General features: G+C 41.1%; 1 protein-coding gene and 1 long non-coding RNA gene across 9 annotated transcripts; one reads left to right on the top strand and one right to left on the bottom strand.

Annotated features, from left to right (window-relative positions):
- Positions 1–13186: 13186 nt before the first annotated feature.
- On the bottom strand, positions 13187–31412 carry INHBA (inhibin subunit beta A). Of its 3 annotated transcripts, none has more exons than XR_006171311.1 (3): positions 30715–31412; positions 19057–20247; positions 13187–13548 (listed from the first exon to the last, which is right to left on the bottom strand). XR_006171311.1 is itself a non-coding variant. In XM_042834204.1 (2 exons), the coding sequence occupies exons 1-2, from the start codon at positions 31100–31102 to the stop codon at positions 19361–19363; spliced, it is 1275 nt and encodes a 424-aa protein (XP_042690138.1). In that variant the 5' UTR covers positions 31103–31412; the 3' UTR covers positions 13187–19360. The 3 variants fall into 3 exon arrangements, 1 of the variants encoding a protein (XP_042690138.1); XR_006171312.1 differs by having other exon boundaries at positions 13187–13478; XM_042834204.1 differs by having other exon boundaries at positions 13187–20247.
- Positions 28378–46757, top strand: LOC122168679. 6 transcript variants are annotated; one of them, XR_006171316.1, is made up of 3 exons: positions 28378–29232; positions 30103–38020; positions 38312–42771. It is a non-coding gene; the product is annotated as an uncharacterized LOC122168679 (long non-coding RNA). The 6 variants fall into 6 exon arrangements; XR_006171318.1 differs by having other exon boundaries at positions 28381–29232; positions 30103–38632; positions 41723–42771; XR_006171317.1 differs by having other exon boundaries at positions 28381–29232; positions 30103–38632; positions 41139–42771.
- The last annotated feature ends 16022 nt before the right edge of the window (positions 46758–62779 follow it).

The following is a 62779-nucleotide window of genomic DNA, read 5'->3' as shown; positions in this document are numbered from 1 at the left end:
CTGTGTAAAGAATTTATTAATTTGTGTTTGCATGCAGGCCAAACCCAAAGATCAACAACAATAAAAACATTTCTTCTGGTCCACCCAGAATGAAAATTTATCAGTTTTCTTGCCAAACAGCAACAAACATGCAAATTTGAAAGACATGTCATTTCAAGTCAGAAGACATTTCATTTGGGCTTTTTAACCTTCATTGAAACTGAATGTAGGTAAATTTCGAAAGAAATCCTGATTGCAGAATGAGAAGTGGAAAGTTTGTTTTGGAAGTATCAATATGATCCTTTTGGACATTCCATAACGTTTGTTTTGACCCCAGGATTTCAGTCTGCTCTCACAAAGACTGTTCCACATAGGGGAATAAGGGTAGTCTTTTTGTCACCGATGATACTTCTTGCAGAGGACAGGAAAGGTTAAAAAGTGGTTAACAAGCAATCCTCTCAGATATAGCTGGAGAATGTACTTCTTGTTTTTGGCTCTACACAAAGCATCTAGGCATTAAACCAAATTAAAATACGTAGACTACAGTGTCAAGGGAAAATTTTATCCAAACAAAATTTAAATAAATACACGTATCTCACTAGGTTAAAAAATCAAATAAACAGATAATTTTGCACATATGTAATTGTCTCAACATTTTGTCATTTCTCTTCCGCTTTTAAAACAATAAAACCCAAATGTGGATAAAATCATCTTATTCTTCCCACTCAAAGTGAACAAGTTTTTCCAAGTTCTTATGCTGAAAAAATGTGTTTCTTAGGAATAAATGATTAAAACTATATAGAATAAGTGTTTTAGTGCTCTAGTTAAGGAAAAATAAACAACTGCATTAGCTAATCTGAGTTCAAATAAACAGATACATAAGCTGGGCTATTTCAAAGCAGTGCAGGACTGAACAGAGACCATTAACACTCAAAACACTTCATAAGGTTGAGGCATGATTAACCTCTTCAAAACAAAATGTGCCCAGGTCTTGTATGGCTGCACAAAAGGAGTGAGGAGTAACACTCCAACACATTACAACTGCAGGCTCTGTGAGCACGTACACTGGGAAGGAAGGCAGCTCATATGAACTAAATTTTAAGGAGATGAAAAGAAAGAACAATACGGTGCCATTTATTGCTCACTGACCATTTGTTGCAACGCTGACCAGACGTGGCATTGGCCAATGCTCTTTGAGTCTTAACAAAGAATCTAAACGTCCAGGAGCTTTAGCTCCTATGTGCCAGAGAAATCCCACAAGTTTCATGACAGTTGCTTATTTATATCTGTGGTTAAGTGGTATGAAAAGATTCGTGGTTTGCAGGAAAATGTTGACTACGTACACAGCTTGGCATCAGAAGTAAAACGCACAAAATCTGCGCTTTGATGCATCGTGGATTCTAAAGAAGATCTCTTTGGGTTGTCCCAGATGCGTGGACTGTTTCCACAAGAGAACCACAAAATCTGAGGCTGGTATCACAGTGGGTTTTGTTTGTTTTGATTTTGATTTTGATTTTGGCGGAATTAAATTCAGGACCATTTAAATTAGCATAGGACTAAAAGTGTTGCACATAGGTCTGAGAACATGCAACGAATAAAAGGGCCTCACTGGATGCACTGGAGTTGATAGCCAGATAAGAAAACAAAGAATTGCCAGAATCTTCATTCAAGCACTGTTTTGCAAATGTCTTAAATTCAAAACAGCATGGATTACTTTGAATGTATTTTTAATGGAGTCAGATTTCTTCATAGCTCTATAAAATAATTCAAATTGTCCAGCTTCTAAAATCTTAGTGTCCTAAAGGGTAGAGGGGAGACATTTAATACTTTCTGAAAAGCAACCAAATGAGAATTTTTTCCTCAAGAGTCCACCCTAGATCTTACTCAGACTTCAGGACAAGCCAAGGTAGGGTTTTGTTGCTTTAGTTAGAACTATGGGATTACATAGAGGAGTGTAGACAGGTCAGTAATAGTTACAGAGGTCACTATTTAAACCTTTACGATTGCCATTTACACGTAATTAACATTACCCTGTGGCTTACAGTGTTCCCCATGCTATGAATGCTGCTGTGAAGATAATTAGGCAGAAGTTATAACTGTAAAGATTTTAATGGGTGTATTCCTTAATATGTGATCTCAATGCTGTGATTTAAAGAATTCCCCATAGCTGCAGAAGCAGCTGGAGGTTTTGCATGGGAAAGGAAGAATATTTCTTTTAAGAACTCCACAAAGCTTTGTTAAGCTGCAGAAATCCTCTGTAGTCTTATCTATTATAGCCTAAATAATCTATACTTATACTAAGTTTAACTGATGCTTTCTCTGTATAAAAATGGTTGCTCTTTGTTTAGAAGGATTCCACTTGGAAATTTCAATTTCATCCACATAGCTGTAAGAAGCTGTAAGAAACCCTGGCGTTTCTGGAGTCAGAGGTGTTGAACAGAGTTTTGCATTTGCCGTTTTTTACTGCTAGTTTTAAAACTATGGCCTCGTGTCAGAGAAATCCAGCTGTGCTGAAATTATAAACGTGAATTAGGAAGTCTCTGGCTGTGAGCAACCTCTGCAGAAAACAGCAGCCAGGTTTGGCTTTTTCACTGCTCCCTGAGCCACTCCTGGTGGGGACACACTTGGACCCAAAGCACAGGACACGGATGCATCTCACAGCAAGGCTGTGATGCTGTGTTTCCCCGTCACCCCACGGTCTGTGGCTCAGACAAGTCCTTCGTGTATTTGAGCCGTATAAACATAACCACAAGCTAGATAGTCCCATTGTTCAGTACAGATTTCCACTGTGCTTGGAAACTGAATTATAAAAGCCTTTCCATAACAACTTCCTAAGGGTAATGGATGCCTAAAATACATCAGCTCCATTATCAAGGAGCAGATTATCCCAGCTGAATACACAGTATCGGAGTTCCCTGATTTGTATATAATCTACATTCTTGACATTCTCCTGCAGCGCTGTTAGTTTGGGCTAGTAGGGCTTATTGTACTCTCAGCGTTGAAAGACGAATAGGCCTATCAGCTGAACTGCATAATAAATTTCTTAGGCTGTGTATGTTATGCTCCACCTCTCCCTCATTCTTCATCGTGTATAATGCAGCCTAATGCAATATGACAGCTGCTAGCAGAAAAATGGTGCAGCAGCCATAAAAAAGTGATTTATGCCTTATTACTGAAGCAGCTAAAATTAAGAAGCTGGTGTTTGGGAGAACAGCAAATAAGTGAAATGTGAAACACAGCATATATAAATATATATATATTTGTGAAATATAGGAAGCTGTGAAATGCTTAGACTGACAGTGAAATTCTCCCTGGGCATCCACCACAATGTCGACCTAATAAAGGGGGTAATTGGTGGTGATGTTTGTGGATGTTCAGAATTGCCTGCATGTCACAGCTGCTTATGCTGGAGTATCAGAAACGTGTTAAATGCATCTCCTGACGTGAACCCAAAGATCCTTCCTACCAAAGGACGTATGAGAGCCTAATTTAAGGTGGCAGCTGGCAGAAAGAACAACATATCAAACAGGAAAGTTATTGTTAGCAGCCTCAGCGCAGAGAGGAAACAGCGAGGTCAGAGAAATAATGTGGGCCCGATTCCCTGCTTCGCTCTTCTGGCCATGCAAATTCACCTGTTTAAGGCTACAGTTACAGATTAGGGACTTCTCCCTGGATGCCAAAACTCTGAGCATCAGGAAAAATTCTGTATTTGGCTTACAGCATACCCAGTAAGTAAATGTGATGGTGTAACATCTGCCACTGAACGATGTAGCACATTACTCTGAGACACAAATGAGAGCCATGTCTGATCCCTCATTGGTTTCTGTTCACTATATAATGCATACATACACTATAAACACACATATGTTTCTGTATGTACATGCTCAGGCTGCTGTTAAGTGGGATGGGTTTGATTCAGTGGGTGGCAATCTTTTTCTGAGTCGGTGCTAAGCGAGTTCTTCCCCCATGGGGTTTGATGAATAGTGGAATATGGTCAGGTCAGAGAGGTTAATAGCCTGACTTTTGTGGAAAGTGCAGGGAATCTTAGCAAGAGTGAGAGTCTCCTGCTAAATACCATCTGAAAGGGAGCCTGTGCCCTGCTCAGAGTCAGGCTGGGGTGTTGCAGTAATGCAGAAATGGGGGGGGAACTGTTGACTGACTGAGTTATCCTACCCCCATATGTCTTTATGGGATGCAGTGAAACTGCTTATGCAGAATAACAAACTAATGACCAAAGATAGTGTGGCTGGAAGGATAACAGAGCCTGCTTTTGGCGTTTTGTTTTGAAGAAACATTAGAGAAGCTTTTACCTGGAAGTGTGTTCATGTTGTCAGATGATCCAGGTTGAGGATCTCTTAGGCCTTTTGTTGTCTTACTTTGGACTGAATAAGACAAAGCAAGTGGCCATGTTTTGTACTGCTTCCAGAGCCCTTGCCTTGGACAGCAATTGCACACTCCCTCTGGGGATGGGCGATGGAGTTTTGGCTCTTATGCATTAGATGTTCTGAGTGGCTTACCAGCCCCTAGGCAATCAGGACAGAGGCTGTTTTAACAAGGTTATGTATTTCTGCACCTTTCCATGGCAAAAGGAAACAAATAGGAGGCATTTTGTGAAGCTGTTGAGCTCTCTATTGCTACCACAAGTAACCAGAAGCTTAGAGGCTACATACTGGCAGATGTATGAGCTGCCTCCTATGAGATGACAACCACTAAAATGCAGCCATCCAAGAAGTTTGGATGACTACAGGATTAGGTTACAACTTTCGCAAATGCCAGCAATGCCTCCAGATTACATTAGGGAGGTATTTGTAACCACTGAATACTTCTGTACCTAAGACACCCAGTAGGTCACAGCTACCCACAGGGTTTTTATTTTGCAAGTCCTCCAGTAACCAGTTTCAAAGGGCATTTAGGACACACCATGCTCTCACGTGCTGCTGACCTGTTTTGTCAGGGCACAGTTTTGTGTGTGCTTCTTCTCCTCTCCCTGGCATTTCTCTCCCTGCAGAGGAGCCCAATCCCAGTTAGCCACTGCTGGTTGCTTCTGCCTCTGAAACCACTTGGGGATTAAAGTGCCATTCATCCCTTTTTACTGCAACTATTTTCATGAGCTACATGATTTGTGTAATTAGGATACTTTACTATCAAAATGATCTTTTTCATAGTTTCTCTGCTTTTTCTCTATTAGAAAATACAAAATACTCTATTTAGACTTTGGGCAAAAAAAAAAATAAAATCATAAATTCTCCTGTTAGACAACACTGAAATAATATTACTGCATTTGTCTTAAACAGTGTTCACTCATTAGTTATCTCCTGAAAATTGATTGTTTCAAATGTCCAAACAAAATGTTCAGATTATTTCCAGGCATACAGTAGTTTGTCAGATAATAAGATCTTTTGCAAACCATGTTAGGAATCACTTCAGCTGTCATTGCTTAGTGGTACTTAAGGTGAAATGAGGCAACTTTTAAATAGCACGAAGAAAGATTGCATAATAATTTAGGTCAAAAAGTGAATAATGTCACGTAACCAAGATGTTAGATGAACAAATCTAGAACAGCAAATGCAGTGCATTACTGTCATCATTCAAGATACTTTTAGTTTTGTTGCAGTTCAAGTAAAGTAAAATGTTAACACTACTACCAGCAAGGGTTTCTGCAAGGAGGGATTTTGATGGCAAAGGACACTTCATGTTCTGATGGGCACTGCTTAACACACGTTTAGATATAAAAAGTGCAATGACTGTAGATGCATTGGAAAATTAAAGAACTATTTCATGAAGTGCAACAGCTTTAATAACTTCAATAGAAAGAAGTGATTTCTTGCCCACTGAAGGAAAAATTTTAGCCCTCTTAGAATAGGACATGATATTAGAAATTGAAGCAGGGCAGGTAACTGGAAGCAGGCTGTACTTCTTTGTCTTTTCAGAATGGTTTTGAAGAATGCATGCATCAAAGCAAAGGCAGGAGCTGCAATCTCTGTCATTTCTTTTTATTATGCCAGATCACACAAAAGTGCTCCAAAACCAAACAAGTTCTGCCAAATACTCCTAATCGTAAGGAATTATGGTGAACTTCTTATTTTATGTAATAATTTGACTGAGTCTTTTTTTTTTTTTAAATTAAGTAGGTGCTACATACCAGCTTGGCCATGTGTGCTGCTGAAAGAGCACATGCCTACCTATCTCTTACTTTTAGTGAGAATCTGTGCTTGGATTCTGTGTCCTTTCAGCCTTTCAACAGCTGCCTTAGAGGATGCAAGGTGCCCTTTGAGGGAAGCGCTGAAGCTGCCTTGTTTACAAAGACAGCTCACAGGAGCTCATGTAATTTTGCATCTAGGCAGGTAATTTTATATGCAGCTTCAGTTCCAGTTCAGCATTGTTGCCATGGTCTTCAAAATTTTTTTTTTTTCTTGCTGTATCTTACTTTGCCTCAGCCTCTTTCATGATGACTTTACATAAAAGTATTACCAGGATCAGCCTGAGAAATAGCGTTAAGTGTTCCTTGACCCCCAAAGTTTTCTTCAACATCCCCTAACAGCCTCGCAGCATCCCAAAATTAGGGAATTTAATCTACAGACAGATCTGAGATGTAGTTCTCTGCTGACTGAAAGTACTCAGACTTTTGGTTTGGACTCCAGAAAGCTTTTTGAAGTATGCTCCAGTTAGTGACCGACTGCAGGTCTTCTACAGCAGAGCATATTTCTGCTTCTGGTTGTTCTGGGATTGGTAGGTGCTCATTTCGGTTGTACTTGCCTACATCAGAAGTGATCCTCATGCAGTAATTCCACATTTCCTCTGGTTTCCCTGAGATCAGGTCTGACTCAGTTCTATACCTAGTCTTTAAAATCGGATCTGTTCTTTTTCTCTTTAAATCTGTCACTGTGCTTCACCGTACTTTAAAGCGTTGCATTACTTTGAAAAGGGAGCGTAAAAAACGTCATTTCAGGGTTCTATATTTGTCTGACAGTTGTGTCTTGTTGCAGAAGTACTCATTTGCTAAATTAAAAAGCTGCCTTTCCTGACACCCAGCACAAGGTGCTCGGGCTGTTGGCACAGGCTGTTGGGTTCTGCAGCTGTGAGGCCTCTGCCTGCCTTTGCCAACCTGTCTTCTGTCACTCGCGCCCTCGGTGACACCTCCGGGCTCTCTGTTGGTGACAGGTCTGAATTCATCCTGCGCAGGAGAAACAGGCTGAACACTCCCAGCTCTCTCAGCCTTTTCTCATCAGGGAGATGTTCCAAGCCCCTCTGTAGCCCTTCTCTGCACCCTCTTAGCAGGCACAGAGACACGCTGCGGGTTACTCTTTAGAGGCTGAGCACTTGTAACACAGAGATCCGCTCACCATTCTGTGAAATGCGCCAGGAAAGCCTTAATTTGATCTCAGAGGAGCATCTAAGGAACTCAGAGCAGTTAGTACCTCTCAGCACTGGTGCTCGCTCAGCTGCTGTGACAGGAAACTGTGGCTAAGGGTGCACAAGCAGCAGCTGGCCCAGGAAAAGGGGTGGGCTGAAATGGCGGATGTAGCACATTATGGCACCGAGCAGACTTCCACATCTTGCCGTCAAAGGTCTGTCTTTCATTTTCCTTTTCAGAATGTATCAAACTGTTTGGCATAAAAAGTACAACTTTTGTCATATGGAGAATAACAACGTGTTACAAGACAAGGGAACAAAGGCTGGAAGTTGAGGGAAATTAAAAAAAGGGAAGAAACAAAGAAAAAATGAAGATGTGAAACAGTTGTGTTTAGTTTGGGGAAAAAAAAAAAAAAAGACTCCATCATTCCTCTGCCTCCTTGTCTTTTTTTTAATACTTCAAAACACAATATTTGGAAAAATCTGCATGAGTCTAAATTTAGGTTCTGTGTTACTTTACTCTGCATTTCTTTATCACACTTTAGTCAGCGATACATCATTTTGTAGAAAGTGTATGTGACAGGCTGATGTATGTCTTATTTTAGAAGTATTTATTACCCACTGGTGTGTTCCTATCTTTGAAGTTACGTCCTTTTCAGCCTCTGGTCTCTCCTTTCCCCTCCTAAGAAAACTCTCGTCAAACAGTTGTGGAAATAGTATGAAGACTATTTTAATGTTTTTAGCTTCATTTTTATTTTAGTTTCCTTTTCTTTCCCTCCACCTTACTTTTCTTTTTAGATACGAATGATAACGTGAACAACAAAATTTCTATTGCTTTTGCACTGCATGCACAGGAGGGAAAACCTGGCGGATCACAGCCCATCAGGCTGTCTCAGGGGATGCAGGAAGCTTGTGCAACTGAAGCAGACTGGAACTTGAAGGAAATAGTGACTGGCCCTTGAAGAAGGCTCAGAAATAATCATCACAGGCTGCAGCAGCTCATCCACGAGGATTATAACGCTTTTGTGTTTTAACTGGAAATGATCTTAAAAAAGATGGATTAAAGGAATCAAAACAACTGGCTGCACCAGAAGGATATCCGAGCTGTCTGATTTGCTGCAGCATAGTTGTATTTTTGTCTTGTGGTATTGGGTAACCTCCCTCTGCATACCCAGGATCAATGCCTGCTGTGACCCGATCCTCCAGAAGGAGCGTGGGATTATACTGAGGCAAAAGTGACAGCACTAATGGGGAGTCAACAACAAGCTTTTCCAATCAGCAACACAGTGACATTCAAATAATGTCTTTTTCTTCTCGCCTCGCTCTGTCCCTGTGAGGGACATGTATGAGGAGACTTTGAGAGGTCTTTCTCAGAGCTGGACTTTCTCAGCCTGAAGGAGAGAAGCCAGAAAGGAGACCCAAACTGCTGCCTTCAGCAATCTAATGGGAGTTTCTGTTTCACCCCAAAGCCTGACGTTCTCTTTCAATACCCAAAACTATGCCTGCATTTTCCAGGTATACCAAGGGTCTAATAAGCAACAAACCTTGTCTTGCCTAGTAATCCCTAGTGTTCACTTTACCTTCCTGACTGACTTTGAAACTGTGCTATAGCGCTCAAGTCCCCTTCCTGAGGGGCAGCTCATTTCTGTTCATGTGAAGTCAGGACTGTTTCCTCCTGCATGTGTCATGTCACCTGTGTTACTTTATATTCACCAATGCTGAATTCCAGCTGCTATTTCATTATTTTGTGAAGTTCTTCTGCAGTTCCTTTCAGTCAGCCATATTCTTTGCTATTTTGATTAATTGCATATTGTCAGAACACTGTCATTTGGCTTTTCATGCTGATTTTCAGATTTTTAAGCTCGTAGGACAGACCCAAATTCAGAGCCAGACACTGATGACATCTCTCCATTTCTTTCATCTCTTCTCATAAAAACTCTTTGTGGTGTCTGTGTGGCCTTTTTAATCTCATGATGGGTTGGTTTACTTGGGGAAATACTAGTGGGAGTCTTTGTAAATTCTTCTTGTAAACTCCAAGCTGACTATATCAGTGTCATTTCCTTTCCATGAACTTGTTGATTTCTTCAAGGAAATAGAAACAGGTTTTCCATCTATAAAGCACACGCTGCTTTTAACTCAGTTGATATGGATTTTGCAGAGTACTAGATACTTTTCTATCTTTCTGTATTGTGCTTTTAGAATTAACTTACCAGTCCTTTTGTTCTTTTCTATTTTTCTTCCTTAAATGACTTTATCCTGCTTACTCATCGTACTGGATCTTTTTCCACTGCCATGTCTCTAACACACAGTATCCTGAGACAGTCTGCATGCAGCTTTTTCAGCCACTCTTTTTAGATCCCTGCAGTCCTTGCAATCTTCCCCAGGTGCTTCAGACCTTCTTGGTAGTGGGCTGGGTGGTTGGCAGGGCAGGTCTTGTGTTGAGCTTCTCCTGTTTGGGCCTGGAGTTTCTTTCCATAGGGAATGTCTCTTACTGGTTGATGTAATTAACTTACTTATCTGATTCCTGTCCTTCCTGCCCAGACATGTGGGGGTGGTATAGAAGTCCTGTGCCTGAGAGTATTTTCTTAGGCTATGGAAATATGAATGGAGAAGGGAAGCTTGAAGGCTAAGCCAAGAGCAAATTTCACCACAACAGCTGTGTACAAATGACCAGGCTGTCCATTGCAAGCGTGAGAAAGGAGTAGGATTTGCATAAAAAGGTATGCATTTGAAAACATGACAAATTTAAACCTGATTCATACCGAGGTAACTTGCCAGTGCTGAAACAGGCCTGTTTTACTTCTGAGAGTTGTGTCATGTGGTAGAAAATGATGAAGAAAAAAAAAATTGAAATAGTTTGATTTATCACTTCTTAACCAATCTGTCTGCTAAGACTTTAGATAGACTTGTGACTGCTGTACAGTCCCAGACTGGAAAAAGGAGTGAGTGTCTGTCTGATGCCTGGCCCTGGTGCTGCACCTTCTTGCTTCATTGCCCCATTTCTGAAGCTGGCATGTCCCCAGAAAAGATGGTGTCAGTGAAGTGGAAGACACACCACTCATCTGAGAAGAGCTAAAGAGATTTAGACCTTAAAACAGGCTCCTTACATATCAGGATGCTGTAAAGCTAAATTCTGTAACTGGAAAATTTTCTACCAATGTAAGTTATCTTTACAGTTCTCAAAGGCACACAATTCCAATCGCTCTCAAACAAGATTTGTTAAAGTGCCGGCGTCATCTACCATCTTTGTACTTTTATACTCAATGGTTTTTTCTCAAACAATAGGACTTCATTTTACTTTCAGCTAAGCCATCCAGGTCCGTAACACCCTGCTGACTTCATTAAAATCATGCCAATGTCTACAAACTGCATCCTAATGCAGCTATAGGAGACATTCTTGTGAATACATAGCTTGTGGAGGAGCAGTCATCTCAAAAGCCCCTCTAGGGACCTCTGCTCTGCCAACTTTCCATTGAATGCTTTTCTTCTTTGAATAAACCTGCTATGTTGTTTTTGTCTTCTGTTATATGAAATTCTGGGGGTCATAACTCTGGTGATACATATTTCTATCTTCTGAGATAGAATGACTTTCTAATGCAGCAGAGGCTGGATGATTCAGACATATAAAATAATTGTTATGCTGCTTCCTGATGTGGTGCTGTAATGTGTTCATTAAATTTGCCACTGCAGCTATATGCTGCAGTCTCCCTGTTCAAAGATAAAATAAACCCATGCCCATACACAGAATCACAGAATGGTTGAAGTTGGAAGGGACCACTTGGGATCATCTAGTCCAACCACCCAGCATCAAGGAATGTCACTTAGCCCAGGATCACATCCAGGTGCATTTTGACTATCTCCAGAGATTCAGCAATGTCTGTGGGCAACCTGTTCCAGTGCTCAGTCACCCCACGCTGAGGAAGCTTCTTCTCATCTGCAGAAGCCGTAAGAAAATGGTCATAAGAAAGTGATACATGGACAGCATCTATTCACGTGGAGTTTTCTTCTAACCTTCCACTTCAGGTGTTTGGAGTTTCTGACTGTAAGAATGAAAAGGGAATCCTTGCCATTCACTTAGCTGTCTTACAGAAGTGATTTAAGATGTTCTAGCTGCTGGTGGTTTTCTGCACTGTTTTTCCAGCCAATGCAATTCCAACAAAGATGATGAGAAGCAATGGTAGTCAGGAGAACAGTGATCAAGTGGTGACAGTGTGCGAGATAACCAGATAACTCTCTTGAAACCATGTTACACCCAGAGACAGAAGCTGGGCAGCAAATGTCTATGAGCCAATGGGTTTGATGGCTGTGCAATGTTACTGTCAGCAGTATGAGAGAGCACAGAAACCCTGAGCAGTGGTTTAAGCCAGTCTGTGGTTGTATTTCAGAGAGGCAGACAAACTTTAGTAAAAAAGGGAACACAGAGGACAGCCTCTGCTACCACCTGAAACACAGGCTCTGTTGGTCCTGTGAGAAGTATGGAGGAAAATTCTGATATACAGTGAAACTGGCACAGGGAATAAACAGCCCAAGTTGCAGCACGAAAATCTTCCTCTGTGATAGGAAATCCACACTGAGGAGACGCTATCTATTATGAGATTTTTTTTGGTGTTATCTGCCTGTGTATTACTAGCATGGTCTACTTTCTTTGGGATAATTATTTCGGATTTAACAGATTGTTTGGTTTGTGCAAAAGGCAGCTCTTAGCTCTCCACTGTTGTTTTGAGCAGGGCCATTTCAACAAGCTCAAGCATTAGCAACAGTTTTCAGTAGTATTCTTAAAATAAAAAGAATATCAAACAGCTGGAGAAAATGGAAAAAATCTGGATTACACCAGCCAGTGTTATACTTTATGTTGTGCCACAGAAAGGCTAACTCCCTGTTTCACACCTGAAGTGTAAGCCTCATTTATACAAGGTTAATATGATAGCAGTTTGAATCAAGTAACCCACAAGATTTTATTTTGCTTGTGCAGCTTCCAAAGCTGCAAAGGATTTATCCTTAATGGCAGTAGTAATAATAGTGATCATAGCAAAGGAAAGAAAGCAAATATTCAATCATATCTTAATTTTCTCTGAAACAAAGGCGTCCTGTAACCGTGATTGCACTGATCTGTTGAAAACTCGTTCTCAGTAAGAGGAAGGAAACTCACTTCTCCAGCCTTTGCAAAACAACTTGCAGTGCGTGACTATTAAAAGGCCTGCTAATGGCTGTGGTGGCTCGTGTTTGAGCACCGTGCAAATAATCCATTTAAAGATCAACCTCAGAATTCTTGTTCCCTGATTCTCAGCCCACTGGAATGTAGCAGGAGTCCATTTATCACCCTAGGAATGCAATGACTGGTAAAAATCCCTCATAAGTGCGCTTTACTTTCAAATACGGGGGTATTCAGATGATTTCTCACTCAGGCCAGAGATCGCTGCCTGTGAGCAGGCTTCTTTGATGACTTCATCTGCTACTGATCAATTTATAAACTAGTGCACGTGAGCCGACATCCTTGCAGGTTTGTCAAATACAAATTCTCCTTTTCTGTGTGTAAGCGTCTAGTTCTGGGTTACTCAAGGGAACCGTGGTGACAGCTGAAGACCCAGCGGCCGGTGGGCAGAGGGAAGCTGTCACCGACTGTGGTTTTCATAGTGGCTGCATTTCACAAGAAATGGACAGCCTAAAATTGCATTACGCCTAGGACTAGAGTCTGAACAGTTAGCACAGTCAGACTGGAGACAAAGGCATTACAGGGCTGCGTCTGAAGAGGCACCCATATGTCTCCCCTCTATGGTTAAATTTTTCTGGTGTTTTTCGAACTCCCATGTATTTCCCAACCAGGGATGTGTATTAAGGGACGATTACGCAATGGTTGGTGAAACTCCCTTTATTTATTTCACTTGTGTTGTTGCTGTCATTGTATAAGAAAGAGCAAAATAACAAAAAGAACCAAGTAAAATAGTAGCTGACCCAAACATTTTTAATACGTTGAAATCCCATTCCAAATGCAAAGACTCTTTCTTTCCTTCTTTCTTTCTCACTTTCTCTCTGTCCTTTCTTTGCATTGATCTGCACAAGCGGTTTCTCGGTGAGCCAAAGACATCTCTGTTGTAACTTCACTGAAGTCACCGGACTTACACCAGAGGTGGTTTTGGTCCTCTGTCCTGGGTAAATACAGCAGGAATAAATTGGTCACGCAGGCAGGGTATCTGGCAGTAAGTGCACTGAGTGCTCCTGGCAAACCAATAAGAAAGATCTAAAATAAAAATTCCCAAACAGGTCTTTTATTTAACGTAGGGCCTAAAGATCTACCGGGAGCTGCTGAATACTGCCCACTAACTGTACAAAGTATAGGTAGCATGCCTTCCAAATATCAAAATACCAGACGGAATGCCGTGAAAATAAATAACTTCTAATATAAACAAATGAGAACATATCAAACTGTTACCTCTTTAAACATAATGTAAATAAAAAAAAATACCAGTCCTTCTACACAATAAATATTAAGAAACCATTGACATAGTTGAAATGTACTCATATAAATTAACAACTTTAATTACATTAGCCAAACAGACATTGGTTAAAGCACTGCATGTAGTATGCAAAATAATAATAATAACAATAATAATAATAATATCAACAACAAAACACAAAATGATAAAAACAAAATAGGCTTCATAATATCTTGGCTTTCATAATTTATATATATATATATGTATATACATATATATGGTTGTGTGTGTATATATATATTGTAGATATATATATATATTATATGTATACATACATACATACATATATATATCTTCAACCCATCGTCAATGTACTGCTTTTGAAAGTATTTAAATACAAAGAAACCCATTGATAATTAACACCGATTCACCGTATCTCAAAAAATAAATAGCTATATAACCCAGAAGTGTTGCTTGTTTCTGCCCACGAAAATGTCGTTTGTAATTGTTCACCAAAGGTCAAATTGTGATTTTCGTTACTCAAACTGAAAACTTTTTTGCTCCATGTGTAAGGCAGTGAGAGTAGGTTGGGAGTCAAGTTCATTCAGTGTCGGGAACGTGATCAGCATCTGATCCTTATACTGATGCATGGTATTGACACGAGGCTTAACTTAAGGAAATCACTAATTTCAGTCACATCTCTTCTACCTACATTCCAGAAATAGATTTCTCTCATGGTATTCATGCTGACGGTGACTTTCTAGGGCAGGAGACACTCTGAAATCAACAGCATTACTTACAGAGTAAGGCACTATTCCACATAAGTAACGATAGTCCATAAAAATTCTCCTTTTGCACACAGACATTACAGGTGCCTGAATTTCTCCAACTCAGAGATATTGCTGCTAGCCTCCGTGTGGCCTTGTGGTGTCACAGTTAAACGAACCTGATGGCTTGAACCTTAACTAAAGACAAAGAAGTAGGTATTTGTAACAGAGTCCTAGTTTGCAGTGGTGGGCTAGGGGACTATTTCCATTAAAATCAATGACAAAACTCCCATTTCAATCAGTTCTGCAGTTTTGGGCCCTAGATCTGTATTCTGCTGTGACATGTAAGTGCAGAATAATCACAAGCTTCTGTAAACATTTCCTTTTGCTAAACCCCGAGAATACAAATACATTCATCCCTCCCAAAGAAACACCTTAATGTGTAATTCTGCCAGTTTTGTTGGCCTGTGTGATACAGTGAGCATCTGACATGGAGAGGGGGAAAGACCACCAAATGTCAGCCCTGGAGCAGGAAGATTGCGGAGGTACTCAGCAAGTACATTCTGTGATCAAATATATGCTGCAAATACATTTTCAGTATAAACAGGAAACGGGTTATACAGAAAGGAATGTGTTAGTAGTTAAAAGCCTTTTTTTCTTTTTTTCCTATAGTAGTACCTGAAAGGAGAAGTAATTTTTGAGACCGCATCCCCCTGGAAAACTGTTTAAATATGGCAACAATTTCTAATCACGTTTCTAAGTACATGCAGATGTAATTAAACCAAGTTATCAGGAGTAGGGTGTTTTGCTGGAATCAGTCTGTCTTGACTAACACCACAATTTCTTATTTTACCATATAGTTTTTCACTCTCCTCTGCTTTAAATAACTTTGCTCACAAATCAAAACTCCATGACTGAGATTGGAGGGAGAAACCTTTTCAATTTGTGAATAAGATACACACATGAAAGCTAAAAAGCTGGGTTTAGGAATAGTTACTTTTTGCTTTGCAAAAGCTTCTTCTGATTTTGGTGCACCTATTACGAAATACACTCACCACATGTAAAATCCTCCTTTCTTTTCTCACATGGAAATTGTCTCAAGCTAGTTTTGTGCATTCCAGGGCCAGCCCTAGAGCACCATACAGAAGTTATCAAACTCAGACTTCATTTTAAAGGCTCTGCCAGCTTTGGACAAGGAGACAGTGAGCCTCAACTTACTTTATTTGCAGCCAATGGGAGTTTTGTCATAGTCCTTTGGGGAAGGTGCTGGGATTTCAGAACTCCAATGCTCTCTAACTAATCACACTTGAGAATAATTTTTGCCAACATGAGCCATCTCACCTGCTTCCCTCGCCACTACATACAGAGAACAACCCATGATGCAAGCAGCATAGTTTTAACAGTCAGTTGAATTAAATGGTGTTGGATATGGTACCACTCATTCAAAATCCATTCTCTCCCTTCACACTGTTTACAGTACAAGGAATCTGTGGTTCAGCCTGGCTAACCTTTACTCATATAAGCAGTGTCACTGCTCTTGCAAGGAGATGTCAGTGAGCCTGTTGACATTAGGGAGTGTGGAGAGATGATCTGCACCTAATTTTAAGTCCTGGTCCAAAGCTCAGGGAAATGAAAGGTGCTCTCCTCAGATGTCACAGGCTATGTCCCTGCTCCTGCTATTCCAGAGCCTAGCTCTCCTTCTACAAAACAAAACAGCCATTCTGCTACTTAAAATGAAACAGTCAGGAACTTGGTTTTAAGTTATGAAGATAAATTAGTTGTGCATTATTATTATTGTTTTTTTCCTACTCCCCTCAGGAAGAGAACTCCTCAAAACAAACAACTAGCCGAACCGAACCAAACCAGACAAAAATACACCTTCTGAAAATAATTTAAATCAGAAAGCCTTGATATTTTACAGAATAATTTAGTGACAAATTTAGTGTTTACCCAATCGTTACCATTTTTTGGAAGTTTTTTTTTTTTTGTTCTTTTTTTTTGTTCTTTTTTTTTGTTGTTTTTTTTTTTTGCAAACTGCGAATAGGTCTGTAAAAATGCACTGTATAAAAAGTACATACATGTATAATCGATTAGCTGAACTATGCAATCTAAATACTGTGGAATAAATTAGATAGAAAACTTAGCTATAAGCATGTATGTTGATATCTATTCAACTGAGGAAAGGGCTTCTTTTTTTTTTCTTTTTTTTTTCTTTCGATTTTTTCTTTTTTTTTTTCATTTTTTCCCCTCATTTTAAGGTTTCTATCACTAGGTACAAACAGGGACACGCACCCACACACTGACACACACACAGACATGGAGTGCACCCACACCACACGCACACAAGCAGTTTTGGCTGACGACAAATGAAGGCCCTGATTACACTGCTTAGACATGGGTCCCTCCGTGAAGGTGCTAACACACTATCCCTAGCCAATGTGACCGGGTTAAATTGTGCTATCTTTTCCTTTTTCCTTTTTTTTTTTTTTTCTTTTTTTTTAAATGTTTTTACAAACTGTGCTCTCAGCAATGAGGGGAGCCGTGTTAGAGCTGCTTTTGCTGGGAGGCCTTTGAAAGCTCATCCTATCAGAAGGCAGTGAACAGGGGCTTGGTCCTGCAAACCTGTGAGAGTCCAAAAGTTCAGGCTCAGGGTTATCAAATTCAGTGTAAACAGGGCCGAAAGGTTTCTCCCGTTCCCTCTTCTCATCTCCCCTACTCAAAGACACGAGTTATAACTTTAACATTCTTTTAAATACGACAGCAATAGAATTTTTTTTTAAAACTTATCTACCTATGCCCTACGGGTTGGACCCTTCAGGTTAGGTGCTGATACTGAAAATTAAATTACATTTTACAGGTAACGCAGTAAGAGTTGTCGTGCTAGAGGGTGGTGGTTGAGACTGCCAGCCTTTTGCTGAAGGCTGCATTTCAAGCAGAAATCCGACCACAACTGCCACTCTTTTTTTTTGTATTTGCAGGGGCGAAGGTGGGCAGGGCCCAAAGCTGCTTGCAGTTTTGCATCGATACTTTCCTAGCGTACACCACCGATTGAGGTTCCTCTCACACAAATGCCATTCTGAATGTGCTCCCTCCTGCTTGCTAGTAACAAACAAACAAGTTTGTACTGTACTGTGCTTTGCACACAAACATTCATTGCTTTAAGAACGCTAAAGTGAAGCCAGAAGTGCTTATACCTTGTGTATGCACACATATATACATATAGAAATATATACATATATATATGCATATCCCTTGTATAAAATTGTTTCCCAGTGATGCAGTTTCTGTGCATCAGGGATAAGTCTAAGTGTTGTACATGCAGAACAAGTATAATTAGGCTTAGACGGACTGTGGATCCAAGCGCCTTGCATCCAGGGCGCTTTTCTGAGCTTACTCCAAATTGCAATTTCCTGGTTAGGGTAGAATTTTAATTTAACTGGTTAGCAGATGTACTGCCCTGAATGGAATCAACCAACTGACCCCTAATTCAAACTGTAACTTATTACAGGTGAATGGTAGCAACCACAAATAGACTTTTTAGAGGCTCGCACGAATGTCTTTGGTGTATATGTCTATTCGCTTTAAGGTACAAAATAATAATAATAATTATAATAATAAAAATAGCTATTTTGTGTGCTGTAGCAGTTCTTGTATAGCTCACAATAAGTGCAGCTCTCAACCCCTCCCACACCCAACCACCCTCCCTTGCAAATGTTTGTTAAATAAGGATTAGACAGGTCAGACACCATTGTAGTGCAAATAGTAAACGATTAAAAATTTTTTTTACAAAATATAGAAATGTTTGGCTCCAGTAACTGGACAAACATATTCCTTTCAAGTATCTCTCACTGAAGAATGTTTGTTTTTTTTTTTTTTTAAACAAGTTACTTCCATTTATAAAAAAGTTTTTCTGTTTTTTTTTTTTTTTGTTTTTTTGTTTTGTTTTTTTTTTCTTTCTCTTGCAGGTAAACAGTTTCAAACCAACTAGGTTGCATAGTTCTAACATTGTAAGCACCTTTACAGAATGTAACTTTTATTCTTTCATTCGTTCTTTTTAAATCTTTTTTCTTCATTTTTCTTTTCTCTTTTTTTTTCTTTTTTCTCTCTTTTCTTTTTTGCAAATGTAGTGCAGAAGATGGAGGTGTGTACACCTGCACAATTTTGTCCCTTTATCAAAGTAAATGCGCGTAAGTGTGTAGTGTCTGTATGCATAGCGATACGTACAGAAATACGTAGACACATACATATCCACACAAACACCACACACCTACTCAGTTCCTCGGTAAATTTGGGAGGAAAGTGCCAGTGAATGCAGTGTTCATACACATGGCTTTTCAAGGAATTTCAATGACGTTTTGGACTCAGTCCAAACTGCTGCAGGTTACGTGAGCTGCTACCAAGGCTCGAACTGATGGGTAACCAGAAGAGGGAACGCATCTCCTCTAGTAATAACTAATGCTTAATATACTGTCTAATAAGATAAGGAGCGTACTGAAAGGAAGGAGAAACTCCCCAACCCATACCGCCATTCAAACGCAGCTCATTCAAGCCTGGGTTCACGAAGCTTTCTTCCTCTTAATAGCTGTACTCCTTTTCTCTCCTCCATAAGTCTTTTTTTTAAAAAAAAAAACTTTTCCCTCTTTTTTTTCCTTTAATTTTCTTTTCCTTTTCTTTTTTTCTTTTTTTTTTTTTTTTTCTTTTTGTTTTGTATTTCAGATGATTGTTTCATTCAAAAGAGTTATAAATCATGCCAGGTTTTTTCTCTTCTTGGGCTTTTAAAACACTTTCTTCTCAACATAAAGAGAAGGGTCTTGTGCACACACGTGCCTATGAACAGCCACACTCCTCCACAATCATGTTCTGTATATCTTTCTTGATGATGTTCTGGCCGTCGTCGTAGTACAGCATGGACATGGGCCGCAGTTTGGTGGGCACACAACACGACTTGAGGTTGGCAAAGGGGCTGTGGCCCCGCATGCGGTAATGGTTGATTACAGTGGAGTGGAAAGATAATGATGAACCAGATGTGCCTGCTATATGGCTGGGGCACTCTCCTTCACAGTAGTTAGCGTGATAACCTGTAGGTGCAATGATCCAGTCACTCCATCCTATGTCCTTGAAGCTGACAAAGAACTGCTTCTTGCAGCAGATGTTAACTTTGCCATCACACTCCAGGCCTCGCCTCCGCCGCCTGTGCTGGCGGTCCTCTGAGTGCCGGGCAAGCATCATTAGGAAGGGCCTATGCGATTGCTCCTTCTCTTCTTCTCCTGTGAGTTCTCCAGCATCCTTCTCTTTCCCTTCCCCGTCATCTTCCTTTTTCTTTTTCTTGCCTAGTAACACCAGGCTGGCCCCGGTCTCTTGGCACAAGTCACAGGCAATCCGCACATCCAAGGAGCTCTTGCCTTGGTCCAGGAGTCGCTGGACACTGCTGGAGACAGGAAAGATGTGCCACGTGCTCTTTCGAGTGTCTACTGCTTTTTCTGAAATCAGAGTTTCACTCCTTTCACCTTTTAGCCCCCCATCCTCCATATCTTCCGCTCCTTCAGAGTTGCCCTTCGGCTGCCGCTGCTGTTGAAACAGGCGGATGGTGACTTTTGTCCTGCTCCGGTTGGCCTTGGAGACCTTCAAGAAGAGCCACACTTCAGCATGCTCAACCACCGATAATTCGCTGCCTTCCTTGGAAATCTCAAAGTGCAACGTTTTCTTGGGTGTTCCTGATTTGGTAAATGAAAATAGACAGGAAGAGCTAGTTAGTATGTCGGTTTACATTCTATTAGACTTCTCTGTCACTGCAGGCATGGAGCTCCCTAGGTTTCCTATTTGACTCCACGTTTTTACGATTCTTCTGTTCTAATCTTCCCTCACATAATCCCCTCCTCAGTTTCTTTTGTGCAAATCCTCTCTTTAGAAAGCTATTAGTTTGCCTGTTGTTTCTCAGAATCATATTTTCACATTTCCAGTAGCATATTTTAAGCATTTTGTTTAGCAGTGAGATCTTTATGTTCATTTACACAAAGCATTTCATGGCAAGTAAGCTCCAGTAGCTGCTAAGAATTGCCTTTGTGATCACTGTTAGCTGAAAGGCAAAAACATATTTGTGATGACAGTCTGTGACTATATGTACCATACACATACAAATCTGAGCCTAATTGCTAAAGCTGGGGAGTGGGTTCCAGTCCTGCCAATTCTTTGACAATTCTTTTGAAAATGAAGTGGGAGTGAGGGCTGTCCTTTCTCCCTCTGTAAAACACCATCTTCGTGTGCATCTTAAAATGAGTAGTAAACGTCAATTTTCTCAAAAACAAAGAAATACCAAAATATGAGCTTCGAGAGGCTAGCAGCTAAATCGTAAAGAATTACAGAATTGCAGCAGGCAGACTCTTCATCCTGTGAGATGTTAGCTGTGGTTTCTGTTCTTAATTTAACACACTGTACTTGCAGTGATTATAGTAATGGTGAATACACTGAAAAAAAATGAGCTAAAGAACTGTATAATTATGAGGATGGTTCTCTGGCATAATTGTATCAACTTGCTGAGATGTCATGATGATGATTATGATGGTGAGGGGGTGTTTCTCTGATACAGAGCTCATATCCTTGGCAGAACTTGGAATGAATAATGAAGGCTGTTTAATGATTTGATCACTAGAGCATAAAAAAGTTAAGAAAGAATGAATTTGCTGGGGGGAAGGGATATTATTTTTTAAGAGAGGAACTTCTCTGTCTTCGTAACAAAAGGAAAGGCCCTGATAGCATCTTCTGTTCTTTCTCATTATGGAGGCCAGAGGTCACAGATTTGAAATGCACAGATATCTCACCTTAGCTAGACAGAAGCAATATTCATAATTATCAGTTGCTCACTGATTCTTGAACAACTCATGACTGTTGATCTGTTTCACTGTGCAATGGTTCTGCTTGTCAGGGAAGCAGAACTTTGTACCTTGGAAAGGAAAAGTAGTGAACAAAGAAATGGTTGGAAGCATAAAGTAAAAACTGCTCTTGTGGCAGCAAGGCTCTGCTCCTCATTTCCCATTGCCTCAGAACTCCTCCAGTATGAGCTCCCAGACTATTCTGGTCTCTACAGTGTGTGTGTACTGCCCCTTGAGCTACCTGTTGCCTTCCTCCTCTGCAAAGTCCTGGCACTGACACATTCAGCTTTCCCTGGTGGCATTCCCAGGTCAAAGAAACAGGCATGTGTGAATTAGAGTGGCCAAAGGGCGGGCACAGTGTTTTGTTTGTGTTTTCCCCCTAGATGAGAGTGTGAAATTGTAGACTCAGTTCTGTCAACGAGATAGGAAAACACATGGTTTGTGTTAACTGCTTCTCACAGTCTTTGCTGATGTACATCTCCAAAGTCAGCTCCGTTAACTTCCAAGGCAGATAGGTGATCCCATGAGACTGTGACTTAGAAAAGGAAATAGACTGTAGAAAAGACAAAGTTCTGGAGAGCACTGGAGACACTATTTTGTAGTATTTTTTTAAATGAGATTTGTTCAGTAATGACTGAAATTTCATTAGTTAGCTATCAGAGGGTAACGCTAGTTTTTCCATTCTGGATATGCAACTGTGGCAAAGCTGCCAGCTGCACTGGATTAAAGGTTAGCTGATTAGACACTAATCCCCACCCGCCTGGGTTCAGGAGCACGTGGAGGTGTATAGTGACATTCTGCCAGCCAAAAGCAAACCTGCTCCTAGGGCTTGGCTGCGTTCTACATGGGGATGTTATACAGAATGTGGTCTATCAGAGTGGGCACTTCTAAGGCCTGCGAGGGCCACTTATCCAGCCTGCATCTTCAGCTCCCAGACCTTGTCTCACAGAGCAAGCTGCTGCTTTCAAGCACATCTCTTTCCTTAACACAGTGCTGATGGACCCTTTCTGAGGGGAGTGGGCTCCTCCAGGAGCTCCTCTTTCCCTACAGCAAATCAGACCAGGGCACTTAAGAGCTATACACACAAACACGGCCACAATGAGAAATGCAAAATTTATGTTCCTGGGGTGCAGCAATGAGCACAGACAGCAGTTGTGGTTTGCTAGGAGGTATCCTGGACAAGTAGACCAGCTGTACTGGACACGGACACCGACAATGGGCCCTCTCATATGCTATGACAAGGGCAGCTGGGATGCGCATGCTGGCCTGACTGGGGAAGAAGCTGCATTGCCCAGGAGGCCAGAAAAGCTTGAGAGCCCCGTGTTGCTGAATAACTTAATGTTGTTAATGCGTGGAATTTCATATTTTGTAATTTCCATTCCAATGGGAACTGAAAATCGTTACAAAGTGACATACCTTTCATATCAATGCAGTGGTCCAGAAGTGTACCAATGCAATCATTCTTTCTGACAGATGTTACATGAAAAAATAAACCTTATGTTTCTTATGATTCTTATGCTCCTATAAGTGTGAAAGTTGTTTTTTTCTCATTTCTAGAGATGCTAGAAAGTGAAGGCATGGGAGCATACTTGCAATACTTATTTTTTCACTGCAGGGAAGTAACCTAGAGCAAGGGAGCATATGACCTGTCCTTATTCAGGGATAACAGCTTCCCTGTAGGTTGTTACCTACAATAATGGACTCCCTGGATGTGGTTAGCTGTATTTTCACACACAGATTGATTCAGCTCCTGAAGAGAGAAGATGCAGGAAGCTGATATGAACCTAATATTACTGCATGGTATGAAATACTCTGTCCTCATACCTGCATAGCTAATGAAAGGTTTAATAACAATTTAAAATATCATTCCTTTTCTCAGATCTTTTTACAAGGAGACTGGGAATGATCCAGAGCTGGGGACAAGAAGCATGCTTTCACATCAGGAAAAAAACCTGAGCTTTTCTGAATTCACTCCACAATCAGTATTAGTGTATTGCAATCACACAGCACAAATGGTATGAATCCTGCAGTCTGTGCAAGGTTACTGAAGCTCAGACCAGCTCATTTTGAAATCCAAGTTTGATCTGTATTAGAATTGAATGGAGATCTCCAAATCTGGCTTACGATGATTACATATTCGCTTTATAACAGGATCTTCATATTTCCAAAAGGTTCTGTACTACAATAAAGTATATTATTCAGGTGTTCCAAGACCAAAATTGTGCTGAATTTCATTTTATCCACATTTTGCATAGGGATTTACCACTCTTTTCCTTCTGGTCTGAGTTAACAACCCTGTTCAAACCGTTAGAGATATATGCTGTTCATCCACCTGAAAGGAAAAAGGAGACTCTCCTGAAAATTGGGTTCGGTCTCATTATGAGATAATTACACTTGGTTTATCCTTTTGTCCTGAACTTCTTGTCTGCCACAGCTGTTTTACAGGGGTGTTCTTATCATCCTGCTCTTCCTGCAGAAAGACCCCTAGACCAACAGTGGTAACGCCTTCCAGCACTCCTATAAACAGCAGAGTGAACAGGCTGGATTGTTACTGCTGAAGAAAGCAGCTGAAAAAGGAAACGAGGGATTACACTGGGCCCCCCGTGATTGCTTTTCTTCATCTCTGCTTCCCAATGTCCTGGAGAGGACACAGGGCTGAAGTGTCTTCCAGGAAGAAGGCTGGGATACTGATGGAACCACCCAGCAGCACCAGGAACACGGCAAAAGCCGTGAAAAATAGTTAAAAACACAAGCCCTGTGACATAGTGCAAGTTTAATGGAAGGAGTTACTGAATGGAAAGAGTGCCGCATCACTATGTAAGCACGAGGGTTTGCTCGTGTACGTATTTCTCTTCAGTGCTCACACACCATTTTAGGACCCAGATGTGGGTGAGGTGCCCGCATGGGTACCTCACTCACAAGAGCCTCCAGGAGGGCTGTCTGGGTCCAAGCCAGAAGCTTGGGCTGCTCCCAGGCACAGCCAAGCGTGGGTATGGCACAGGGCAGCACAGAGGGCTCAGTCTTTGGAGCTAAGGATCCCTCCTGCAGGACCACTGGCTGTAATTGTGTAGTCAAAACCACTGGTTTGCAGTTTGAAACCTGCCTCAAGGTCACGCCTGCTTAGCTTGAGCTACGTGCTCAAGGGAGGGCCTAAACTATACAATCTAGAGGTTTGGGTTCGTTTGAATAAAATACCAACACTTTCAATTACTTTTTCCCCCATAGCCACATGCTGTTAAATGATTAAGGCTGTTTGTTTTTTTTTTTTTCAGAATGAAAGTGATTGTGCTTCCTAACGCCGTCATGTGACTTATTCTTAATTTCTCTTAATATGCAGCATTTAAATTTTCCATTCAAAAATGCTGGGTGGAAGAAGGTGCTGTTACTTTAAATTTCCATTCTTCCCCACTGCTTAGTTTTGAACCATTTTTATATTTATACTGTATGTGAGCTGTTTTTCCATACAAAGCAAGCTTTTTTTTTTTTTTTTTTTTCCTTTTTTAGTTGCTAACTTTACTACTGCCTATGTTTAGATTTGGGGGAATTTGTGCTGCGTACCAATGTGTAATTACATTCAAAAGCATCCTTCTCTTCACTTCTCATTTCCGTTCCCCAGGAGACAGAAGAAAAAAAAATAGGTTACTAGAAAGGTTCCTCTAAAGGGAGTGAAGAGAGGAGCACGGTTATTGAGAGATAATTGCTCAAAATGTTTACTAATGAGTGACCACTGGAGTTGGATGAATTGTTCACGGTGCAGAATTTATTCAGTGAATTTAGCACTGTTATCATCTGACAATTATCTCCTGGGCAGGCTGATTATTACGAATGCGTTAGCACTGCGATTAGGCCGTGGCTGTTTCTATGAATGCATTTCAGCCTATGGATCACTGACAAATGATTTATTCTAACTATTCAACACCTCGTGTATGTGACTGGTCATCTGGGTTGCACAGTTTTGTTCCTGCTCCCTGTCCGGGTGACTGTTGCCTCTACAAAAGGGAGGGGGGATTATGACACAAATAAACACTTCAGCGTTATGGTCACATACTCTTTTCTGCGAACAAAATGGGATTTTTGTTGTCAGGAAAAAAAAAATAAAAAGAAAAAAAACAAGAAAAAGAACTATTCCCCAAGCATTTGTGGAAGAAAATGCAGCAGCAACCTTACTTAACTTTTCTTGAAAAATTAACCCAAAGGGGCATCGACAAGGTCACTCAGAATGTCAAATAATTCAGTTCTGGTGAACTTTGACTCTCCTTTGCTATTTTGTCAAGAGGGAAACACTTTACATCCACAGTCTAGAGCACCTTCCAAATTCAAAGCCCTTCCCCCAAATGGCCTTCAATATTTAGGAATAAAAAAGGTGCTTGTTTGGTTAAGATTTTTTGTTGTTTGATTTTTACATTCACATCTGAAATAGCCAAAGGGAAGTTCAGGGTCACTTGCACCAATAACATATCTCAAGATACAAGTAATACCCAGCCTCTTCCTTTCAGAAAAGTTTTTTTTTTTTTTTTTTTTTGGTACACACTCGTGGTACTTTGTTTTAAATTCTAAGGTGCAATGCATCAGAAGCTGCCCCTCTTTTCATTAAAAGGCTTAATTTCTGCGTGTTAAGGTCTGAGTCACAAGGTCATGGAAGTGAGTAGCAAAACTTCCAACCACTTTCAGTAGACTAAGGCTCACTTCTGAATTACATCTTGCAGAACTCTGCTGCATGACAGGAGGTGGTTGTTTCATCTTCGTATAGATATAACTGGATAGAAGAACTGCTCAGCATAGATTTACAGGTGTGCAGTGTAGGTGTATCCTGCATTCCGGAGCTCACATCAATGCACATACCTACATGTAGGAATCTATTCCCATTCCAATGGTGCAGGTTCAGCTACATGGGTATGTAAGTGTGCCTTCTCTGGCATATTCCTGCCACACAAATACAAGCAAATACATACTCATATATTTCCAGCTCCATTTGTGTACCAGACACTATGCATGGCTAACCACAGACAGGAACCCATGCAGAACTTTCGCACTCTCTCCCTTTCTCAGGTATCTTTTTAGAAACTGGTTCCCACCTTCTCAGATTCAACCATGCTTTCTCAAATTGTTCTCAAGCTAAACAGCCTCCCTGAATTCTCACATCTCCTTACAATGAAACAGATTAATAGAGAATGGCATTCTTCTTCTGGAAGTAACTTGCTTTCATTTGCTAAACTTGAAATCTTTGATGAAGTATGCTAAAGGAGAAAAAAAAAACTAAACTGGAGGGAAAGAGACTTGTTTTCTAAGAGCTACTTTAAAAAAAGATATGAGAAAATCAGCTCAGATGATGATTCACGGTCACATTTCACAGTATCTGGTAAAAAATAATAATGAACATTTCTTATCTTTCCAGATTTCCAGAACTTCTAGTTTCCATCATTTAATCCGTTTTTTAATCACTTTTTCCTCCAGTGCATTATTTTACTTGCAGTCTTCCACTGCAGCGAATCTCTGCCTTTTAAATAACCGCGAAGAGAGAAACAAGAGCTCCTCTCAGAGAAGCTACGCATAAGCATGAAGATCTGTGGGATTCGGGATTCAGTTAGGTACAATAGGAGTTTGCAGGAAGGTTGCCTACATGGAGCAAAAAGCCTTTGGATTGTGCCCTCTCGTGGCCATTCCTCATTCGGCACAGATAGCCATACCGTTAAACATACTGCCTTCCAAAAGCAAACTGATGAAATGATTTAGAGTCATGAGTGGCCCATCCTTTTCCTCCTCCTGATCTGCCAGCCTGGCTTTATAGGAGTAGGCATCTTCCTAGGAAAAGCTGTGAGTGTGCACCTACGCATATCTGAAAATAAAAGTAGGTATTACGTGATCAAGGCAGTTCACCTGCAACTGTGTGAAGGGGTAGAAAAAGCAGAAGCAATGTAAATAGCTGTCACACTTTTCTTTCTTTCTTTCTTTCTTTTTTTTTTTTAACCCTAGTTCACAGTTCACCTAATGATAAGCCTTTGGATTTCTGTGTTTCTACACAGTAATTCCATCAACTTTCCAGGGGCTGACGTTAGCAACCCGTTTCATTGGCAGTTCAGTTGCCAGGATCAAATTTACTTGGAAAAACCCCAGGTCTGTTTAATCAGCTATCTACTTAAAATAAGGAAGGGCTTAGTAGACAACCATATTTTATGAGTGCAGGCTATCTCAGTTATAGAAGCTGTTGGATTGTTTGTCGCTAATACATATGACTCCTCTCCTCAAAATAATTTTTAAGTCCTTGAAGGAACCCACAGAGCTCTGGCACAGCTACCCTCATAGCAGAACTAATCGAGGTTAGTAATTGTAGTTTGATATGCAAGTAGAAAATCATTTTCATGTTTAACTTGTAAGAGTGCCAAAGGACAGTAGGGTGCATTTGCAAACTTTTGCCCAATACAGTCATTAGTTTTGCAAAGATTTGCCTGGATTTGTTAGCTGTGAGAACTACCTGCCAACTATTTTGCTGATTTCCTGGCTGCCACTACACCTGTGCTTCAGACGAGTTCACTGCACATAGTTTCTCCCCTAATTGTCTGTATCCTATGCTCACCTGAATTTTAGTCTCTTTTATGAAATAGCAGTCTCGAGCCAGAGCCACGTGCACAAGGTACTGTCTCTTCATTCACTCAGTTTCATTGTATGGCTGAGGATACAGCTGATGAAGGAATGGAAATACTACTTTTTTAATTAAGGCAAGCAGTAAACATGGCTTCTGAAAGGTAAGGGGAATGGCTGGTCTATGTCAAGTTATACTTAAAGGAGCAAAAAGTCTAAAGTCTTGCTTCTTTTTCCGTGGACATTTATTTGATATAAGGCACTGTGCTTCCATTCATTTTCATTGATTTCCTATCCCCTCTTTGGAGACAGAGCAAGTTTCATATTAAAAACAGGAAGAACTGTAATCTAACTGTGAGAGTAACACACTCAGTTTTCCTCCTCGGTGCTTTAAACTTATTCCAGTTTCTACAGAGTGAACTCTGGTAACTGCTCACGTGGCTGCATTATGTCCCTGTCTTTTTTTCCCAATAATTCCTATCTGACACATCACTTGCCATCCTTTTCCCTCAATTTCCTCAGAAGAATAAATAATACTGCTTTAACATTTGAGACACAATACTGCTGGTGGGGAAGTGAGAGAGAGCCCCGGAGAAGTTTGCTCAAGTTATTGCAGCGCTTGTACCTGCAAGGTCCAGCAGTTTTAGTGAGACTCCAACTACGAACAGCCGCAGATAAGAAATGTTTCAACAGTTTGAAGTCTCTCTACAGACTGGAGTTAACATTGCCATGAAAACTAGAAACTCAGTTTCTAGGTTACTTCTTCCAGATAAAAGCCTATCAGGTACGGGATGCGGGGCTGGAGTAGCCTTCCAGGGCAGGCTTGATGTGGAGCTGGAGAGGACAGCAAGGAAGGAAAGGCATAGGAATATAGCATATGTCCCAGGCACGCTCCATAACATAAGTCTTCTTAAATGAATTTGGCTAGCAGTGATGGGACAATACTATGTGAATCAAAGTCAGTGATGCACTGGTGTGGGGTTGTTGCAGCAGGGGGATCAGTGGCTGAACTATTGGCCAGCCTGTGGGCTTGGGCATGATTTTCACTGCTCACGTGGCCCTGAGAGCCAATGGCTTCAAGAGCCGCCGTTGGAGGGTGTCGTACTGAGTGGGCATATATCAAATTCCAAATTCCTTTGTGTGAGAGCTCAGGAGAGACAATAATGTGTTTACAAATGATTGGGACTCACACAGGGGAGAGAAACCACTGCTCATGCCATATGTGTTTCAGAACGAGCTGCTGAATACCAGGTGGGGAATCTGACTCGTAGGGGTTTCACTGCTTTTAAAAGCTCATTTCTAAACCAAGGTTGAGCTGCTCCTGCTTCTATGGACCACTAGGCACTGATGTCTGCCTGCTTTCTGAAGTGGAGGGGATGAAAAAAAAAAAAAAAAGCCAAAAAAAAAAAAGCCTGAACTTGCATGCTGAAGGAACTGATAATGTGCGTATTGACAAGGACGCCAAAGGCGAGGGCTCCCTGTACAGTTGGAAATTGGACAGGCAGCAGGAATGTCTGCTCTTAAAAGCATGCACACTTCTTATGCACGGCTTCCCTGCAAACAGAACATCTGAGTCAACAGGTTTTCAGAACTGGAAACTCTGAGTGTTGTCTTAATTGTTTATACTGCTGCAGCAAACTTTTAAACAAAAATGCTTGGTGTTCCTTTGCATACTTTGCCTACCATATGCTGTACCAAACAAAACAATGACATTCTTTTAAAACTGTCTTGGCAACAGGAAAAATGCTTTGGCTAGACAGCATCATAAAAAGTTGCTGTTAGTTAGATGATAGAGTTATTGCAGGATAATGACATTGTTGCATGTATAAACATACATATGCAAACAGATACATATGCACATACACTGATTTAAAATGAGTTTTTGTCCTATTCATGTAGGAACAAGACAGTAAACTACAACTTTAAAGCTGTTTCCGATAGGCAGTTGATGTGAGCCTTAGCCATTAGTTAGTAAATATCTATATTCTTAGCCCTTACTATATAACAGCTAGGGAAAAACAGTACTGTGAAAAAGTTCAAAATATAACCTATCAAGGTTGCTTTTTTGTTGTTTTTTTGGCAGAAACAGTTTAGGAGCAGAATTTTTTTTTTTCTTTACAGCGTGCAGAAGTCTGCATTACAAATTGGATCAGCTACAGCAACTTGTCCAATTCTATTGAAGTCATCTGACAGTCCCTGCAACTCTTTATTGCCGAAGATGCTGTGTTAAATTAGAAAACAAAAATGCCCTAAAAGTTAAAGCTGTTTCATCTGATTTTATAACTTCCACTATAATTTTTAAAAGAAAGGGCAGCTTCTCAAGTAGTTTGCAGCTCACTTTTCTGTCCTTAGAAAATCCCCAAATGCCTTGAGCCCTTTTTCTTTCACCATCAGCACTGCGATCCAGTACTTTAGTGCAAGTACTTTGGTTTCAGAAGCAGTCAGGAGCACCCCTTTGCAGCCTGACTTTCTGCTTGAGATTGGTTAAAGAGCTTCTTCCCTGTGTGTCTGCCTGTGCCTAGCAAGTGTAATGTGTAGGCAAGACTAAATCAGAAAAACCAAATTCCTTCAGAGTGCCCCCCACCCCCCCCACCTCATCCCATTCGTCCTTCTCCCTTCCCCCAGGTCTCATCTCACAACCTCGCAGAAAGCAGTACTGCTGCAGAGAAGAAAAGAAGTTAATTGCAGTTCTGGCAAACAGGCTATTTTACAGCTTTGTTTTTAAGCACTCACCTGATTCTGCAAAAGTGATGATTTCTGAGGTTTGCTCCACAACTTCATTCATTTCTGCTCTTCTTCCAACATCATCCTCTATTTCCACATAGCCATCGTCTCCCACCTTTCCCACATGGAGTTTCTTGATGGCATTTAAAAGTGCTGCCTTGGGCACAGGCTGGGTGATGTTAGGTCTGTCCCTCAAGTGCAACATGTTCAGTATGTGCTTCTTTACTGCTTCCACCATCTCAGGCTGTGAGCTGGGCACATCCTTCGAGAGCGTGGTGAGGGCACATGATGGACAGTCAGTGACTGAACTGTGCCCCTCGGATCCTGGGGTTGGGGAACTCCTCACTATAATCCAGCAAATCACCAACAGAAATCCTCTCTTCCAAAGCAAAGGCATCCTGGCAGCAAAAGTTGTTGTGATTCCCTTTTTAAAAGGCCCTGCTTTTCCTCCCCCTTCACGCACAGTTTTTTTGGGGGCTGGTTTGTGTTGTTTGTTTGTTTGTTTGTTTTTCTTTCTCTTCAGCAAATTCTCTGGAACAAGAACCAAAAGTTTTCTGTGAAGTTTTGTTTGCAGGTTCCCTCTCTGAATGCAATAAGTGCTGTAGATGTTAGTGGCTGTCAGGGAGAAGAGTTCTGACTCTGTCTCAGAGTAGGAGAGAGACACAGAGAGAGGGAGAGAGAGGGAGAGGACGGATTGGCCTAAAGTGAGTGAGTGAATGGGAGAGGGAGGGAGTTTTGTCTGTGAGTAAAGGCTATGATTAGGAAGGGGGAGGAACAGGCAGGCTGGCTTCCTTATGCTCATTGCTCCCCTAACACACACCTCTCTTCAAATATCACTACTCAGGCTTTCTGCCCTCCTCTCTAAAATCTCTCTCCATTCCTGTAAATTTACTCTTCCTTTTTCCCAGTTTGACCCTTCTGGCTCCCTCCTGGCTGTCACATTCCCCCTCCTTTTTTCTCTTTTTTTTTTTTTTCTTTTTTTTTCTTTTTTTTTTTTCCCCATTTGTTTTATTCCTACAACAGTATCACTGGCTTAACTAAACAGAGGAAACATGAATGAATGAAGAGTGAAACCTTTTATTAATGAGCACCTTGCTCTTGTCCTGCCTGGTATTGTTAGGGTTAGCAGGAGATCTTAAATAGCTTGTGAACAAGATGGGGATGACGGCAGGGGCTGAAAGTATTTTGGGCAGAATGCTATTCTGCCTTGAGTGGAAGAGAAAAAGATCTTTTCTGCTCATTTGTAAATGCTGGAGGTTATCAACACTGGCAGGAGATCTGACAGAAGCAAAATAATCCTGTTGTTTGGAGGGCTCTATTATACTTGATACGCTCTCCAGCTGCAGAATGCAAGCCAGGCACTGAGAGCACGAGCAGGAGGAGCTGGTAGGGCACAGGTCTGTGACATGCAAAGGTACTGCTCGGGAACCAGAAACATCCCTGCTGCTATGCTAGCCTGTGCCTAGAAGTTCCTATTTAGGTTTGGGATTAATCAAGTAATGTCTGAAAAATGCTTTGAAGACGGAACATATTACATGTCATCTGGCCAAATCGTACTTGCTCCTGACTCAAGCAAATCCCTCATCAGTGCCAATAATAATTCTGTCTGAGTGAAGACTGACTAAGATCTTCTACATTTGGCCCATTGTTATTCAAAGGAACTTTTTGTTTCATTCATTTAAACCACAGAATCATAATATTAGAATAAGACATAATGAGTGAAAAGCAATCTTAAAGCACTGCTAGGAGCCAGAGTTCCAGTCCCTGTCAGCAGAACCTTAGCAGCTCATTCCGATGAGGCTTCTGCCCTGCAATGGGAAGTTTCTCTTAGGGCTTCGTATTGCCTCTAACCTCAGCAGCATCTCCGTGCTGCACCTTACTTAGCGAGGGTGAAGCGAACAAACTCCCTCACATTTGGACTTTGTAACAGAGAAAACTACAGCTGATGGAGTTGAGCTTCTGAGGTTCTTTCACACTGGACTTAAACTTCTACTGATTTTCTCAGAGCTTCTGCTTCTTTGGCATTTACCTTCTTTCGTTCTCTCTCTCTCTCACACGCACCTCTGTCTTCTTAGGTGTGCTTACCTCCCTCCAAGCAAACATTTCACTTTCAGTACATTACCATCAACCACTGTATTTGAGTGGGAAAGAGTAATTTATAAAGATGAGCACTGTGAGGTCTGTCGTTTCCGTGAGATAGCTCCCGGCACGCGGGCAGAGAGACAGGCAAGGGATTGGAGTTGGAGTGAGTGAAGCATACAGAAGTAATTGAAAAATCAACCAAGTTTTACAAATGTTATATACTGCAAGTCCTTTTCAATTAAGGTATTTTATAAGTCTTTCACTGTTAGAAGGCATTCACAGTACACCCTCATCTGCGTTTTACTGACCTCAGTTGCTATACTGTTATATACTGTTACACTTACAGGTCTGTCAGCATTATAAACCCTGCAGCCATTCTTATAAACACATCTTTGTAACACAAACCTCGCTATAATACATCTAAATTTCTTGGATCTTGTGAACAGCCCAAAGTCTGTTGTAATTATATGAAGTCTGAAAGTCAGCTTGAAATAGAACTAAAAGTTTAATTGGACCAAAGGAAAAAAAAAAAAAAAGAAAAAAAATTCAGATGAAAATACGCATTCATGATTAGATGTACTAACAGATGACATAATTAAAGGAGTTATTTATAGTTCTAATACAGAATCTATCCCATAAGTGTCTGATGAGAAGTAAGGGATAGGCATATTTCAGTTTAAAAGACAGACAGTGCACTTGAGTTGTTGCTGTGCGGCGTGCGCTGCTTGCCAATGTAACAGGTACACCTCTCACAGCCTGTTACACGTAGGGATAGCGTAGCATGCCTGCATGCCATGCTGATGACAGATTTAATGCTAAAGCATAACTTTCTAAAAGCATTGTTTTCTGAAAGCGATTTTGCTGGTACCACTGATAGAGAGTTCATTCATCCTTCCAGATATGCATGCACACACACATCTATGTTCACGTCTGAAAATACAAGGTTTGAATAAATAGAGAAATGCTGGTTCAGATTCTTTCCATAAAATTACCTGAGTTGCAAAGCTCTGCATATACATTCATTCAGCATCGCCCTAGCAATATGCAACAGCATGCACATGAATTGAAAGTTTTAGTTTTAAAAGAAAAAAAAAAAAAAAAAGCTGGTTTAAAGTTTTACCTCTCTAGTCCTCACTCTGAGAAGGAGACTGCTGTATTGTGCATTAAGAACTGCTGAAGTTCCTCTTTGTGGTACTTATAATGCGAAGCTTTATACTGTACTTCTCGTGTGTACACTCACATATAGTGTCTGTCAAGAGTAAGTGGGCCGGATCAGTGTGCTGGATTGGTTAATCCTGTTACATCAGCAATTGACTGTTTTTCCTGTATGAGACATACTTCTGGTAATTATCTAATGGAAACTCCTAATTGTCTAGCATGACAAAATATCGTGGATTCAACTTGTAGTGGTGATCTGCGTATCCATTTAAAGAATAGAACTTAAAATCAGACTGAATGCAAACACTATGAGTCAGGAAGACACTCTCCAACTTGTTTTATTGCATAGCTAGATATAGATATTATTAGATGTAGATAACACTGATTTAGTTCAAATGCAGTGTTTGCCAGATATTTAATTACTAGTTAGCAAATTGTTTGAGTCTGCTATCGTGCTAAGGATATACAAGATAATCTATCTGCAAATTTGGATTATTTTCAAATTCAGGAAAATGCATCTGGTTAAGAATCCTTTTGCAGAGGATACAATTTTTAGTTCACTCTTTGTACAAATATGTCCTTCTGTTAACTTAGGCATACTTTTAAAGTTCTTCAAAAATGAATCATATTGCTCATGTCCAAGTCTCATGGCTTCTTGACGTGCAGATTACATCACTATTAAAAACTATTTAGACATCTAAAAATAAGCTGCAATGAATTACAGGTGAAATAAAATCAACTTCAACTTCCATTTCAGTTTACATTAGCGAAACTCAAAAATTACCGTATGCCAATTAGGCAGTACAAAATTAATAGAGATACATAAGGTCACAAGTAAATTGAAAATCAATCTCCTTTCTTAAACACACATAATAACTGGTTTTATGTGGTACCGTTTATGACAAATGGCATGATCATGCAGTCTTTACTCATTCAAAACACCCACTGATTACCAGAAAATCCCCATCCTTCAGATTTTTTTTTTCTTGGCCTGAATCGTACTTACAATTGTATTTTTATGTCCTGTCGGTAATGCACATTTAATCTGTCTCAGAATATGACTGCTGTGGACCAGGCAAGAAAGATTTCAAATTTTCTTCTCCCTGATACCAGGGAGTACTCAGAGCAGCACTGATTCCAACCAAACTATGTGCTCTATTCACACAACAGCTTTAGTAGAATGAGCAAAAAATCGGGAGTTAATGGGAAACATATGACCAGATAGGTTGTTTTGTTTCCCAGTTTTTACATGCATATAATAAGTTTTCAGGCTGTAACGTGCCGTGGATTGAAGCCCCTTGAAACAGGTTTCCTTCGTTTTTTTTCTGCGGTCTGACACTGAGGGTTCCAGTTGTTGCAAAGAACATTTTATTTTTATTTTTCCTCCTTGAAGGACAGCGAGAGAGACACGCTTGAAGAAACAAATGGTGAGCATGCACGTACCTACTTCTGTGCAGGACAGTCACTTTTGTGGGGATCCTAAACCCAAGCTTTGACAGAGGACTCAGAACTGTGTTTTTCTCAGGACCAAACTGAATTTGGTTCTAACCGGCGTCCTCAACCCCTCTGAAATTAGTTACATACTGGTGGCACAGTGACTGCTGTCATTTGGCAGCAGACAGGCGCTCAGCAAGAGATCTTGTACTGCCTTGGTTTTATAGAGAGTGGAAAATCTGCCCCACAAGTACCAGAGCTCTGTACCCAAGCATCAGGCTGGGGGCTGCTGAGGGCTGGGGTCCGGGGAGGGTGTGTGGTCTGTGGCAGAACCGGAGGGCTACAAGCAGAGCACAGCAACCGTGTGCGTGATTTATAGCCAGGATAATTTCTGAAAGGAGATTAGGAGAAGTGAAAAGCATTATTCATTTCAGAGCATGCTCCTTGTTGCCTCGGGGAATTCGTGTATAGCTTTACCAAAGGCCTAATGAAAGCTTTACTCAGTGACTAATTTTTTTTTCACACCTATTTCTCTCTTTATAAATATTTTTCTCCCCACCCCTCCACTTCTTCTCATTTTGTTGAACACAGCAACACCTGCTGGCAGCGGTCCGGGAGTACTGCTGGAAAGGCCCACTGATCTGGCTCTTCAGACCAGCTGCCATTAAGCACTGCCAAGCCATATTAATGAGCTGCCTCTATTTTTACCCCTTCCTGCCAGAAAGGGCAATTGCTCTTGGGAAAGACTTTAGCTGTTTTGTTGGTTTTGTTTTTTTTTTTTTCTTTTCTTTCGTTCTTTCTTGCTTTCTTTTTTTTTTTTTTTCCTTTTTTCTGCCTTTATTTTTTTTCTAGCAGATTCAGAATCCAAATAATCACTGTTCATTTCGTGAAGTTGGGATTTCTAATGTCAGTTCTGATGCCGCCAGTTGAGACCACATACAACATCAGAGTGACACCAAGCCTATCGAGCTGGCTTGTAGGCACGCTTCTGTTCCTTGCTGAATCAGAAATAACGAAAGGAGTGGGACAGAGAGAAAGGTTAGCGTAGCAGCAACCTGCTTCTTATTTCCTAATTGTGGATTTTATCCTACAAACCATTAAAAAGGATGGCCCGGTGCCACTTCATTATTCACCTAGTGGAGGTTGTGTGATTTACTGGCTATTTTGGAATTCCAAATTGCACACAATAGCATTTGTGTGCCTCCATTCCTGCTTTGAAGAGCAGTCACTAGAAAACACTTTGGCACAGATTTCTGTGCAAATCAGCTGGAATTTCACTCTGGTGTACCTTATTTTACTGTAATAGCAACAAAAGATGTGCCAGAAACTTATATTTAGAAGTTTTATGTTTCCGCTTTTATGTATAAGGACCAATTAAGCCTTGTCTTTTTGCTGCAAACTCTAATACTTCTGTGCTGTTTGGAGGGGCCAGTGTTTTCAGTCATAATTAGTGAGCCGGTCAAAAAATAAAGTTCAGTTGAGGATAAGAACTCAATCTAGAGGGTGGGGTAAATAATAGCTTTCAACTTCTTGCCTTTTTTTTTATACTAATGGATGACACTTTTCTCAGGGGGGCAGAATAAGTAAAAATGTTCTGATTGAAGTGATTCTTGTATAAAGTCAGTCTGGCTGACAAAAGCAAGTATGTTTTCTTTCTGTCTGAACTATACCTACATCTTCTGCTATGCAATTCACTCATCTTCCTTTCCAATCCCTGAACAGTGAGTTATTTCTTTAAAAGGGATACTTTATGTCTGTGCTATTTTAGCATATGTGTGGCCATTTCACACTTAAAAACAAAAAGCAGGAAACAGGAATACACAAGCCAGATGATGGTACTGGTATGAGATGATACGACACAAATTGTGTCTTCTGTGACCAGTGCTTGTTTAAAGCATTTCCCATGGGGTAAAATCTATGTACAAAGAGAATTTTCTCCAATCTGCAGAGAGAATGGTGTTAAACCACAACTACATGAAATGAAGTGGTTCATAAAACCTAGTGTCCTGCCTTGGTGGCTTGATAGGCAGATTTTTGTCACATTACTGGGGTAGTCTTTTTTTCCTTGAGAAGCAGCTCTGTGTCTTGAGTGATACTGTCTTCAAAGACATTTCCAGAAGATGTGACTGGAGTCACGTCAGTGATTTAAATCACACAGGGAGGAAGCCCCAGATGACCGATCCTGTTTGGTATCAAGGTGGGTGAAAAATCTATGGCTAAAGTTGAAGCAGCATTTAACATTTATAGGTAAGTTAAAGCTAATAATGAAAATTAGATTGCACTGAATTAAGTTGCACAATGAATCATCGCAGCCATTCCTAATAACAATTGTTCTTAGACCAGTGGAGTTTTGTCAAGAATAATGGATGTCTATTTCTCTTACAAGTTCTGAATTCTCTGTTCTGTATTCTTTTTACTGCAGCTAATCACAGCGTATTGAATGCAAACTCTTATCTTTCAGCTTTTAGAGCCAGTTCTCAGTGCCACTGAAGTTAACACTGTCTGTGGGACCAGAAGTCAGCTGAATTGAACTTTGACTTTGAAGATTAATATTAACCATTGAGAGATGGAAAGAGAGACTAGAAATCAAGGCTTAGGCAAAAGCTGTTCAGCTGATGTGCTTCTTAAAGTAATATTGCCTGTGGGTTTCAGAAAAACCTGCAACTCTTTCTGTAATAGCAGAGCTGAATGTTTAGTTAATGTAAATTGGAGTAGCGCTCCTCAGAGTGCTCTTTTCTCTCTCTTCAGAGACAGAAAATCTGAAGTCTTTTTTTAATTTAACTTCCACGTATCAACGTGTATTTTTTGGCTTGTTCTTTAAAACATAGATCCCAATGGTTGTATTGTAAGAAAGGCACGATTTCATCTCGCTTTAGCTCCCTATATGACAGGGATGCATTTTTTACTGTTTTGTGTGCTTTTCAATCTGCAGATGAGTGGGAGAGAACTGAATGAAGCTCGTGAGCTGGCCATTTGCTTTGAGTTGAACTCAACAAGAGATTACTCTGACAAATCTTCCAAAGTAGTCATCGTGCACAGGCCATTGGGAAAAGTTGTAGCAACCCACACTGATGGATATTCCCTCTTTGTGAGAGTGACAGGTAGAGAACTGGCATAAGTGAAACACTGAGGACACCGACATGTGCCTTGAAGAGGACATGCTGATCTTGTGCATCGCTGCAGCTTTTCCCACTGTGAATCCCCAGTAGAACAAATCACCACGGAAAAGTCAACATATCCAGAAGTGAAGATGGTAAGGAGAAGCCTGACTGCTTACAGCTTTTCCGAGCAGAGTATTAGATGGGGTCCTGGGAAGTCTGGATTCTCTAGCTCAACTCTTGATTGCTGGGCCCTTAGGACAAGTCCATAACTTCCCCATCTGCAAAATGGAAACAAAATCATGGGGAGTACTGAGATCAGTGGATCAGGAATAGCAAAAAAAAAAAAAACCATCATTGCAGTTGCTTGGTTTTTCAAAGTGTTTTGGGATCTGAAGGAAGGAAACTGTAGATGGAAGCAGGGTGTGGATAAGCGCACAAGCTCAGCTGATGTCAAATGAAGTGCAGTCAGTGCTCCCAGTGTGTTTTTGCACTTCCTTGGTACCTTTGGAAGTATCCACCAGTGCTTCTTCCTCAGGCAGCAGTGACCTTATAAGGGAGGCAGTTTCAAGCCCTGTGAGCCTGCCTTGGCTCTCACAGAGCAAGAAACCACAGATACCTGTCTATTTATCGAGAATCTCAATTTGCCATTAACCAGCAAATTCAGAAGCTCCCTAACTTGAAATGTTGTTCAGCTAAAGCACATAATATGCTTTAGCAATATGCAGTGAACAATGCTGTGCTGTATCCTTACTACCAGCACCAGATTTAATTTTGGTCATTTAAGATCACTTTCAGACTCGCGTCCAGCACAGGCATCTAACCTCTGAGGGATGGGGTTCAGTGATTATTTTCATTAGAAATTAGGAAGTTTCTGAGAGTGTTTCACATATGCCAAGTGAGAGAAGTGAAATAAACACACATTGCTTGCTAATGTAATTAAGTTGCCCCCCTTCCCTATAAGCACACATACCTTTTACAAGTCAGAATTTCCACATTAAGATGAAAATCTAAGTTCTGAGAACTTATTTCAGAATTTTCCCCATATCTAGAAGTAATAACACTTGAGATTTGCCTTGGTAGCACTGAGGCTGATCCTTTGGAGTGGATGTAGTGTCCCCAGATCTGGACTGAATTCCCTAATCCACTTGCACTAACTTTTCTCATGTGTTTTCATGTTTTGTAGTTGAAGCACCATGCTTGTGTTTGAGTGCATGTGGGAGGGACAGCATCTAATTCAGTACCTGCTTGCCCAGCGTCCTTATCTACAGACTTCAGTGTGCACACAAAACATGGGGCAAGCGTGTTTATCAGAGCACACAGAATTGTACCTGCCAAGCTCAGAGATCTCTTACAGGTGCTTTTAAAATGGGCTTTAAGATCATCCTGTAATCACTGGGAGAACAGCGGGCTGATATGCAGCAGTGATGGCCAGTTGCCTAGAATATCAGTTCTTCTTCAATAACTTTCGTATGCCAACGATGAACTTATAAACAGTTATTTTCTTTATTCATTGTCTGCTTATTGGTGTCATGCCCTCGTGATGACTCCTGCTAAAAGGGGTGACATAAGGTAGCTCAGAATAAAGTTTTTGTGTGCAAACAGGGCTCATCTGTGTATCCATGCACACATTTTTTAATTGCTCCTTTGAAGCCGTCCATTCAGAGGCAGTAACCAAGCATCTAGGAAGTATAAAAACAACAAAGAAGTGTTCAGATATTTCTCATGAAGCAGATTTTGTAGTTAGTTCTCATTCTTTTTTCTTCCCGCTTAAACTGAATTTAGCTCCTCTGATCAGAGCCAAATTGACAGCTTTGAATACTAAAGTAATCTGCTTGCTCACGGGAGAATTACAGCAGGGAGAGCCACAGGACAGCTTTCCTCACCCACTCGCAGAGGCTGGTTCATCCCCACGGTCCAGCAAGCTAACACGACACTCAGCAGAGCTGCCTGATGCTGTGACTTGTTCTGAGTGGGGACTGATCTGAGAAAAAGGAATCCTTTCATACCAGTCAGCACATAGTCTGGAAGTGACGCTCAGGGTAGTATTGCTGAGAGGTGTCTGCACCTTAGTTCTCCAAAATTATCGATGCAATGACCAGTGGAAGTCCGAAAAGCCAACAGAATGTGTGCTTTTGTCAGGAGGGGTGTGGAGAGTAAGACAGAAGGCACTATTTTGAATTGGCACATACAGCCTGGGTGCCCTGGGTGCACCTCTGACATGGATGTTGTGTGCAGTTCTGCTTTCCCCATCTCAAGAAGAACATAGTGGAGTCAGAGAAGAGGCATTAAAATGGTAATGGTAGTGGAGCAGCTGCCTAATGAAAAAAAGTAAAAGGCAGAAACTCTTCAGTTTGGAGAGAAGGCTGAGGAAGGCACGCTTGGGATTTAGAAAGTCATGAAGATGGCAGATAAGGTGAATGTAGAACTGTTATCCACCAAACCCTGCAGTGCTAGAACCAGGGGGAACTCGTTGAAACTAGTAGGAAAAGATTTAAAACAGATACAGTGCTTACACAATGGAGACTGAACTTCTGGGATTTGTTGCCACAGGAGGCTGTGGGGCAGACAGTATCAGCAGACTCAAAAAGGTCCATAAATAACTACCAGAGGGAATAGGCAGGGACATATCCTTTAACATCCTTAATACAACAATTGCAGATGCTGGGGAGTTTGAAGAGAAAGACCCACAGAAAGTGGCCAGACTCACATTCTCTCTGCTCAGAGCATTTGTTGTTGGCTTGAGAAAAGATGGACTACTGGCAGGACCATGCAAGAAGCTTCCTCATGTGGGACTGAGGCTCCTGTCTCCATGCCACAGAGAAGAGAATAATGCTCCTGAAGGTGATTCAGAGCAGAACCTACCTTTTCCTGCCCTGAATCATCTGTTAGAAAACCCTATCTCTCACCATCAATTTCACAGGAAATCTACCCTAGACAAAAGTTAGTCCCGTGAATAACCATCTTAGTCACAACTGACACAGGTTGGATTTGAACTGCTAATCTGGAACTGAAAAAAGTGTCATATACCAAACACCAGTTGTTCCACACACCCCCACCTCTGGTCAGTTCGTTGAGGGTTTTTAAGAGGAAAAAAAGTATTAGAGTTCAGTACTATTAGAAAGATTATTGGCTGACTATGATCACATCCAATTGGAAGCATTTCCTCAGCCAGTGATGCTGAAACAGTACGTCAAACTCTGGTTAAGATGAAAAGTTAAAAAAACATCTTTTGTATATGTTAGACTGCTTTCTCATAGTCTCAAAGCTGAATCACTGGGAAAGACTGCTTCTGCTGTCTAGCTGTGAAGCTGTTCTGAATTGCCCAGGTATGGCTGGATGTCTCAATGTTTGTGGGAAGCCTGCTGCATGTCACCATCTGGAAACAGAAACAGCAGGAGAGGCTGGAATTGCAGTAGGACATCTGAATCAGAAAAGGGAGGTGAAAGTCAGGAGGTGAGTGTTCCACACAAAGCTACCTCAGTAGCTTCCTTTGACCACTCCATCTCATAGAAATGAAATACCTGCTTGTACGACACAGAATAAGCTGTATTTCATTACAAAATATCCACATAGAATAAGCTGCTTCAACAAGCAAATACAGACATTTTTATATTACTTGGAGTTGGAGATGCTGGGAGACATTTTCAGTCATCAGCTGAAAATCTGATAGCTCCAGGAAAAGGAAAGTTCCAAAGCATATTCTGGGATTCAAAAATGGACTGAAATACAGTAATAACTGCACAAAATTTAAACCTGTCTTTTAAAATGTGTTTGAACTTCAAAGTATCAGGGTCTCTGGTAGCATGAATTCCTGGTACTCAGACAGTACGTGACAGGCAAAAATCTTTGCAGAAATCTACTGATTAATCTCCGGTATAGGTAAGTGTTGAAACTGGTATTTGTTGTCTTTCTTTTTTAACTTGGAAGATACAAAGTGGAAGTTTGCTCATAGCACTTGGTTGGCTGCCCAGGACTTCCAAAGAAATCCATGGTTGGAAGGATGGAAAGGGGAACCTGCCATGATTTCCAAGCTTTTCTTCCTGCTGGCTAAAATATGTTGCTACCTGCTTTGGAACTGAAAAACCACTCCACGCTGTGCAAAACCTCCAACAGAAAATGTTTAGAATATGGTTAACTGTTTTATGATAGAACATTTCTGGAGCCTGGAGAAGCCTCCATGGTAACCTGACAGCAGCTTTCGGTACCTAAAGAGGGGCTACAAGAAAGAAGGGGACAGACTATACAGGAGGGTCTGTGGTGACAGGACAAGGGGAAACAGTTTCAAACTAAAAGAGAGGAGATTCAGGTTGTATGTAAGGAAGAAGTTTTTATAATGAAGGTGGTGAGGCGCTGGCACGGGTTGCCCAGAGAGGTGGTGCTCCATGCTCCATCTCTGGAGATGCTCAAGGTCAGGATGGAGGTGGCTCAGAGCACCTGTCTGAGCTGTAAGTGTCCCTGTCCATTGCAGGGGAGTTGGACTAGATGATCTTTAAGGGTCCCTTCCAACTCAAACAGTTCTATGACTCTATGATTTCAATATCTGTATACTTTGCATCTCTGTTTCTGGCTGAGCCTGCACGTATTACTATTGGGACCATTATTCACTGTTTAGTTCAGAAAATCCCTTTTGTTTCTCTCACAAGATGTCCGTGAGAAAATGAGAAGCACGGTGTTATTAGTGTTTGGACAAATAAATTGTTGGCTTGCACACTCCATCTTTTGTTTCTTTCCTTTTGTTGTTCAGAAAGGGCATTTGAATAGGCTCAGCTCAGGAAGGTTTTAGCAATATGTTGTCAAACCTCTAGCTCCTGTTTGGGACTGTTTTCTCAGTGCACACAACACAGAGTTGCAAGCGGTGTCATATGCTTTTACATTGTCAGTGCAAACGCTGTTCCCCTCATGTGAAAAAGTTAACATGACAGAAAGAGTCCAAAGTATCTGACCTTCTCGCAGAGTACCTCACAGTTACGTTCAGGGCTGCACAATGCGAGTGCTGTTACTTTACAGGGGTAAGAATTCAATTTACACTGGCAGTGCTTTCACAAGAGTATTTCAGTTCAGTTAGTAAATATTTCCAGGTGGCCAGGTCTAATTTTAGGGAGGGCAAATTTACAAAGGCTAAGTGGCAGGCAGGGTTTCTATAAGTCTCTATCAGTTTGGAAAAAGAAAACGTAATTAAACACAGCATTCTTCACAAGATTAACTTGATGCTCAGCATTCTACATTTCATGTCTAAACTTTTTATGCTGTTGCTGTTAAAATCCATGCTCCAAGGACACATAAGTTCCACTTATAATGGCATTCTGGAATTAGTAACGAAAAAAAAAAAGTTGTTACATGTCGGCAGACAAGGCAGAAAATGGAGATGATGCATACAGATTTATGTTGGAAAGGCAGAGGGGTAGTTTTTGACTGGTTTTGAGTTTGCTTATGAGAACAGAGAAAGTTAAGCGCTTGCTGCAGGCCAGCCAAAAAGTCTTTCACCTGTAAAACGAAGCAGAAGAGCAAAATGGTGGTTGTCATTGCAAAGCTCCACCAGAAGCCTCCTTTCAGTTCCAAGGGCTCTTTGTGCCCTGGGATGCTGTTAGCCCCTTGTTAGTCATTGCTAGCAAAAAAACTCAACGACACACAACTAAGTTTGGTCAGTTTGCTCAGCTGCTGTTGATGTCACTCCTTGCCCACTAAGAGTAAGTTACTGTAATAATCCTCCCTGTTTATTAATCATAGCTCTGGAGAAAGCAAAAGTTGGCTGACATCACTTCTCAAGAGGACTGGCTAACTCATGCTCAGCTTTAGTCAGCTTTGCTATAGCATCTCTCGCATGTCATATGAAAATAATTACCACCTCACACTTTCCATGTCTGACCAATCATCCTCTTTTTTTCCTCTTTATGAGGTTACAGACCTTTGCCTATTTCAAACACCTGCTGAAGGTGTAATCTATTTAGAGATGAAGGAGAACTTTTTTAACTGGAAGCAGGGACATTCCAGGAGATCCTCATAGTATGACGCCACTTGCCATATAAAACATTAGTGACATATATTATAGTGAAAACATCATCTTCCAAAGTGTATTAAAATGCTTCAGACATAGGCCATCATAGTCTGAATGCAGAGTATTCATTGCACTAGGCAATTTGTGCTCTACTTTTGCTTTGAATAGCATGAAATTTAGCCTGCCTGTCTACATATCTTTATAAGAAGGCTGATAAGCCAAATTTCAAGGGTAATTTCTTCATTGTTGATTTTCTGAAGGATATTTAATTAGTGATTTGCTAAGAAGCCAATGTCTTTCTGTCTTGCTGACCTTGCTATATTCCACCCAACATCGAGGAAGAGATAGAGTCTACCCTTGGCTTTTAACTCCATATTTCAGTGAGTTGGAGGCCAAAATTCCCACTTCCCACTTTGAGAGAAGTTAAGCAGGGAGAAGTTCTTAGCCAGACAGGGAGAGCTATTTCACTTCAGCAAGTGACTCTTTCTCACTGGGGAAGGAAATAGAGATAAGACATTGAGCTAAACAACTGTCACCTGTTATGGATCAGGGAAAAAGGCAAAAAGGGACAGTCATTTTTATCTCAACAAGTCACTTGTCTCTCTTGAACTTTTCAGTGTTTCAGCTTACGTGAGATAACTATGGTGATGGTCTGTTTTGCTTTCCAAGCACTGGAAATTTCTTAAAGAAAGCATCACAGCATGATATAATTGCAGAAGAATAGATTTAACCTTATATGATACAGTTTCATCTCTTACATGATAAAAGATGCAGGATTTCAGTCACTGATACCTGTGTTCCCATCTTTCCTATGAGATTTGTATATCCTCTCATTTACAAGGATCCTAAAGACCAGGTTCAATAGCATAAAAAGTTCCTAAATTCTCAGCAGAATTATTTGTTGAATCTGATTAAAAGAAATGGAAAATCAGGCACTTTTCTTGGTAAACTACTTGGCCTTCATTTGTAGGTTAATGCACCTTAGGCCCAGATTAAATTCAGCTAATGTCAGCTTCCAGGCACTGTATGTTTTCATGGATTTGTCTTCTTATGAGAGGTGTCATTACTGTCTGATACCCATTCTTCCTGTAAGGATTGTGAAACCATCATTAAAATAGCATCTTAATATTCTCTTTGGAAGGTGAATAAGTTTGAGCTTCTTAAGGTTATTACTGATTAAATAATGTCAGCCTTGTATTTTTCCTGAAGCTTTTCTGATTTCATGCTCTTGCTTCAAAAACGCTTCTTTTCTCTTTTTTTCATTTTTTAATTTTCTTTTTTCTATCTTCTTTTTCCTTTTTTTAATGCGTGTGCATAGTGCCATACACTGAGGAAACACTGGTTTCTTACTGCTTTGCAGCACAGTGTAAAAAGCTTTGCTCATTTCCTCTATTTACTGTAACCTCTTAATTTGTTTCACTGTTTCATCCTGTATGGCATGTATTCTTTGTTGAAAGGTGTACAGCATTGCTCTCCATAGTTCTAAGACACCTGTTATGTGCTTTAACAGAACACAGAAGCTAAGGCAGCCTGTAGGATGGGTCTCTTGTACAGATCATTGTCATCTGAGCACTCTGCCTAAGTGGTCTGCTGATATAGTTATTTATTGTGGCACCAAACTTTCATCACTTCTAGTTGTGGCCAGCAGTGATTTCATTTTTATATTCCATATTATGTTCCCAAATCACTATACTGAGTAACACCGAGCCTTCCGGAGATCCAGTGGAATTGAAATGAAGTGCCCTACTCTGTGCAATTCTTCATGAATAGTTCTGTTTATCAACTGTTAGATACAAACCCACCTCACGTCTCCTCTGTTGGTTTTAGCACACTGATTTTGCATTCCAAACGCTAATCAGTATTCCATGAAATCATGCAGATTGGTCTTTCATAGTGCTTTTGTGCGTGTTTTGTTGTTGTTTTTGCTTTTCAACTTAAGAAATCTGGAATCGGTTATTTTGCCTTGTGCAGTGTCAAAGCGTCCAATGTGCAAAGACAATTTTCATCCCATGTACTTGTTTGAAACTGTACAAACCTAGCATGAATTAGGCAGATCTTTAAGAAGCAGACAGATTGCAACAAATCTAAGCCTTTTTTTTTTTCTAAAAACACTGAATTTTCTCTTTCTTTTACAAATATTAAAAGCCAACACTAAGTGATAAATGAGCACCGGATCCAACTCCTTCAAAAATGCTGGGAAGAAAATAACTGGAAATGGTGAAGGCAAATTACAGAGAGCAACATCTGTAGTCATCGCTGCAATACAAAGTTGTCCATTATGACATAGGCACGCAGTCTCCCATTTTCTCTTTATGGAAAAATAAAGGACAGAAATATTTATCACGCACATTTGCCCTTTTCTTATTGCTGACAGAAAAAAAATTCCTAACAGAATTTGAACTGCTGTATTGCAGGTGTTCCATTTTTGCCTGATTATATACTACTTGGGACAAGTAGACAATTAACGCTTACTGATCATGATGTTTCATTAGTACTTTTAGCTTTCTTTATCAATTATTTGCATTTCTTTTTTCTAATTTATGTTCACAGAAATAGCGTGCTGCTTCATGTTTCAGTATATCAGGTTTTAGTAGATAATAAGGGCTTCTGGGAGGGGGGAGGGGAGTGAAATTTCTGACTAAAGAACACCTACAAAACACAGCAATTTGGAGGAATGCGCATTGCTATAGATAAGGGCCACTTAATATCATGTCAAGCAGACCATGCCTAATCTACAGTCTGCTTAGGTTAACCACAGGCTGCCATAACGCTCAAATGACAATCTTGTTCAAGGCTATCTGAATGATATTTAATGATATTAATCAGGTTATTTGTCATATATATAGGAATTTGCCTAATATTCTAGTCCAGTTTGTCTTAGAATACGCATAAAGTATTGAACAAGGGTGAGTTGGTAAGCCTGCCCCAGTAATACCTTGCATCTTCCTCACGGTGGTAATAAATGAACAGAGCAATAAGAAAAAAACATCACGTTGTAGTGTCTTGGTAGACGAGGCAGTATTGATTGGTTTCATTTAGCCACCTTGTATAATTACAGATTATCAAGACTGCCTCTTTAATTAAGATGCACCAGGCTAGTAATAGCAGCCATCGGTGTGTACGGTGTCTTTGTTGAACAGTCCATGGTCACACATTTGTTATAAGAGTCCCCTTGCCCAGAGCCTTGTGTCTCCTGTTAGTTTCATCCCGTGACATCCGATTTTAGATCACTTTTGAGGGAGCAGCCCTTGTGGAGCATCTTCGCCTGAGACCCTTCTTTGTAGCACAGGTCGAGGGAGGCCCCTCTGTATCTACCAGAAGTACTGGTGCTAAAGTGCAGACTGCCACTTTGGGTCTCTGGGATGAACCAGCTGTGGTCACATACCCCACATTTCCATTCCAGTGGCTGCGTGCTCATCGCCTTTCAATGTGGAGTGCTTCATACCGAGCAACAGATGGCTCCTCTATCTGCTAAAGTTACTGCTTCAGGCCTCTCTTTCAGGGCAGAGTTCTCTAACTTTGCCAAGCATGTTATCACTCCTGCTCAGCATCTTTGTTCTTGGATATTTCTTCTTAGTAAGATCTAAAGTTTCTTCTGATGACAGCTCAAACTGCTGGTAATAAAAATATAATTTAAAAATGAAATAAAAATATTGCAGACATCATCTCTGGCCTTTGTAGATGCCTTCCAAAGGATTTTTTTTTCTGGTTTTTAGTTCCTTGTTCAGACCTAACTACTCACAGGTCCCATTTTCACCCATCTTTTTATCATATTCTCTTGGAGTTCCTGAAGACTTTCAGTAAGATGTCTTATTCTGCAGCTTTTGTTGAGAAAGAATCTTTTGTAGGAGAGAGAAGAGAGAGAAGTTCTCCTCATTAGAGAGGATGAGATTTGGAAATAACAGAAGCTCCCCGTACTTTGTTCTGGGGCATCGCCGATGCTTAAGAGTTCCTAGCAGTTTCTCTTGTAGCATCATGACAAATGTTTTACTGCAACACAGACTGTCTTACCCTTCTTAGGAAAATAGCGTTAATACGAATGAAAGATATGTAGGTATTTGGCACAGAGTACCTCTAATGAAACCCTGTGTGCTTTTTACCTGTTTTGTACCCAAATGCATGTGGCTGTGTAATCTCACTTGTTCCTTTTTCAAAGTACTCCTGAGACCAGCCAGAAGCCCTTTTTTTTTTTTGCCTGAATCACACTTGCTTCCATTATTTATGGCTGCCATATTCAGAAATCACCAGTAATTCAGTGCTCTCACAGCCTGACAGATTTACTAACAGGCTGGTACCAGGCTTACTATTTAATGGGACAATTCTATGAAATCTCTGGCATGGCAGCTACCATATGATTTAAGCATGCTTAGCAATTTTAGATTTGTTTTTATTTCATATACATCCATTCCATTTCCAAATTTTCCTTTGCATTCACCCTATAAGCTTTGCTTCTACACTTAACTGCTGCATCTTCACTGAAAACCAAGGCAACATATTCACTTCTTTCTGGGGGTTATTTCTCAAGTCCTCTCCCTCCCTTCTGCACAGCAATAATTCTTGTTGTTTTGTTATTTCTGTTGTACAAAGGATCTTTTGTTTGTTTTCAGAAAAGTCAGGAAATTCACAGTCTGTGTGGCTCAATCTAACTTTCAACAATTTTCACTCTTCTTGACCTCTGAAGTGCACTTCTACTCATGTATACTTAGTTCCTTCTATATACATCAATCTCTGCAAAATCCTAGTTTTCTCCTGACATCCTTGTCCACCCAGTCAGACCTGGTGCCTTTTTCAGATGTCTTTTCATATTTCATGGAATACAAGTCTGCAGTTAAAGAATAGTAAGTTTTGTGTGCATTGGAGTCCTCAGGTTTGACAGATGTACGGCATGAAAGCCTTTTCGTTGTTGTTTTTTTTTAATCCCAAGCTGCAAGAGAATAAACAATCAAACAAAAAAATAGATAAAATATACAGTTTTTGGCATTCTCTATCTATTTCAGCCATTTTTTATTTTTTCTAAATGTTCATACCAGTATTATTTGTGAATGTCATTTGGAATGTGCCTTAAGCCTCATTTCCAAATGACTGACACTTTTACCAGGGCAGAAACTGCCTGTATTTTTCCTGGTTTTGTTTTCCAGTAAAAAAAAATCAGCAAAACTACCCTACTAATCTTCACTTTATACAAACAAACAAACAAACAAGCGAAAAACAAGAAACAAAACCCGCAAACTTGCCTATGATCAAATTTGTTTTATCCAAATAATTTCTCCTCAATTTTATCCCCCGGAGCTACACCATAATGCAGTGTCATATTAAGCCAGTACCTTCTGTCACTTGGCTATCCCTTTCACTTGACATCATGCAAGTTCGTTATACGCTGCAGTGTTCTGATACTAAAAGGCTTAATCATGTAAGCTAAGGTATAAGAAGCGTAGCAGTTTGGCTTCCGGCAGCCCCACCATTCTGCATTGTATCCTGCTAAAGTGATGTGGATGGCTCAGCATTAGATGAAAGGTAATGTAACATAAATGGAGGAGGCCAGAGAAAAATAGTTTCTTTCTCTTGCAAGAGAGTATGTACCTGTATGTCAGCTGCTGACAGGATTAATGCTGAGATAGAGGTAATGTATTTGGATGAAAAGCAAGACCAAATTTCTAGCCAGTTGTAGTCATTAAGGTTCCCAGCTCAAAGGCAATTTCTACAAACGACTGCCGTCAGTCTTTCTGCTTTGACCAGTTCTAACTTAGCAGTTGTATTCCAATGAATTAACTTTCCATCACAGTTCTACCTACACGGTCCTCTTCCCAAAGCCCTTCTGCACAGCAAAGGTGTGATGGTTAGAATTTGCCATCCTTCACTTCTGAGCTAAAAGAATCCAACCAATGTGGAAAAGACTGTGCAGCCTGTGATATGCAGAAGAGTCTGTTTCACTTGAGGCTGTAGAAGACTCAAAACATTCTTAATAACTTTGAGAATGAGTTCTTAATGCCTAATTTTAGTGCATGGATTTTGAACAGTTGCTTTGTTTTTTGGGGTTTTTTTTACACTGTGGGGGGGGAGGGGGGGGGAAGTAAAAGCTCAATTCAAAGTGAAATTTTCCATGGAACATGCGATCAACACAGTACAGAAGTTCTTCCATATACAATCAACATGCCTTGCTGGTTGTGAGCCTAGCACACTGTGCAATGTAAAGTCCTGCCAGCCCTTCTCAATGGAAGCTGCAAGTGTCCTGAGAATAGTGGCTTAGCAAATGGAGTACTTATCTTTTTACTACTGTAAATAAAGCTTACCCCTAAAAAAAAATCAATTTATAGATCTTGCTTCCTGTCAGAGAGTAATTTATACCTTGAGACCGAAGGCTGATAATTCATAACTTACACCACTTGGCCATTCCTGATCAGGAAAGTCTTAAGCATGAAGTCGCACAGAGGCTGAATTATCTCTGGCCTCACAAGAAGTAGCTCCACCAGATCATGGCTGTGGCCATTACTGAACTGTTTTCTAAAAGCTTGTCAGTACTCACAGCATATTGTTTGCTTGTTCTTGGGGGATTTAACCCTGCAACGTGCTGAGTACTCCTTATAGTTACTAAGCACCACCACTAAGTACCACTGAATTGTTCAATTTGGATTTTAATAGCTGTTTCTAAACCGGTAAAAATAAATTATTTAAATCTCATTTAATGTAGATGTAATTAAAATGTACTTTCTTTGAAAGACAGCGCATGCAGAAATTGTTGGCTCTCTCCTTTACTTGAGGGGAAAAAAAGACAGCAGGCTTAGGAGCTCTTATAAAAAGTCTAGTGAGGGCTTAACATTTCTGTGCACTCCTTGAAATCAGAGATAACCAAATGATGAGATAAGTGGATGGCTCTTCTTTTCCTGTTGTTTTTAATTCAGTGAAGGCCTCCCGTTGCATATTCCTGTTGAAGTTGATGAATAGCTCCTCTGGGATGCTGTAGGCTCCACTCAATGTATTTGTGGAATACCTTCCATTTACAGAGGCCACATATTTCTTCATCAGCCCATGAGGATCAAGGGAAACTAAAAGATGTGGTAAGCTCTTCTTTTTTTTTCACTTCTGCACAATTGTTTTATATTCTGTTTTATGACTGTGGCTAACTGAAAGCCCTCAGATTCAGCCTGGCCCTAGTGCTAGAAGATAACAGCACCTCAAACCCTAAAGCCATCTAATAAAAAGGTCCATTAGCCATTATTCTTCCTTTTTAGATTAAGCAGTCACACCGTACAAGGAAGACTTACTCGGAATGAATAGAAAGAAAGGCTATCATTCAGACCAGTGCAAGAAACTACAGTATTTTTGATGCACTTTTTCATCTATAGCTTTAATATAATCTCAAATGATGCTTGTTCTCCTTGTAAGGCCATTGGCAGCAGACAAGCACACTGCAAAGAAGCCCCTAAATCTTTGTAGAACAGAATCAGACCATGAGAATTAGCCAGGACTGCTGTGCACTTCTGTACGGACATCTGTAGTTCTTTCAAACCTCCCCAATGGCTGAAGAGCAGTGGTTGTGTGCTGAAAGTCATCTACAGCTGGTGAGAAGGGGATGTAGGCTGGACATGCTAAACTGAAGGCATCTTCTCTTGCCCTGCCTTCACCTTCTCCACTGACCATACCACTGCCCTGGGGTGGATGCTCATCACCAGAGGTCAAATGACCTATGGATCAGATGCCGTAGATCTTCATAGATTTTTATGCCCACAGAAAGATATCTCTCTGGAAAGCATCACAAGATCAAAAACTACATAGCATTTGCTATCTGCAAAGTTAGAGAAGGGAAAAAAGTTGTCTGTTCTTCACCCAATAGGTATTCAGGAAACCACAGTGACACTGGAAATCAAGATACATTTCCTGTAAAATGTTCTCAGCAACCATCATAACATTGCATTGTCCAAAGGAGATGCACCGTGTGTCAAAATGTATTCACAAGGAACAATTCCTAGAATGCTTTGTATGCCTTCAGAGTAATGTGTTTGTGTCAGATGGCATAATTTAATAGTGGCGTGGCATGGCATTTTACAGGAGACATATATTCGTAGAGGTCTGCACACACTCTAATAGAGCTAGCTAACCAGGTGCACATGAGTCAGCAGTACTTACTGCTGTGTTAGAACCTCAGAATGTTGCTCAGATTAGAGTGTGGTACTGCCAGTAGGGGAAAATGAAAATGAGAGGAACATACACTTCCATCATGAACACCACTCCAGCAAGTGAGTGGGAGGTGAATCTGGGTCACACAGTCCAAGCTAAGATTGCAAGGTTTGAGGTAATGAAGAAATCTCCTGCGTCACAATAACGGAAGCTGTTTTGTTCTTTGTTTCATTTTTGCCTTCTTACAGCAAAACTCACACTTTATCTCTTAAAATCATTCTACCCCAAAATTATACTCTCCTGTTCTCAGAAGCTGATGGTGCTTGATGCTGCGTTCTTTTTATGACCCATTACAGTTCTGGATGTTCATTATTAATCATCATCTTTTTTAATTGTGTTACACGCGAACTGTTTTATGGCCCATGTCATGTGGAGAAGATGTTCTATGCACTGTTTGTGATTAAATGTCTAATTTATAGTAGCCCACAGTGCTGGGAACGGCGTACAGATGGTTCCAGATGGTCCTTTCCAGTTCTGTGTTCTTACATTTCTATTAGAGTTGATGGCTATCAGCAGCAAAAGGTAACTGACAATCTCTATAACATCTCTTCTGTCAATTAACAATGCTCTTTAATCTCCATTTCCTTTGAAAGAAAGGGACAAAATATGTTATTTGAAATCAAACGCAGAAATGAAGAGTAAGACACAAAGTCAAAAAGAAGTAGTAGGAGAAAGAAGGAAAATATTTTGTCATAGTTGGTTAGAAGGTTCTCACTATTTTATTTTTATCATTTTGCTTTGAATAGCAGTACTTTGTTCTGGATACCAGACTGAGAGCTCACCAAATGTTTTCAAACGCAATCTAAGAACAATATCTTACCTTCTCTCTGGTATTAATAGATTAAAATTTCATTACCCCATGCATAGGAAAGTGCCAACATTTTCCAAGATTATACACAGGTGCATCAATACCTGTCGTTGTCAGTATCTACATCTAATTAATGACTTGCATATGAAACATTCCATATCTTGCAAAACAGACACAAAGATTTTGTTGCTGCATAAATACTCCACGTTGATGCTCTTACATGCTTTATGCAGCACATGCGTGTGCTCTGACGCAGAGAAATGAAGCAACCTGGTAGGAGGGAGCTTCAGACCAAAGGGGCTCACTGAAATGCAGAAGTGAGAGAACACCAAATCTGCTCCAGGAAAGATTCCAGACCTTCTCTGCAAAAATTAGCTCATGAATAATCAACAACATTAATGGATTATGCTGAATGTACAGTTTGTCCACATTGGACAGACACACAAAAAATACCCTGGTTAACAAGGCTAAGGTAATACTGAAGAGTTCATTTTCCACATAGTGCATAGCACGGAGTTTCATTTAGTTGTTAGTTATGGGGATAAGGATATAATTAAGCCCATGTATGTTTAATCTCTCACTTGGGAGAGGTAGTATGGTCTGTGTTTCTGTGAACACAGTTCTGTAGTTACTACTCTTCATATTAGAATTGAGGTTTGACAAGACTCTAACTCTGGGATTCGGGAGCTGCAGGGTGGACTTTGGACTCAGGCCCATCTTTGCCCTAAAAGTTTGTATGGCTGTGGGTGAATTGTGTTACTTATTCATGTCAGTGAACGTGACTGCAAGTTTGAAACAAGAGCCAAGGAGGCAACAGGACCCATTTTGTGCCACTGCCAGATCAGAATTTCCTTTTGTTCAAAACTCTGCAAGGGTCACTCCAGCATATTTTAAAGAAAATAATTTCCTGTGTGCCAGTATTTACAAAGAAAATCTCTATCCAGAAGGTTAAGAGCTAGAGCTAGCCTTGTAATTTCTCAGTTTCAACTAGGGCACTGTCTCAGAGCTGATAAAGAGAGGGCAAATCATGAGACATTTATCTTCTGACACTCCAGCAATATTTGGCAAGAGTGTAGTCAAATTTAACTGAGTTTTTTCTGAAGAGTGAACATTCTGGACCAAATCAATGATTCAGACCTGTTCCTCAAAGTATCTTAGGAAAGGTAGATTTGAACTTGCTATACATAAACTTATTCTCCCTGTTTCACTGTGCAAGAGTATTTGGCTGGAGTTGAAGCACTGGATTTTTTTCCCCATTTGACTAAGCGGTGGGGAAAGAAGCTTTAATCTTGCATCTTTTTCTGTCATGGTTTTCATGCATTGGATTTTTTATTTTCTTCTCAGTCTGTCAAGGTCTCAAAAGTGACCTTGACAAGTGAAATCTCCCACTTCTTCTGAGTGTGAATAAGCCCAGTTATTTCTATGTTGATGGTTTGTTTTTATTATGGATTTCCTTGAGCCTAAGAAGCTTGAAATAGCAGCTTTTATCTTAAGATGTTTAAACTTGATTGAGTCACAATAAGTCTGCAGCTGTCTGGATATGCAGATACATATCTGTTCTTGGCACTTATGTGGCCATCACTGATGCTGTTTTTAAGCATCTTGCAATCCTTACAGGGCTTTACTCACAGTGCCCCTGCCCAGCAGGGAAGCTTTAGCTGCATTTTGCAGACAGGAGACTGAAGTACAGCACAGGGTGAGTGGCCTGTTCAAGGACTCCTGGGAAGTCCAAAGTGCAAGTTCACAGCAATGTCCACTAGGTCAGGCTTACGTCTCCTCTCACCATATAATCAGAGCGGTTGCAGGAACAAAGAAAAATGACCTTGCTTATAATATGTTAACCCACTTTTAAGTTAAGTTTGGCCCCTTGGTGATGACTTAAAAAAAAAAAAAAAAAGATTAAACAAGGAGAATGATCTTGAAAAAATACACATCTACAATCAATTTGTTAGCTAAGGGCAATTTCTCTTACCAAGCTGTTTTAAAAGCAGGCTGATTAAGCCTCAGGAACTTGAATAAAGCCATGCTGTATTTACAGCAGTGGAGTGACTGACACAGTAGATCCACATCAGTGAGCAGTGCGAAACAGTGGCAATCTTTCACCTGCAAGAATTGAAAGAAAATTTATTGGTTCAAATGAGACATATTCCTAGTTAGCTCATCAATCAATGCCATGCTATCCTATGAAATGGATATACACCATCAGTTAAGTTGTTGATGTTCATATGTGCAGTGAATCCAGGAGAGTGATCCAGACAAAGTCTGATAAAACCATCTGAGTTATTAAAAGGAGCAGGACTGATGAGACAGCATGGAGAGGAAGGCAGCGATCTGCTGGAGCCATCAGCCTGCAGGTCCTGTTACAGGTGGCTCCACCTGAAACCAAATGATTTGGTGAACATGGAGTTACCTGTCCGTATATTTTTCTTCTGTGTTGTGTAATGAAGATAAGGGTGCTTTATGCATACTTACATAGCATTTCAGGCAAGGAACCTTTAGAAGCAGCTCTGGAGGCCACTGCCCGATGTTGTGTGCAGAGCAGGGCCTGCCTTGAAGTCAGACTCGGCTTCAGGGGTCGATTGTGTTGCCCAGGGTATCTGTGGCCACTGGAAGGGAAGGATCATAGAATCATAGAATCATAGAATCATAGAATCATAGAATCATAGAACGGCCTGGGTTGCAAAGGGGCACAATGCTCATCCAGTTCCAACCCCCTGCTACATGCAGGGTCGCCAACCAGCAGCCCAGGCTGCCCAGAGCCACATCCAGCCTGGCCTTGAATGCCTGCAGAGATGGGGCATCCACAGCCTATTTGGCCTAAGGCAATCCCTGCTGCTGCCTGGCAAGTCCTCATGCTTCAGCGTTGGGATAGGGGAGGAGGCCGGGTGCCTGTGGGGCTGGGTCTTCTGACGTTAGTCCTGCCGTAGGCGTTAGGGGGAAGACAGATATTTCCCTTTGGCAAAGAACGAGGCCTGCACGGTCAAAAAAGAACGGCATAGGGGAAGCCTGTACAACCAGAGCTCAAATTCCCAGCTCTCTGCCCAGCAGACGCCCACCCGCCGACCGCAGCAGGCCGCCCCTCACAGCCCCAGCGAGCGGGAAAGGGCCGAGTGCCGGCTCCCCGCCATAAGCCGGTGCTGGAGCGCCCTCTGCTGGGCTGGGGGCCCCCGCTGCCGAGGAACGGGGTGGAGCGCCCAGCTCGTGGGTCCGAAGCGCAGCCCTTGCCCCACGTACCGCCCCCAGACTCCCCAAAAATCATGTTTGTTATAAGAGGATGCATAACGCAGAAGGACACTGTAGCTAGAATACAAATTTAGGTTAGGGTTAGGGTTACAACAGTCAGGGCATAAGTACTATTCTCATTCATTTCATTCCTTTCATGAGCTGTCGAGCTCATTGAAACTCAATGATCAGGTGAAGACTTTTTTTCCTTAAAAACATTCTACAAGGGATTATTCAGCCTCTTGTGGGATGAATTCCAGCAAGATAGGAAGTGTGTAAAGAACCACAGTCATTTGCTACAGGGACCAATGAAGACTGAATGCATTAGCAAAATGAGAAATTGCTTTCTTTCCGGGCGCACTTTGCTGTCACACGTGCAGGAGGTTTGAGAAAGCCGGATCATCAGGGAAGGAAAGCTCTTCAGAGTCAGAGCAGCCTGCACACTCTCATTCAAATGTCTCAGATCAAACGATCTGTCTGTTACTACCTCGTCTGGCTCCCAACATTGTTTTGCTCTCCCAGAGATCCAGGCAGAAGTCAGTGATTGTGTAAGGCTGGAGATGCCATGTGGTATGCAAGAGAGTGGGAAAAAAAGGAAACCTTTGGCTTGCAGGCCACAGAGTTGACACAGACTGAGGTTGTGGGCCAGCCACAATTATCTTGGGACTGTTGTTCTCTTCTGCTGGCACGTCATCTGCCTACAACTATGTGCTGACTGAGCTTGCTTGTCTATTGTAGTGCTTACCCTACCACTCCTTTGCCCTGTAGAGCATTTTTGCATTTCAGTTGTGGATCAGAGCTGCTGGTCTTTCTGTCCCTCTTCACTCGAGTCAGGAACAGAAGAAAAGAGATTTTCTTGCAAGTGCAAATACCACCCTAAGGTGTGGCTATGTGCTCTTTGGATCCCTTGCTGCTTTTACCAACCTGCATCTCCTTTTTGTTTCTAGGAAGTTCCTGTCAGTAGAGTATTTAAGGTTTGGTTGTGGTATTTAATAGCACAGGGGAGAGTCAGCCACACAGCTCTCCTCTCCCAACCACCAGACCGCACCACAAGTACTGCAGTTCTATGGGTAGTACCCAACATGCCCTACAAACTCACAGATGGTGAGAGTAGTGTGTCTTCCCATCAGAAATGGTAAGGAGATGTCAAAGATTTGCATGCTTTATTCAGAGGCAGAGACTTGGAAATGACAAGGAAGAAATTTCCTTTGAGAACGGCTCCGAAGCGCTTGTGGGACTGGCAAGTAGATCTGTTAACCAAGATGCCTATGGGTAAAAATGTGTAACACAAGAAAAATAAAAAGAATAGCTTAGAAGAACTAAAGCTTTGGCTTCTCTTTCTGTGCTTACTTAGGAAAGGATATAAACTACCAGCAAAATGTTCTCAGCATCAGCAGAATCTCCAGTGCTCTCAGAAAGATCTGAGATGTTAAACTTCTGCAAAAGCAAATTGAAATGGTATCCAGTCTGATCGCTCAAGGATGCATGTGCCCTGAAATTTCACATGAAACGATACCCAGCAGCTTGCAGAATCATCGTCAGGATGCAAGTTTCTGCTTATGGCCCCAAATGTGGGGGTCCATAAGTATTCTTCTTTCAAAAGCAATTTTCCTGTTATTGTAGTGAGTATGATCAGTCTTATGCTGACAGCATGGGACAGTAAAGCGTAACAGGGTATGCAACCCCTTGAAGGACCTGTGGGAATGGCTGGTCCTGCTGTATAACATAAAAGTACCCAAATACTGTAAATTAGCCAAGCTACGATTCACAGCTTACAGCCAAGAGGAAACAGGACTAGAGGCACCTCTTCTGGAGAGAGAGTCATTCAAAAAGACCAAGAAACTAAGAGACTGCTTTTTCCACCCTAGTTTAATTTAAAGGGCATTTCTATCCAGCTTGCTCAAAATAGGTTTATCACACAGCTATGGCTTTTGTTATCTTTGGCTTAGAGAAAGCTAAACCAAGTTCAGCTGTGTACTCAAAGAGCAAATTTTGTTCTCCAAGAGTAAGTAGTGCTTATGTACATTTTCCCTCATCATCCCTCTGTTGCTTCTCCAACCTGCCTTGGTAGAGAATTATGTGGAGGTGACCTTAGATCATTTCGGTGTCTATTAAATGCTTGGCCTCCCCCACTAAATACAGAAAATGTGATATTATTTGCAGTGGTCTTTTTTTGTGGAGATTTCTGTGCTGCAGGAACAGTGCAGCAATCAATAAACTCATTCTTCTCCTATCAGGATACAGAAAACAGATAACGACTTCAAGTCATTAGTGTAATGTTTGACACCATGTACTTTATTTCACTGTCATAGCAATTATTTATTGAAACACCTGAGACTGATTTTTCATCAAAGGGACAATTTGGAGGAGTGAGCAGGAAAATCCTCCCAAAAGAACCACATTGCAGTGAACAAGCTCGTTCCTCCTGGCATTTTGCTGCTTCCATACGCAGAGTGGAGAATATAAATCAAAACTTAAAGAAGTAAATTAAAGGAATTTTTCAGGTCTCAGTATTTCTGTTGGAGAACTTGGTAAAGATGTGAAACAATCTTATTTATTTGATCTGTTTCCTCCACTGCTAGTAAACAAGCCTCTTGATAGTTGTCACTGTCCTATCTTCTCCTTGGAGACTCAGTTGGGTATGTGAGACAGTGTGAGCATGAGAGTACAGAAGTGTCTGTGGGGCTAGATCTCTCATCCTCTTGTCTGTTAAAGCTGTTATCTCCTATTTTATAACAGCAAATCTTCTCAGCAAAGCTCAGCTCTACATTAATGCTTCTATTAAAATAGGAAATAACTCCATTCTATCTGCTGAACTGTGCTTTAGTGCCCTTCTATGCTGTGGTGAGAGACCAATTCCCACACCTCTCTTTATTCTGGTTGCCATCCTGGATATCTCTAGCATCTCACACAGATGACTGGCTACGTCTGCCATCTAAGGCAGTAAGCTGTAACTCCACTGTGTCATTTCATCCTGTCTTGAGACACCTTTGATCTGCTTCCAAGTAGATGGTCCAAGCTGGCATCGTGTCTGGGACTCTCAGGCTGGAGGATCACAGAATAGTTTGGGTTGGAAGAGACCCTTAAGATCATCTAGGTCCAACCCCCTGCTGTAGGCAGGGACACCTCTCACTAGACCAGCTTGCTCATTTCATCCAGCCTGGCCTTGAATGCTTCAGGATGGGGGCATCCACAGCTTCTCTGGGCAGCCTGTTCCAGTGTCTCAACACCCTCACAGTATATAATTTCTTCCTAATACCTAATCTAAATCTACCCTCTTCCACTTTAAAGCCATTTCCACTTGTCTTGTCAATATATGCTCTTATAAAAAGTCCCTCTCCAGCTTTCCTGTAGACCTTCTTCAGATACTGGAAGGTACTATAAGGTCCCTCTGCAGCCTTCTCTTTTCCAGGCTGAAAAGCCCCAAATCTCTCAGCCTGTCCTCATAGGGGAAGTGCTCCAGCTCTCTGATTATCTTCGTGTCCCTCCTCTGGACCTGCTCCAACAACTTGGTGTCCTTCTTGTGTTGTGAGACTTAGAACTGGACACAGTACTCCAGGTGGAGTCTCATGAGAGCTGAGTAAAAAGGCAGAATCACTTCACTTGACCTGCTGGTCACGCTTCTCTTAATGCAACCCAAAATATGGTTGGCCTTCTGGACTGCAAGTGTACATTGCCGTCTCATGTTGAGTCTCCAGATCCTTCTCCTCAGAGCTTGTGCCAACCCATGCACAAGATCTTGTGCTTGGCCTTGTTGAACTTCATGAGGTTGGCATGGGCCCAGACTGTCCAGGTCCTTCTGGATGGCATCCCTTCCCTCTACAGTGTTGACTGCACCACTCAGCTTTGTGTCATCCACAAACTTGCTGGGCTTGCACTCAATCCCACGTTCTGTGTCACCTGTGAAGGTTTTAAATAGCACCAGTCCCATCAGCAATCCCTAAGGAATGCCACTTTTCACTGGTCTCCAACTCGACACTGAGATGCTGATGGCAAAACTCTGAGTGCGACCATCCAGCCAATTCCTTACCAGCAAGTGGTCCATCCATCAGATCCATTTTCCTTCATTTTAGCAGCCAAGATACCGTGCGGAACACTGTCAAGTGCTTTGCACAAACCCAAGGTAGATGAAATCATCTGCTCTTTCTTTTCCCACTGATGCTGTAACTCCATCATAAAAAACACCAAGTTTATCAGGCATGATTTGCCCTTGGTAAAGGCATGTTGGTTCCACAATCACCTGAATTTTATTTTGATTTTCTATGTGTCATTCCTCACAGATTTTTTTCTTTCGCTGCATAACACAACTGTAAATGTGCTATTCACATCAGTTTGCAGAATTGTGACCTGAACAGCAATTCACACATTCATACTTTCAGTGGCACCAACGCAGAAGAAGCCCCTACTCTTCAGCAGTGCACTCTGGAGATCCAGTCACGCAGCTTTGCTGGCCTTTTGTGCTGTGTTTAAGGAATTGAGTTGCTGCAGGCTTTCTCAGCCATCTCCTTGTCCTGTGAATGTTTTGAGCAATTGATATACCTCACTGGGTGTTCAGCCAGTAATTTGAACTGCTGATATTCTTCGCCTTGCACATAATGATTTGATATGAATAAACATCGACACTGTGACAATTGTTTATTAGTTTTGGCTTTTCTTTGAATTTTAGAGTAGGAATTATATGCTAAGAAATAGGTTTTTAGGTCAAATTCTCTCCTGCTTTTCCCATAGTTTGTCATTTCGTAAACTGAATCAATTTTTTGCATTTGTGTTCTTTGGAACTATCACATCTTTTATCTAGGCATGTGTCCCAGGCCAAAACAAAACTTCTCTTGCCATTTGCTATTTTTTTTCAATACCTATATGATACTCTGTTTTTCCTAAACTGCTGGACTCATCATATTTCTCCTTCTGAGGCTATAAGGTTATATCCATTTCTGTCTTTTTAAAAGCCTGAGATTGTGGTGATTTACATGCTCTTTGCTTACAACGTCCTTACAAAACAGTGGATGTCAGGTAATGCAAAACTAAAGGGGAGCACTGTGCCTGTGGTAGCTTTCTGACCCTGAAAGTCTGCAGGGAGTGTGCTTTATTTGTAGTTGGTGTGGGTCTAATCCATCCTAAAACCAGATTATCTTCCATTTCTAATTTCTAGTTGCAGATAGAGACAAAAATAAAAATAATGTAAAATTTCAGTTAGAAAGCAATCCGTTTATATAGGTAAAGTGTTACGTTATGTAATACCTTATGCTGCATCAGAAATAGAGTGGCCAACAGGACAAAAGAAGTGATTGTCCCCTCGAATTTGGCACTGGTGAGACCACACCTCAAATCTTTTGTTCAGCTTTGTGCCCCTCGCTACAGGAAGGTCGCTTGAGCATGTGCAGAGAGCAACAAAACTGGTGAAGGAGACAGAAAGCAAAGGTTGTGAAGAGTGGTTGAGGGAACTGGTGCTGTTTAGTCTGGAGAAGCGAAGGCTGAGGGATCGTCTCACTGCTTTTTACAGCTACCTGATCCACAAACATCATCGAGTTCAACTCCTGGCTCCACACAGAACCACCTAAAAATCATAGAATCATAGAGTGGTCTGGGTTGGAAAGGACCTTTAGGACATCTATTTCCAATCTCCCTGCTATAGGCAGCGACACCTCCCTCTAGACTACGCTGCTCACAGCCCCATCCAGCCTGGCCTTATATTCTTTCAGGGAAGGGGCATCCACAACAGTTTGGTGCCATGCCCACTGTCCTGGGAGCCATTCCATGCCCACCACCCTCTGGTGAAGAACCTTTCCCTAACCCCCCAGGCACAGCTCCATGCCATTCCCTCAGCCCTGTCGCTGTCACACAGAGCAGAGCTCAGCGCTGCCCTCCGCTCCCTGTGTGCAGTTGCAGCTGCCATCAGGCCTCTCCTCAGCACCTCTGCTCTGGGCTGAACAAACTGCCCTCTACACCCTTACCCATCTTCATATCCCTCTTTTGGACATTCTCTAATGTCCAAAGTTCTATGCTTTTTTATTGTGGCATTCAAACCTGCACACAGTGCTCGACGTGCAACCACACAGCGCAAAGCACAGTGAGACAACTCCTTTCCCTTGCCTGGCT

This window comes from Centrocercus urophasianus, unplaced genomic scaffold, assembly GCF_019232065.1.
Source record: "Centrocercus urophasianus isolate 14NV4802_14NV808 unplaced genomic scaffold, USGS_Curo_1.0 seq_44, whole genome shotgun sequence".
NCBI lineage: Eukaryota > Metazoa > Chordata > Aves > Galliformes > Phasianidae > Centrocercus > Centrocercus urophasianus.
This window is presented reverse-complemented; position numbering and strand designations above follow the sequence as displayed.

What these genes read in the sequence shown, in the direction of transcription:
- INHBA (XM_042834204.1), bottom strand. Translation starts at nt 31,102, where the DNA reads ATGCCTTTGCTTTGGAAGAGAGGATTTCTGTTGGTGATTTGCTGGATT. An exon ending in CATCACTTTTGCAGAATCAG is followed by an intron (nt 20,248 to 30,714) that starts GTGAGTGCTTAA and finishes TTACCAAATCAG; the next exon opens with GAACACCCAAGAAAACGTTG.